The sequence below is a fragment of the Arachis hypogaea genome, chromosome 16, assembly GCF_003086295.3.
Source record: "Arachis hypogaea cultivar Tifrunner chromosome 16, arahy.Tifrunner.gnm2.J5K5, whole genome shotgun sequence".
NCBI classification, from domain to species: domain Eukaryota; kingdom Viridiplantae; phylum Streptophyta; class Magnoliopsida; order Fabales; family Fabaceae; genus Arachis; species Arachis hypogaea.
Window position 1 is genome coordinate 110,167,314 of NC_092051.1, and position 72,089 is coordinate 110,239,402.

The 72,089-nt window shown below is 35.8% G+C and overlaps 2 protein-coding genes across 7 annotated transcripts in view; one reads left to right on the forward strand and one right to left on the reverse strand.

Annotated features, from left to right (window-relative positions):
* The first annotated feature begins 33,039 nt into the window (after positions 1-33,039).
* LOC112754642 (uncharacterized) lies at positions 33,040-50,841 on the forward strand. 3 transcript variants are annotated; one of them, XR_011874426.1, is made up of 5 exons: positions 33,041-33,843; positions 33,915-34,008; positions 34,121-34,234; positions 35,941-36,175; positions 36,661-36,895. XR_011874426.1 is itself a non-coding variant. In XM_072220939.1 (4 exons), the coding sequence occupies exon 4, from the start codon at positions 45,038-45,040 to the stop codon at positions 48,683-48,685; it is 3,648 nt and encodes a 1,215-aa protein (XP_072077040.1). In that variant the 5' UTR covers positions 33,041-33,843; positions 33,915-34,008; positions 34,121-34,234; positions 42,779-45,037; the 3' UTR covers positions 48,686-50,841. The 3 variants fall into 3 exon arrangements, 1 of the variants encoding a protein (XP_072077040.1); XR_003178656.3 differs by lacking the exon at positions 35,941-36,175 and having other exon boundaries at positions 33,040-33,843; XM_072220939.1 differs by lacking the exons at positions 35,941-36,175; positions 36,661-36,895 and adding an exon at positions 42,779-50,841.
* Positions 50,842-69,972: 19,131 nt separating this feature from the next.
* LOC112754643 (phosphatidylinositol 4-kinase gamma 1-like) overlaps positions 69,973-72,089 on the reverse strand; it is a 4,959-nt gene continuing 2,842 nt past the window's right edge. For all 4 annotated transcript variants that reach the window (XM_072220941.1, XM_025802339.3, XM_072220940.1 and 1 more), the window contains one exon: positions 69,973-71,975. In XM_072220941.1, coding sequence (XP_072077042.1) covers positions 70,451-71,800 — 1,350 coding nt within the window. In that variant the 5' untranslated portion in view covers positions 71,801-71,975 and the 3' untranslated portion in view covers positions 69,973-70,450. The remainder of the gene's footprint in view (positions 71,976-72,089) is intronic.

Genomic DNA, 72,089 nt, shown 5'->3' on the forward strand with positions numbered 1-72,089 from the left:
CTTGAGGTGTTTGAATCGGCGCTCGTTACGGCGCTCTCTCAACTTAGCTTTGTGTTCTTGCCGATCCAACCTTGTGATTATCTGCTGGAGCAATTCATCAGTTGTAGGTGCTTGTGGTGTTGAAGAAGGATTATCTTCAACTGGAGTAGTGGGAAGGCTTGTAGTGGTTGCTGGGAGTCTGAGGTATTTTCCGTTAGGGACATACTGATCAACCCGCAGAAGCACGGCTTTGGTGTCCCCAGCTCTGTAGGAGACTCCGGCTGCTGAGACAAGATCTGAGACCAAGGCGGGGAAAGGTAAGTTGCCCGCAATTTGTACGTGTTCCATAGCATTCCGGATATGTCTTGAGAGATTCAGAGGTTGGTCTGTAAGGATGCACCAAAGTAGAACAGCCATGTCCGCAGTGAAGGAGGACTCATGAGTGCTCGAAAAGACGTAATGGGACATGATCTGTGCCCATATGTGAGCCTCCAAGGTAAGTACTGAAGCCAAGATTCTCTTAGGGCGGGTACGATGGTATCCGTAGATCCAACGGCTGCCAGGTAATGCGATAACTCCGAGAACAGAGTCCCAGTTAAATTGGTACCTCTGGCGCTTAAGTGCGGCTTCTTGGAAGGCGTCCATTCCTTCTGGAATAGGGGGAATGCTCAGAGCTTGCTGAATGGCCTCTTCTGTGATGGAGACTTGCTTCTGCCGGACATAAACAGACTGCAGGGTTGGCATGTAGAAGTTAGAGTAGAACTCAACTACCCAAGAAAGATTGACCTGCCTTGGCTGTCTCGTAGGAAACCCCATTGTCTTCGTTCAATTTACGGCTCAACAAAGGAAGCAATATTGGACGGGAGGATAAGAAGGTATTCATTGTTATAGTTTCTTTCTGCCAGGATAGGGAACATCTGCTCACAGTAGCGATTGGGAAACCGCGCAGTGTCCTTTGCTGGAAAGGCTTTCTCCTTTTCATCAACCTTTATTATCCTCTTAACTCGTTTTGTTGAGGGCTTGACTGCGGTTGAAGAAGGCTCTGCTACTAATGCTCTTTTAGTTCCTCTTCTTGCTGGTGGTTTGGAAGTAACTTTCTCTTTTCCTTTCTTGGTGGCCATCCTGAAAGAAGGGAAGAGAAAGTAAATTAAATTCAAAGAGATATACAGCAAGGAAGGAAACGGAAAAGAGGGTGATGGATGCACATTAAGATATACTGACATTATCACATGCTCGCGAGTACATGTGAAAAGCGAACGATGGAAAATAGCTAGTGCATATAAAGACAAGTGACTGCAAGGTGTTTATTGGCATGCCCGCAAAGGGCATGAGTAGCATAGACCAAGCAATACTTTGTAACAAACCATCACGTTTGTATTGACAATTAAATTCAATTAATACAATAGTAAAGGAAAGTTGTGAAAAGCAAGCATTGAATAGTATAACAACATAGAGAAGTGCATAATGCCATTGGAGCTTTTTCACAAACACATAGCATGCATGGTGAATAAGGTATGGAAAATATGAAGGTGAACATGCAAGCAATCCCTTAAATAGAATAAAAATAATTGTCAAACAATTTACAATAATCCACAAGCATATAATGAGGGATAATGACTCAAAAAATTTTTAACACCATGTAAAAAGGAAAAGAAAAAGAAAGAAAATATGAATAATGAAAAGAAAAAGAAAAGAAAAGAAAATACATATAAAATAATAGGGATGATAGAAAAAGAAGGAGGGAAAAAGAAAATAAAACCTTGTTAATGGAGGTGAGAGAGATAGAGAGTGAAAGGTGAGATAGAAGGGGGAAGGGGGAAGGAAGAAATAAGGAGGGAAAAGAAAAACTAGGATTTGGAGGAGAGAAAGATAAGATAATTTGGCAATTTAGGTTGAGCTGTGCAGCGCACGCGACGTGGCCGCGTGGGGCACGCGTTCGCGTGAATGCGCTTCAAGTGAGGTGACGCAATCGCGTCGGTCACGCGGTCGCGTGACCCATATTATGCTTCTGGCGCGAGTGCAGCCTCGCACCAGCACAACTCTCTGTTCAAATTAATTTATGTGCCAACATTGAGACGGCACGATCTCGTGGGCCACGCGATCGCGTGAGTGTGCGCCAGAAAATGGATGACGCGGCCGCGTCGCCGACGCGGCCGCGTGATAAGGATTGTGCTTCCAGCACCAATCCAGCATCACTCTCGCACAATATTTCATTGTGCACCCTTTTACGTCGAAAACTCAGGACACGCGGCCGCGTGGGGCACGCGGTCGCGTGGGAGGCCATGATTCCCATGCGACGCGAATGCGTCAGAGACGCGGTTGCGTGGGTGGATTTGTGCCATTGGCACGCCTCCAGCCACACTCCAGCGTGACTTTCTGTTCATTTTTATTTTTCTTTATTCTCCCTGTGACGCGGACGCGTCGCTAATGCGATCGCGTCGCGTAGCGAAATTTTTTTTTTTAAAGTAAAAACATGTAAATGCAGATGCATGAAAGTACTAAGAAAGAGAAGAGTTATTGAATAGGAAAAACTAAAAATAAAGAAAAGAACGATCATACCATGGTGGGTTGTCTCCCACCTAGCACTTTGCTTTAACGTCCGTAAGTTGGACGCTCCACTAGCTCAATCTTCTGCTATGTGGGGATCTTCCAAGAGGAAGATCTCAAGCTCCTTGTTTCTCTGTACCTTCTCGCCATGGTATAGCTTCAGGCGTTGTCCATTAACCTTAATAAGTTCAGAGCTTGAAGGATGGCTTAGGTGATAAACTCCGTACGGTTCGGCCTTCTCTACTCTGTATGGACATTCCCATCTTGATCTCAACTTGCCTGGCATGAGCCTTAGTCGAGATTTGTAAAGGAGGACTAAATCCCTAGGTTGGAACTCTTTCTTCTTGATGTTTTGATCATGTACAGCCTTCATCTTTTCCTTGTATATTCTGGAGTTTTCATAAGCTTCTAGGTGAAGGCTCTCCAGTTCCTGCAGTTGCAACTTCCTTTCAGCTCCGGCTTTCTCAATTCCCATGTTGCACTCCTTAACTGCCCAAAAAGCTCTGTGTTCTACTTCAACTGGGAGATGACAAGCTTTTCCATAAACCAAGCGGAAAAGACTCATCCCAATGGGTGTCTTGTATGCTGTTCTGTATGCCCATAGTGCATCTTGTAGCCTGGTGCTCCATTCTTTTCTATGAGGCTTTACTATCTTTTGCAAGATACGCTTAATTTCTCTGTTTGACACCTCGGCTTGCCCATTAGTTTGGGGATGGTAAGTTGTTGCGACTTTATGAATTATCCCATGCTTCTTCATTAATCCTGTCAGTCTCCTGTTACAAAAATGGGTGCCTTGATCGCTCACGATTGCTCGTGGTGATCCAAAGCGACATATAATATGGTTTCTCACAAAGGAAACAATAGTGTTAGCATCATCAGTGCGGGTGGGAATTGCTTCCACCCATTTGGAAACATAATCCACAGCTAACAATATATAAAAATATCCATTAGAATTTGGGAATGGACCCATGAAGTCAATGCCCCAAACATAAAAAATTTCACAGAAAAGCATAATTTGTTGAGGCATCTCATCCCTCCTGGATATATTACCAAATTTCTGGCATGGGAGACAAGATTTACAAAACTCAGCAGTGTCTCTAAAAAGAGTAGGCCACCAGAATCCACAGTCTAAGATTTTTCTAGCTGTTCTTTGAGGACCAAAATGTCCTCCACTCTCAGATGAGTGACAGGCCTCTAAAATAGACTGGAATTCTGATTGAGGCATATAACGTCTAATTACTTGATCAGCGCCACATCTCCATAAATATGGGTCATCCCATATATAATATTTAGACTCGCTTTTCAGCTTGTCTCTTTGATGCTTAGAAAAATTTGGAGGAAATGTGCGGCTAACTAAGTAATTAGCAACAGGTGCATACCAAGGGACTACCTCAGATACTACTTGCAGGTTATCAAAAGGAAAATTATCATCTATAGGAGTAGAATCATCCTTAATATGCTCAAGGCGACTCAAGTGGTCTGCCACTAAATTCTGATTACCACTCCTATCCTTTATTTCTAAATCAAATTCTTGTAACAGCAGTATCTAACGTATAAGTCTTGGTTTAGACTCCTTTTTAGCTAATAGATACTTTAAAGCTGCATGGTCCGAATACACTACTACTCTAGTACCAAGTAAATAAGCTCGGAATTTATCTAGAGCAAAAACAATAGCAAGAAGCTCTTTCTCAGTAGTAGTATAATTGGACTGGGCAGTGTCTAAAGTCTTAGACGCAAAAGTAATAACGAAAGAATCCTTACCTTCACACTGAGCCAGCGCTGCTCCTACTGCATGGTTGGAAGCATCGCACATGATTTCAAATGGCTGGCTCCAGTCTGGTCCTCTCACAATTGGAGCTTGAGTCAGAGCAGTCTTCAGCTTATCGAACGCTTGTTTGCAATCCTCACTGAACTCGAACTCAATATCCTTCTGCAGTAATCTGGATAAGGGAAGTGCGACCTTACTAAAGTCCTTAATAAATCTCCTGTAAAAACTTGCATGGCCAAGGAATGAACGGACTTCCCTCACAGAAGAGGGGTAAGGTAAACTAGAAATAATACTCACCTTTGCTGGGTCTACAGAAATGCCATTATTAGATACCACATGTCCTAATACAATCCCTTGTTTTACCATAAAGTGACATTTTTCGAAATTTAATACAAGATTTGTATTAACACATCTATCTAATACTCTAGATAATCCATCTAAGCAAAGGCTAAAAGAATCACCATAAACGCTAAAATCATCCATAAAAACTTCCATACAGTCCTCAATAAGATCAGAGAAAAGACTCATCATGCACCTTTGGAAAGTAGCTGGTGCATTGCACAAGCCAAAGGGCATTCTCTTGTAAGCATAAGTCCCAAAAGGACATGTAAAAGTAGTCTTTTCCTGATCCTCAGGAGCTATATGAATCTGGAAATAACCTGTGTAACCATCTAAAAAGCAATAATGTGATTTACCTGACAGGCGATCCAGCATTTGATCAATGAATGGAAGTGGGTAGTGATCCTTACGGGTAGCTTGGTTGAGACGCCTGTAATCAATGCAAACTCTCCAAGCATTCTAAACTCTAGTTGCTATGAGCTCTCCATGCTCATTCTTCACTGTAGTGACTCCAGACTTCTTGGGCACCACTTGTACTGGGCTTACCCATTCACTGTCTGAAATGAGATATATGATACCGGCTTCCAATAGTCTGGTCACTTCCTTTTTGACAACTTCCAAGATGGTGGGATTCAATCTTCTTTGGGGTTGATGGACAGGTCTTGCTTCCTCTTCTAAAAATATTCTGTGCTCACATACTTGAGGGTTGATGCCTACTATGTCTGCCAAGCTCCACCCAATTGCCTTCTTATGCTTCCTCAGCACATCAAGTAACTGCTCTTCTTGTTGAGAAGTAAGTTCCCTTGCAATGATAACTGGAAACCTCTGCTCATCTTCAAGATAAGCATATTTGAGATGTGGAGGGAGGGGTTTCAATTCTAACTTTTGATCATGGGCAGGCTCTGGATTATCTGGAGCTTGTGAAAATGACGAAGTGCCCTCATTGTCAGTTAAGAGGGTCCCCACACTTGGACCTTGTCCAGTGTGCCTCTCTTCTAACTCTCCCTTGTGAACTTTAGCTACACTTTCATCTATGACATCACACTGAAAGATAAAGCGATCTTACGGGGGTTTGTCAATGACTCCATTCAGATTGAAGATTACTATGCGGCCATCTATTTCAAAGGAGTATGTTCCTGAAAAAGCATCCAATTTGAATTTTGATGTCTTCAGGAATGGTCTTCCAAGTAGGATTGATGATGGCTTATCTGAATCATTATGGGGCATCTCCAAGATATAAAAATCAGTGGGAAATGTAAGCCATTTAATGTTCACCAAAACATCTTCAGCAACTCCAGCCACTGTAATAATGCTTTTATCTGCTAACACAAAACGAGCTGCCGACCTTTTTAAGGGAGGGAGCCTCAAAATATCATATATAGACAAAGGCATTATACTGACACATGCTCCTAAATCACACATGCAATCATAAATTACTACACCACCAATAGTACAGCTAACTATACAAGGACCTAGATCACTACATTTTTCAGGTAATCCTCCCATTAAAGCAGATATAGAACTACCTAAAGGAATAGTTTCTAATTCATTAATTTTGTCTTTATGTATACATAAGTCTTTTAGAAACTTTGCATATTTAGGTACCTGTTGAATAACATCAAAAAGGGGAACAGTTACCTCGACCTTTTTGAATATCTCTACCATTTTAGGATCGGGTTCCAGCTGCTTCCTGGGCTTCTTTGCAAGTTGTGGAAATGGAATAGAAGTAGTGTTTTCTGTGGTGTCTGCGCCTCTTGGTGCTTCCTCCTGTGGTTGAGCTATTTCTTTTTCAGCTATGTCCTGTATGTCCTCTTCCTCTTCAACATCTTCTATTTCTACTACCTCTTTAGCTAAGGTGTGTTCTGGTGGGCTTGGTTCCTCCTGATTCCTCTCCTGCAGTGTGGTTCCAGACCTTAGGGTGATGGCATTAATGCCTCCCTTTGGATTGGGTAATGGTTGAGAGGGGATTCCAGTGGAGCTTGAAGGTTGGTTACTGAAATTTTGTGTTGATCCAATCTGTGACATAAGAGCTTGCAAAGTAGAGGTGAGACCATTCAGACTGGCATTAATACTATTCATGATGTTATTTTCCATGGTCTATTGTCTTCGCTCAAAAGATTGTAGTAACTCTTCATTAGGAGATGAAGAAGAATGAGTAAATTGAGAGGTCTGCTGTTGATTGTTCTGTGGTCCTTGGTTTTGCCTTAGGTGAGGTGCTCTGTAAGGTTGATTCTGCTGCCTGTTGTTGTTATTATTCCACCTCTGATTTCCCTGATTATCTCGGTCTCCTCTGTTATTGTTGTCCCTCCAATTCTGGTTAGAATTGTCCTGCCATCCATGGTTATTATTTCCACTTTGATTGTACCCTTGGTTGGGGCGGTCATAGAAGTTATGAGTGGATGCCACCATGTTATCTTCTTATTGGAGCTGCGGGCATTCATCAGTGTAATGGCTATAATCAGCACAGATTCTGCAAACTCTCTGTGGGACTAGTTGTTGGTTTTGCTGTGGTGGAGGAGGTTGAGCTTGTTGTTGATTCAATTGCATCTGCTTCAGCAAGTTGGTCATCTCACATATACTCTGAGCTAGAGCAGCAGTCTCTCTGTTAGAGGATACTTCTGCAACGGCTTTTGAACGGCCTTGCTTTTGTTTGTGGTTCCTAGTAGATTTAGCTAAATCACTGATCAATTGCCAAGCCTCATCAGTTGTCTTATACTTCTTCATAGACCCATTGCTAGCACTTTCCAATGTGGTCTTATCTTGGGGACTCATGCCCTATGTGATATAGCTAAGCAACACTATCTTGTCAATCATGTGGTGGGGGCATGCTTCCAGAAGATTATTGAAGCACTCCCAGTATTCAAAGAGAGTCTCATTGTCATCCTGAACAATTGTGGAAATATCCTTCCTCAGTTTATCAGTAACTTCAGATGGAAAGAATTTCTCCAAAAACTCCTTTCTGAGTGTATTCCAGTTGGATACATTTGCTAGAGGTTGAGTGTAGTACCACTCTCTTGCTTTTCCCTCGAGAGAAAACGGGAAAGCTTTCAGCAAAATTGAAGTTTCGTCAGTACTATCACGCCTGACAGTAGAACAGGCTACCTGGAAATCTCTCAAGTGCTTAATAGGCTCTTGAGCAGGTAGGCCATGAAACTTGGGCATCAAATTTAGCAGTGCGGTCTTTATTTCAAAATCTGTAGCTACCACTGGATGATGCGCTTGAAATGGTCGCATTGTAAAATAAGGGGCTCCTTCCTCCTGGATGGTAACTCTCCTAGCTGCCATGTCTTCTGCATGTAAAACAACCGAATCAGTAGAACGGGGGCTGGTTTCTTCCTCAAGTTTACTTTCAGATCCGCCCTCAGAGCAGACTAACCGATGCTGTTCTCGCCTTATTCATGAAATAGTCCTTTCAATTTCAGGATCGAATATTCGCAAGCGCGGATCAGGAAGTGAATGCGTCATTTGACGAAAGAAACATGCAGCTCATAGTAGCAAAACAAAATAAAATGCAAATAAATAAATTCTAATTAATAACTTTAGCACTCTATTACAACTCCCCGGCAACGGCGCCAAAAATTGATGAGACGCAGAAGTTGGTGAATTAAAAATTATTAAAATAGTTACGTTGCAAGTATAGTTCTTAACTCACTGAAAATCTGCCTATCAATTTAGAAATATGTCACAGAGAGTTTAAATTAAAAATTACTGGGAGTTTAAGTCCCAGGTCGTCTCCCAACGAGTTGCAGAAAAGTGTGCTATTTTATTAATCAGATGTTCCAAGAAGTTGAGTTAAGTAGAGGGAAAATTAAATTGAGGAAATTCAAATAATATGAATAAAAGCCTTGACTGGGAGTTGATTAGTTGGAATCTCTATTATTGATGGGATGATTTCAAGATTAATTTATAATTAATAGTTGTTCCGTTTAGTTATCCTTTACTAGGTAAAGGAAAATCAAACAAGTTGGAATGCTAGATCTGTTCACGAGTTGCAACCCACTTAGTTCAAAGGGATTGGTGTTAATGATTAGATAACAATCCAACAGTTAACCCAATTAAAATTTTTCTTTCAATCCTTCCAACTCAAGAGTTCCTTTCAATCAACTCCCCATCAAGTGGAGAAACTACTCACTCATTGTAAATAATAAATCCATAACACATGAAAGGGAATTAAAAGAAGACATGATTATTGGAATGGAAAAATAAATTAAAATGGAAGAAATAATCCTTGTATCAAATAATCATGAAAGTATTCAAATGACAAAATTGAACAAAGCAAAGAACATGGAAGAATAAAACCAAGTTAAGAGAACGAACTAGAATGACGAAGTCTTGATGAGGAAATAACTCTTCTCAATGTTCCAATGCTAAGGCCAATTGAAAATTAAAATTCTTAAACCTAGAGAGAGAAACCTAAAAGAGTAAAACTAGATCTAAAACTGTCAACTGTGTAGAATGAATGTTGTCTTTTGTTTCTGCATATTCTCTGGCTCTAGTCTGCTGTTCCGGGCCAAAAACTGGGTCGAAATAAGGTCCACAATCGCCCCCAGCGAATTCTGCAGATTATGCAGATCACACATGTCACGCGATCGCGTCATCCATGCGGACGCGTCATTCGTGCTTTTCCTTGCCACGCGTTCGCGTCATCCACGCTACTGCGTCGCTTGAGCTTTTCCAATCCGCGCGGCCGCATGAGCCATGCGGCCGCGTCACTGCGATTTGCTCTCCTTCGCACGGTCGCGTGAGCTATGCGACCGCGTCACTTCTTGCTGGTTATCTCCTCAAATTCTTGTGTTCCTTCCATTTTTGCTAGCTTCCTTTCTAATTTCCAACTCATTCATGCCCTATAAAGTCTGAAACACTCAACACACAAATCACGGCATCGAATGGAATAAAGGAGAATTAAAATACACAATTAAAGTCTCTAGGAAACAGTTTTCAAACATGTAATAAATTCAGAAAGGAATTATAATTTCATGCTAATTTAATGAATAAGTGGGCAAGGATCATGATAAAACCACACAATTAAACACAACATAAACCATAAAATAGTGGTTTATCAGAAGTCCTAGCTAATCCTGAAACAAAAGTGGGAAGGAAAATGGTTCAGGAGTTCTACGCTAATCTGTGGCAAACAGACAGGCAGAGAATATCTGGAATTGCCCTCTATGACTATCGGACTATGGTCAGAGGAAAGATTGTTCACATCCATCCTGACAAAATCAGGGAGATCTTTAAGCTACCTCAGCTGAAAGATGACCCAGACTCCTTCAATAGGAGAATGATGAGAACAAATAAAGGCCTGGATAAGATTCTAGAGGATATATGCATCCCTGGAGCCAAGAGGACCACTAGCAGCAAGGGTGTCCCAAATCAACTCAAGAGAGAAGATCTCAAACCAGTCGCCAGAAGATGGCTGGACTTCATTGGGTGTTCTATATTGCCCACTAGCAACCGTTCTGAAGTCACCGTTAAAAGAGCAGTGATGATCCATTGCATTATGTTGGGAAAAGAAGTGGAAGTTCATCAATTGATTCCATCTGAATTTTACATACTTGCAAACAAGAACTCCAAAGATGCCAGGTTGGCTTATCCAAGCCTAATCTTTATGCTCTGCAAAGATGCTGGAGTGAAGATGGGAATAACGGAGTACATCTTAGTGGAGCAACCAATCACTAAAACCACAATGGAAAAACAACAAATGCAGGATGACCCCATCAAGAGGAGGGTGCAAGAATTCCTCCCGGAAGTCCCTCAATTTGAATATTGAGAACAACTTGAAGCATCTGTCACCAAGTTGCAAGAATCTATGGACCAAATAAAGGAAGAACAGCATAATCAAAACAGTATGCTCTACAAACTGCTCAGGGAACAAGAAGAGCAAGGGCGTGACTTAAAGGAACTGAAGCGTCAGAAGTTATCTCTTGAAAGACCAAGCACTCCACAGACTAGAGGAACATCCACATCCCAAACTCAAGGTTGTTGAGCTCTAATCTTAACCTTAACTCTGTGATGATTGTTCTTATTTGAGTTTTACCTTAGTAGTTATAGTAGTAATTAGTAGTTATTTTATCTCCAATTAAGCTATAATTTATTTCTCTCATCATCATTAAACATGAATAAAATAGAAGATTTTCTTTAGAATAAGGAGGCAATATTTTTCAAGCTTTTAATAAAAGAAATTCTAATTAATTACATGTGGTGGCAATGCTTTCTGCCTTATGAATGAATGCCTGAACAGAGCATATGTCTTTGGAATTTGATGTTCTTGAATGTTAAATATGTTGGCTCTTGAAAGAATAATGAACATGAGACATGTTATTGATAATCTGAAAAATCATAAAAATGATTCTTGAAGCAAGAAAAAGCAGTGAATACAAAGCTTGGAAAAAAAAAGCAAGCAGAAAAAGCCAATAGCCCTTAAAACCAAAAGGCAAGGGTAATAAAAAGGATCCAAGGCTTTGAGCATCAGTGGATAGGAGGGCCTAAAGGAATCAAATCCTGGCCTAAGCGGCTAAACCAAGCTGTCCCTAACCATGTGCTTGTGGCGTGAAGGTGTCAAGTGAAAACTTGAGACTGAGTAGTTAAAGTCAAGGTCCAAAGCAAAAAGAAGAGTGCACTTAAGAACCCTGGACACCTCTAATTGGGGACTTTAGCAAAGCTGAGTCACAATCTGAAAAGGTTCACCCAATTATGTGTCTGTGGCATTTATGTATCCGGTGGTAATACTGGAAAACAAAGTGCTTAGGGCCACGGCCAAGACTCATAAAGTAGCGGTTTTCAAGAATCAACATACTGAACTAGGAGAATCAATAACATTATCTGAATTCTGAGTTCCTATAGATGCCAATCATTCTGAGCTTCAATGGATAAAGTGAGATGCCAAAACTGTTCGGAAGCAAAAAGCTACTAGTCCCGCTCATTTAATTAGAATCTGAGCTTCACTCAAGAACTCTGAGATATTATTGCTTTGTGACTTATTTGTATTCTATTTTATTTGTCTAGTTGCTTGGGAAAAAGCAACAGTTTAAGTTTGGTGTTGTGATGAGCGAATATTTTATACGCTTTTTGGGGTTAATTTCATGTAATTTTTAGGATGTTTTAGTTAAGTTTTTAGTATATTTTCATTAGTTTTTAGGCAAAATTCATATTTCTGGACTTTACTATGAGTTTGTGTGTTTTTCTGTAATTTCAGGTATTTTCTGGCTGAAATTGAGGGAGCTGAGCAAAAATCTGATTCGGGCTGAAAAAGGACTGTTGATGCTGTTGGATTCTGACCTCTTTGCACTCGGAATGGATTTTTTAGAGCTACAGAAGTCCAATTGGCGCGCTTCCAATTGTGTTGGAAAGTATACATCCACGGCTTTCCAGCAATATATAATAGTCTATACTTTGCTCAAGGATAGACGACGTAAACTGGCGTTCAATGCCAGTTCCATGTTGCAGTCTGGCGTCCAGCGCCAGAAACAGGTTACAAGTTGGAGTTCAACGCCAGAAACAGGTTACAACCTGGCGTTGAACGCCCAAAACAGCCCAGGCACGTGAGAAGCTTTAGTCTTAGCCCCAGCACACACCAAGTGAGCCCCAGAAGTGGATTTCTGCACTATCTATCATAGTTTACTCATTTTCTGTAAACCTAGGTTACTAGCTTAGTATTTAAACAACTTTTAGAGATTTATTTTGTATCTCATAATATTTTAGATCTAAAAATTTGTACCTTTTGGCAGCATGAGTCTCTAAACCCCATTGTTGGGGGTGAGGAGCTCTGCAGCATCTCGATGAATTAATGCAAGTACTTCTATTTTCCATTCAAACATGCGTGTTCCTATCTAAGATATTCATTCGCGCTTAATTATGGAGAAGGTGATGATCCGTGACACTCATCACCTTCCTCATCCCATGAACGTGTGCATGACAACCACCTCTGTTCTATATTAGATTAAATGAGTATCTCTTAGATTCCATAATCAGAATCTTCATCGTATAAGCTAGAATTGATGGCGTCATTCAGGAGAATCCGGAAAGTCTAAACCTTGTCTGTGGTATTCCGAGTAGGATTCTGGGATTGGATGACTGTGACGGGCTTAAAACTCGTGAGTGCTGGGCGTAGTGACAGATGCAAAAGGATAGTAAATCCTATTCCAGTATGATCGAGAATCTCTAGATGATTAGCTGTGCTGTGACAGAGTATTTGGACCATTTTCACTGAGGAGATGGGAAGTAGCCATTGACAACGGTGACACCTTACATAGAGCTTGCCATGGAAGGAACTTTGCACTTTTGCATGCATGAGGGAAGAGGAATACAAGAGAAAAGCTGAAATTCAGAAGACAAAGCATCTCTAAAACCCCAACATATTCTCCATTACTGCATAATAAGTATTTATTTCATACTCTCTTATTTTTCATAATTCAATTTGATAAGTGAATTGTTTTCCTGACTAAGAGTTACAAGATAACCATAGATTGCTTCAAGCTAACAATCTTCGTGGGATTCGACCCTTACTCACGTAAGGTATTACTTGGACGACCCAGTGCACTTACTGGTTAGTTGTGCGGAATTACATAGTGTGAAGTAATTTTCGTGCACCATTCTTGCTTATTTGCTAAATTCAATAAATTTTTATTGTTGTGTACCTATTGTTGTTCTTGAGATTATTGAGTTGCTATGTTTTCACTAAATTGTTAACTTGCTAATTATCTAAATTGTTGTAGTTGTGATTTTTGAGATTGAGATTGTTCTTATTTCCTGTTATTAGGATGTTGGATTTTCTATTTGCTGGATTTGCTATTGTTTGTGATTTTTAAGATTGAGATTGTTGGCTGGATTTGCTATTATATTGTTGTGTACCTATTGTTTGTCTTTGAGATTGTTGGGTTGTGTTTTTGCTAATTTGTAAAATTGTTATTGTGATTTTTGAGATTGTTGGGTGGTTGTTGACTTCTTCGCTGTTGTGGTGTGTTTTTTGGTGCTTTGCTACTCACTGTTGTGGTTTTTTGTGTTCAATTAAGTCAATTAAAACTATGCTTTGGGAATAATTGTGCTTAGATTGTTTAGTTAATTCAGTATGTGAATTTTCCAGTTATGCATTTCTTAATTCCTAGATTAAAACTTGCACTAGTTTCTTTCCTAGTAACAACCTATGTGACTAATTTTGCACTGTTATGAACTTATCCATTTACTTTGTAGGCATGCACTTGGTGGCTTTGATGGAAGTACAATGGTGTCAACCGTTGAAGTGTTTAATCTTCGTCATGAAGCATAGATAACCAGGGAACAAATGAATCATCCTAGTCGCGAAGCACAACTGTGTTTACTAACATTAGTCTTAATTGTAATTCAGTGGTACCTATTCTATGTTGTGCTAACTGAATGTGTCTATATATGTTGAGTTTGGAAAACTAATATTTGATTAAAATGATGAACAAATATTATTAGAGAATTATTAATTGTTTATATGATTATGTTGTGCTTGTGTGCAAGAAAATAATTTTATAAACACGGCCCAAGGAACAAATAATCAAGCCCATACATTGTGGTCCATCAGAACTAAAGCCAAGCCCTATCACAAGTCTATGAACCAAATATGAGGAAATAAGAAAATGAGCCCAAAATTCTTCAAGCTTCATACGGTTACCTACTCCCATACTTGAATCCCAAGTTTAAATCACTTTAGTCCTACTTAACTTCTACCAAAAGCCAAAAGTCCTCTCTTCTCTCTCCTTTCTCTTTTCACTTTCGTTACGTCACTCAGTAAGAAAGAAAGAAAGAAAAAGACAGTGCAGAAGCTATGGTGGGATGAAGGACAAAAGCCGTGTTTCTAAATCCAAGCAAGAAGAAAGGGCTATAACCAAGAAGCTAGTCACTCCTCGGTCAAAACACATAAAAAAGCTTGAAGAAGTTTGAAGAAAAAGGATGAGAGAGATTGGGCAAGTTGCATACAACAGATTTGGATTTCTCTTTTCTCACTGACGAAGTTGCTGCAAGCTCTGTGAAAGTGAAGAAGACATTATGAACCTTGAACTAGCTTCAACCTTGGAAGCTTCACTCTTCTATAATAAGGGTGAATGGCCAAGGGTTGAAGGTAAGAGAGTAAGAACAAAGCACAGAGTTTGGTTCTCATAGCTTCCTAAGCTTGTTGAGTTCTTCTCCTTCATGTTGCTCATTTAATATTTTTTTTTCTCAGTTGAATCTGTCTGAGTCTCATTGAAAAAGGCAAACATGGTGAGGTTTGTAAGAAAAAGCCAATGAGAGATAAAAGGCAGTGAGTTAAACTTTGAGAAAAAGTCATAAGATATTTCATATTTTCTTTGTACATCTTTCTATTTTGAGTCATGATCTTGTGAGAATTTGCTTGCAAGTTGGGTTAGCACTTTGCTGTTGAAAGCTAGATTGAGGTCTAGCAAAATTTAGATTGGATTAGAATCTGGATTTGTCCCAGATATGATTGGGTAGTGATAAACCACTATTTTATGATATATTTTGGACTAAATTGAGTGCGTTTTGTCAACTATTCTCACACTTATTCATGTAAATTGCATGTTTTTCATTTCCTTCCTAATCTTATGCTATGATTGAAAACATGCTTCCTAGGCCTTAAAAGTGTTGAATCTTAATTCTCCTTTGTTACCATTCGATGCCGTGATGTGTTTGTGAAGTGTTTTTAGGTTTCCAGGGCATGAATGGCTTAAAGGATGAAGATGAGGCATGTCAAAGTGGAAGAAACACAAGAAACTAAAGAGCTGAGAAGCGATAAGCGATGCGCGCACATGGCTGACACATACGCATGATTTGAAGCATCTTATAGCGACGCATACGCGTGACCAGCGCAGAAGTTCAGCGATGCGTACACGTGGCCAACACGTACGTGTGACAGAGCGTCACTTGCTAAACTTAACAGAATTCGCTGGGGGCGATTTCTGGGCTGCTTTGGACCCAGTTTCAAACCCGAAAACATAGACTAGAGGCAGGGGTGGAGCTGAGATTGGACACACTTCAATTTTCACTTTAGTTTAGTTTTAGTTTTGAATTCTAGAGATAGAAACACTACTTCTCCTAGGGTTTATGATGTTCTTAGTTTTTTGAATTGGATCTAGAGAGAGCTGCTACTACCTTCAATTGGAGTCATCATTTTTACAGTTTTCTTCTCCATTACTTCTATTACTTTTGTTTTTCCATTTGATTGCTCTGAATTCATGTTTGGATCTTGTTATTTTTGAATCTATTAATGCATTGAATGATTTTTACATTTAATTTTAGTACTTATTTGATTATGCTTAATTATTGTTCATGCCATTTTTTATTTAACTAATTTTTCATAATTATCGTATCTTTTATTTACTCCTATTAGGTTTTTATGAAAATGGCATTCATATTAATGGAGTAGACATTCCAACTTGGCTTAGGGGTTGATTAATTGGGGTCCCTTGAGTTGTGATACTCAAGTATTAATCTTAATTGGACATTGCTGGCTAGCTCACTTCTCACCAACTCTAGTCATTTCCCATGGAGTGATTAGGACTTGTGAGCTAGAGTTAGTGAAGCCACTCGACTTTCCTTTAGTTGTTAGAGGATAACTAAGCGGGAGCAATGAACTTTTATGATTGTACTTGGGAAAGACAACAAAGATAGAAACTCCAATTTTCTCCCCTAACCAAGGCCTTTTATTTCAAATACATAACACCTCTTATTATTCATTCGTTGCTTTAATTTCTGGTTATTCATTTTTCTGTTCTCAACTTCAAAAATATCCAAAAAGTTCCTGACCAATAATTTACATCATTGTGCCAACTCTTTAGGAAAACGACCCGGGATTCTACTCCCGGTTATTTATTCTTAATTGTGATATATTCTAAATTGATAGTGGAATCATCATCGATTAAGACTGTACTTGCAACGCTACTTTTATCAGAGATTCTTAACCGGCATTTTTCCACCCATCAATTTTTGGTGCCGTTGTCAGGGAATTGCATATGTGTGCTAAATTATTGGTTGGTGTAAAAATATTTATATTTACATAATTGCATTCTTTTTATTTTTATTTGTGTGCTTTTTATTTATTAGTAGTATTTATTATTTATTTTTCTTAGTATATTTTATTACCATGAGATCTATGTTTCTTTCATTGAATGCGTTCATTACCGAATTCGAGCCTAGCCGCATTTGATCCTGAAATTGAAAAGACTATTTCACGTATTAGGCGAGCTCGGCGTTGGTTATCCTCTGAGGGTGGTGAAGGGGTTTCACCCAATTCACCAGTGTTATCTGAGGTTGAGTCTGAAGCGTCTTTTGAGGAAGAAACTAACTCCTCTCCTACTAATTCCATTGACGTCTCTTCTGTTGATTTAGGTGCAGATATTATGGTAGCTCCAAGGAGAATTACTCTCAAGGAAGCGGGAGCTCCGGATTCTACACTACAACCATATCAAGCGCGTTATCCGAATTTGACTGCTAATTTTGAACTGAAGACCGCATTGATTAATCTACTGCCTAAATTCCATGGTTTACCTACTCAAGAGCCTATCAAGCATCTTAGAGATTTTCAGACAGCTTGTTCAACTACTAGGCGGCATGGTGTGGACGAGACTGCCGTGTGGTTATATGCCTTCCCATTTTCTCTTGAGGGAAAGGCAAAGGAGTGGTTCTACACTCAATCCGAAGCTGTGGTTACTAATTAGAATTTGCTCAGAAGGGAATTCTTGGACAAGTTCTTTCCAGCAGAGGTTACAGATAGATTGAGGAAGAAAATTTCTTGCGTCATTCAAGGTGAATTAGAGACTCTCTATGAGTATTGAGAATGCTTCAGGAATCTCTTTGACTCGTATCCCCATAACATGATTGACCAGGTGGTCTTAATTAGCTACTTCTACCAAGGCATGAAGCCTCAAGACAAGACTCTCTTGGATGCTGCAAGTAAAGGTTCTTTGACAAAGTATAAGACGACGACGGAGGCATGGCAACTTATCACCGATCAAGCTGAGTCAACCCGACATGCAGGGCAAATGAATAATCATCCCAAGGCTATTGCAGAAGTTTCTTCCAGTAGTGAGACCGCGGCTCTCACCAAGACTTTGGGAGAGATGACCAACATACTCAAGCAACTCTAACTCAATCAACAACAACCTCCGCCTTCTCCACAACAACAATGTCAATAGTTAGTCCTTCAGAGAGTATGTGGGATTTGCGCTTGCTATTCCCACTATACTGATGAATGTCCACAACTCCAAGAGGACAACACCTTGGTGGCTACCAATGTTTACTACAACCGTCCGAATCAAGGGTACTATCAACAAGGCGGTAACTATACTCAAGGTGGTAACTACAATCAAGGTTGACAAGACAACCCCAACCAAGGATGGAGAGACAATTCCAACCAAGGATGGAGAGACAACCACTACCAAGGAGGCAGAGACAATGGTGGAAATCAAAGGTGGAGCAATAACTATCAACAAAACCGATATCAACAAAACCCTCCTTACCAACAGCAAAACCAAGGCCAAAGTTACCGACCACCTCACCAAAGGCAAGCCCAAGCACCTCAACTCAACCAACCACAAGCCCCCAAAATCAGATACCCTCCTCTTTCCTCCAACCAAGATGAAACACTCCATTCTATTCTTCAAGGACAAAAAGAGCTTCAAATTTCACTCACCTCTAGCCTCACCAGTCTTATCTCCACTCTACAAACCCTTATATCCCGTATGGAACCACCCTCTACCTCCACTACTCAACCCTCAAGATCTAGTGCACTCCCTTCTCAACTTTTACCTAACTCCAAGGGTGGAATCAATGTCATCACTTTGAGGTCCGGCACTACATTGCAAGAGAGGAGTCCCGTGGAGCCAAGCTTAAATGAAGCCACTCAAGATGAAGAGGTTGTTGAGGTAGAAGATGTGGAAGATGAAGATGATATACAAGAGGCGGTTGAAGAAGAAGTTGCTCAACCAAACAATGGAGTTTCTAAGGAAGACAATGTGTTGAAAGAAGTCATTCCTATTCCTTTTCCACACCTTGCTAAGAGGACTAAAAAGAAAGTGGAGCTAGATCCTAAGATGGTGGAGATCTTCAAAAAGGTTGAGGTAACTATTCCCCTTTTTTATGCTATTCGCCAAGTTCCTAAATATGCTAAGTTTCTAAGGGATTTGAGCATGCATAAGGAAAAGATCAATGATTTAGAAACTATTCCTTTGGGTAGCTCGATTTCTGCTTTAATGGGTGCTATACCGGAGAAATGTGGTGATCCTGGTCCTTGTATGGTTACTTGCACTATAGGGGGTGTACAGTTTGTTGATTGCATGTGTGATTTAGGTGCATGTGTTAGTATTATGCCACTATCTATTTATGATGCTTTGAAGCTTCCACCGTTGAGAAGGTCGGCAGTCCGTTTTGTTTTGGCAGATAAGAGCATAATCTCAATAGTTGGAATTGCAAAAGACGTCCTGGTGAGCATTAAGGAGTTAATTTTTCCTATTGGCTTCTACATTCTAGAGATGCCCCCTAATGACTCAGGAAGACCGTCATCCATCTTGCTTGGAAGGCCATTTTTGAAGACTTCTCGGTTTAAATTGGATGCCTTCTCGGGTACATATTCATTTAAGATTGACGGAAGAGCAGTAAGCTTCAACCTTAATGAAGCTATGAAGCACCCACCGGAAGACCACTCTATATTCCAGTGTGATATTATTGATGAGACTGTGGCTGAAGTTTACCAAGAGGCAATTGATGAGAAGAACATGGCTCAAGGTGCAAGTGTGGGGAAGCCATCTGAGTATAATGAAGACACCTTGCCACCTCCAGTAGTTCCGGATGATCAAGTGCCAAGCCATGAGTTGAACATGGAGTTAAATCCCCTTCCACCTCACCTCAAGTATGCTTATCTAGAAGACAATCGAAAGCTCCCACTGATTATTGCAAAGGAACTTACTTCCCAACTAGAGGAGCGACTATTGAATGTGCTGAGAAAAAACAAGAAAGCTATTGAGTGGAGTTTGGCGGACATAGTAGGTATAAGCCCTCAGATTTGTGAGCACCACATCTTTCTAGAGGAGGAAACAAAGCCTATCCGTCAACCTCAAAAGTGGTTGAACCCCAAAATTCTGGAGGTTGTGCAGAAGGAAGTGACCCAACTGCTTGAAGCCGACATTATCTATCCAATCTCGGATAGCGAGTGGGTTAGCCCAGTACAAGTGGTTCCGAAGAAGTCCATCGTCACAATAGTGAAGAATGAGAATGGGGAACTCATGGCTACAAGGGTGCAGAATTCATGGAGAGTGTGCATTGACTACAGGCACTTGAACTTGGCCACTCGTGAGGATCACTACCCATTACCTTTCATCGATCAAATGTTTAATCGCCTATCAGGTAAATTGCATTATTGTTTTTTAGATGGTTATACTGGTTATTTTCAGATCCACATTGCTCCAGAAGATTAGGAGAAAATAACTTTTACATGCCCCTTTGGAACGTATGCATATAAGAGAATGCCTTTTGGCTTATGTAATGCACTGGCTACGTTTCAAAGGTGCATGATGAGTATTTTCTCAGATCTTCTTGAGCATTGTATGGAAGTCTTTATGGATGACTTTAGTGTATATGGTGATTCCTTTGACCTTTTGCTTGGATAATCTGTCTAGAGTATTAGAAAGATGTGCTAGTTCAAGCCTTGTGCTTAATTTTGAAAAGTGCCATTTTATGGTAAACCAAGGTATTGTTCTAGGCCATGTTGTTTCTAATACTGGTATATCTGTTGATCTAGCAAAGGTCGATGTTATTACTGGTTTACCTTACCCTTCCTCTGTGAGGGAAATCCGTTCTTTTCTTGGTCATGCAGGTTTCTACCAGCATTTTATCAAGGACTTCAGTAAGGTTACATTACTCTTGTCCCGTCTACTACAGAAGGACGTAGAGTTTGACTTGAGTAAAGACTGTATGGAAGCATTTGACAAGCTAAAGATTGCCTTGACCCAAGCTCCTATTGTGAGAGGGCCTGATTGGAGTAGGCCATTCGAGATCATGTGCGACGCATCTAACTATGCGGTAGGAGCGGCGCTGCCTCAGCGCGAAGGTAAGGATCCTTATATTATTGCTTATGCTTCTAAAATTCTAGATGGCACCCAGTCTAATTATACTATCACTGAAAAGGAACTTTTAGCCATCATTTTTTCTTTGGATAAATTCCGAGCTTATTTACTTGGAACTAAAGTGGTAGTATATTCAGACCATGCGGCTTTAAAATACTTGCTAGCTAAGAAAGAGTCTAAACCAAGGTTAATCCGTTGGATATTGTTATTGCAAGAGTTTGATTTAGAGATCAAAGATAAGAGTGGTTCCCAAAATTTGGTGGCGGACCACTTGAGTCGCCTAGAACATATTAAAAGTGACTCCACTCCTATCAATGGCATTTTCACTTGATAGCTTGCAAGCAACATCTGAGGTGGTTCCTTCATATGCATTGATGAGTCCATATTTGATGAGATATTTTGACTTAATTTGAATGGATTTCATCACATAAACTCACACTTATTCACCAAAATAGCATACTTTTGTGATTTCTACCTAATTTGGACATAAATGTGAAAACATGCGTTTTTGTGCTTAGATTGAGCAATTTAATCCCAATTTATTCCATTCGATGCCGTGATATGTTTGTTGAGTGATTTCAGATCTTAGGGGCATGAATGAATAGGCAAAAGTGGAAGAAAGCATGTAAGAAGGGAGAAAACATGAAGAAAACAAATGAGAACAGCATTTCAGAGTGTGCCCACGCACACTTTCTGTGCTTACGCACAAGTCCCTGCGCATGACTTCATTAAAAAGTCACCTGGCTCGTGATTTTGGGGCTTTTCTAGGCCAATTTTGGAAGGCTGAAGGCTGGTTTGAGATGCTATATGAAGGAGATATCAATACATATGAAGGCATTAGAGTAGGAGGCCTCATTTTTACATTTTTAACATAGTTAATTAGGAGTTGGAGTAGTGTAGAGTAGAGAATTCTCTCCTATGGTTTATGTAGTTTTCATGTAGCATTTTATAGCAAGCTTTGATCTTGGATTTTACTCATCTTTTGTAAGTACTCTTTAATTTCCTCTTTAATTTCACTACTTTTGCTTTTATTTTCCTTTAGTTCAAGTGCTTTGTTAATATTTGCAATTCTAAGTTCTTGAAGTTTTAATTGATGAATTTAGTCTTTTATGATTTATATATGCTTGTTTGATTGTCTATTGTTAATATTGTGAATATTTTGGTTATAGTTTTCATTATCTTTTGCAATTTTACATCTTTTATTTTTATGCCCACAAGGTGTATGTGAAAATGCCAATTATGGATTTTGAGTAGATTTTCACACCTTGGCTTGGGATTTGAGTTCCTAGAATACTAGAGTCATAATGTCCGACATTTAGTGATAATTTTTGGGTAGTTAGTTGACTCTTGTTTCCATTGACGCTAGCTTTTTATCAACTAGTTTGGTAAGTTAGCTAGGACTTATGAATTAAGGTCAATTATGCTTGCTTGATTTACTCCTCGATGTTAGGGGTTGACTAAGCAAGATTGACTCATCATAGTTTCCATAGTTATGGTTATGACGATGATAGGATTCCTTGGATCCTTATTCCCAAGTCAAGGCTCTTTTATGCATTTTAGCATTTTCACTAGTTTTGATCTTATTCCCTTTTTACTTGCACTAATATCAATTTTGATCATTCCTTAGTTCTTTTATTTCTTAGTTCTTTTAATATTTCGTTCTTTGATTTAAAACCCCTTTTCCTCACAACCGAAAGCATAACATTTCGATTGCATTCCTAGGAAGAACGACCCGAGGTTGAATTACTCTCGATCTCGGTTTATGTTTTATATTTGAATATCTAAACTTTGATGTTGAGAGTTAGTTGTTGATTTGGCTATACTTGCAACGAAGAGATTATTTTGCTAAACTTCCGAACCATCGTGATCCTCTCTATCAAGTTTTGGCGCCGTTGCCGGAGACTGCAATTGGTGTTGTGTTTTTGGTTGTTGTAAATATGTTGATATTGTAAATATCTTACTTTTTTGTCATTTGGTTATTTTTGCTAATATTTAGGTGTTTGTTTTTCTTGTTTTCTTATGTATTTTGCTCTTATTTTCTACTTTCTTTATGAGCTATTACCCTCGTTGCTTGGAGCTTGGTTGTGAGTATTTTGTAGGATATGATGAATTCAAATTAGGATTACATCATGGAGTGGGAGAATCGATGGAGGGAGGAGAAATCTTCCCCATACTACAACGAGTCAAATCCTCCCCTAAACCCTCCCCTAAGAACGAAATATTAAAAAGACAAGCTTAAAAGCGAGTTCAAGTATTACATATGGGATGACCCATATTTGTGGAGATGTGGTGCTGACCAAATAATTAGAAGGTGTGTTCCACAATCTGAAATCCAATCAATTTTAGAGGCCTGCCACTCTTCTGAGAGCGGTGGACACTTTGGTCCTCAAAAAACTGCAAGAAAAATTTTAGACTGCGGATTTTGGTGGCCCACACTTTTTAAGGATGCTAGTATTTTCTGTGACTCTTGTCACCAATGCCAAAGGTTTGGAAATATATCCAAGAGGGATGAGATACCCCAACAACTAATGTCGTTTTGTGAAATTTTTTATGTTTGGGGTATTGACTTCATGGGTCCATTTCCAAACTCGAATGGTTTCTTATACATTCTGTTAGCTGTCGATTATGTTTCTAAATGGGTGGAAGCAATTCCTACCCGTACTGATGATGCTAATGTTGTTGTTTCTTTTGTTAGGAATAATATTATTTGTCGCTTTAAATCACCACGAGCAATCATGAGTGATCAAGGCTCTCATTTTTTGTAACAGAAGAATGACAGGTTTGTTGAAGAAACATGGGATCATTCACAAGGTGGCGACGGCTTACTATCTTCAAACAAATGGCCAAGCCGAGATGTCTAATAGAGAGATCAAGCGCATACTGGAGAAGATTGTTAAACCTCATCGGAAGGATTGGAGTACTAGACTTACAGATGCACTATGGGCTTACCGGACAGCTTGCAAGACCCCATCGGCATGAGTCTGTTCTACCTAGTCTACGGAAATGCTTATCACCTTCTGGTAGAAGTGGAACACAAAGCTTACAGGGCTGTGAAGGAATGCAACTCATGATTGGGAGGAGCCGGAATTGAAAGAAGGCTGTAACTGGAGGAATTGGAGTGCCTTCGACTGGAGGCGTATGAGAACTCAAGACTCTACAAAGAAAAGGTGAAAGCGGTACATGACAAGAACATCAAGAGGAGAGAGTTTAGAGGTGGGGATCAAGTCCTTCTTTACAACTCAAGGTTGAGGTTAATGCCGGGCAAGCTAAGGTCAAAGTAGGATGGACCCTACACGGTGGAGAAGGTGGAACTGTATGCAGTTGTCCACCTAAGTCACCCCTTGAAGAACAAAACTCTTGCGTGATCTAGAATTTTCACAATTAAATTCGCGTTGTAAGTATAGCTTCTAGACCGACAAGAATTCCTTTCTTACAAAAGTTTGGTTGTCACAAGTAACAAAACCCAATAAAATTTATAACCGAAGTATTCAAACCTCGGGTCATCTTCTCAAGGAATTGCAGGGAAGTATGATTTATTATTGGTTATAAAATTGTGTATTTTTAGTTTGGGTTTTTTTGAAATAATGAACAAGTAATTTAAATGGCAGAAAAAATAAATAAATTAATAATTAATAAAATCTCTTGGCAAGGTATAAAAAATTGAAGTCCTATCCTCGTTATCCTTATCAGGTGTCATGAGAATTGGATTTTGCTCCCACTTTGTTAACCTCTAACTATGAAGGTAAGTTAAGTGGATGAATCAATTTGATTCCTCAGGTCCTAGTCAATTCCTAAGAAAAGACTAGAATTATTGGAATTCAAATCAATCAACAAATTCCAATGTTCAAACAACAGCTGAGTTTGATAACTCAAGTGTTATCAATTACTTAACCAAAGCCAAAAGGAGAAATAAATCTACTCGAATAAAAATGCCTTCAGATGGGAAGCAGCAGTAACATAAATAGAAGAAACAAATCTTAAATCTGAAATACCTCAAATTGTATTTAAACATAAATTCAAGTCCTAACATGGAAAGGTTCATAAGCCAGATTGAAAAGATAAATAACAATTAAAGTAATAGAATAAATAAAAGTAGAAAGTAATTTAAAGGAACATTGAACCTGTGATTGAAGAGATCATAGCTTAAACATAATAGAAATCCTAAATCCTAATTCTAAGAGAGAGGAGAGAACCTCTCTCTCTAAAACTACATCTAATCCTAAAAATATGAATTATGAGCCGTGTTGTATGATGAATAGATGCATTCTCCCACTTTATAGCCTCTAATCTGTGTTTTCTGGGCCAAAAACTGGGTCAAAAATAGCCTAAAAATTGCCCCCAGCGATTTCTGGTACGTATTGGTCGCGGAAAAGTGACGCGGAAGCGTCGTTCACGCGTTTGCGTGGATTGAAATTCGCAGGTGCGACGCGTGCGCGTCATCCACGCGTCCGCGTCGCCTAACTTCGGGGCAGATATGGAAAATTATTTATCGTTGCGAAGCCCCAAACATTAGCTTTCCAACACAAATAAAACAGCATCATTTGGACCTCTGTAGCTCAAGTTATGACCGTTTGAGTGCGAAGAGGTCAGGCTGGACAGCTTAGCAACTCCTTCAACTTCTTGTATTCCTTCCACTTTTGCATGCTTCCTTTCCATCCTCTAAGCCATTCCTGCCCTGTAATCTCTGAAATCACTTAACGCACATATCACGGCATCGAATGGTAATAAGAGAGGATTAATATTAGCAAATATAAGGCCAAAGAAGCATGTTTTCAATCATAGCACAAAATCAGGAAGGAAAAAGTAAAACCATGCAAATCATATGAATAAGTGAGTAAAGAGTTGATAAAAACCACTCAAATTAGCACAAGATAAACCATGAAATAGTGGTTTATCACCCCCTCAAACCCCACCTTCTTCAAAGTCAATGGCCACCGTTTGAAACTATATCACGGTGCGAAAGTGAAGAATAACAAGGAGCTGGAGATCTTCCTCTTGAAGGATCCAGCAAAGGATGAGGACTGGGCCTGTGGACCGTCCAACTTAAGGACGTTAAAGAAAAGTGCTAGGTGGGAGACAACCCACCATGGTATGTTCTTCCTTTTTATTGGTTCTAGTATATTTATGTCTGTGTTACTTTTCGCATCTGCATGCATACCTTCATTTGGAGTTAATTTAAAAAAAAAAAGGAACCTTCCACGCGTGCACATGGATGACGCGCACGCGTGAGATCGCGGACAGGCCCCATGCAAAAATGGTGCTTGAATGACGCGTCCGCATGGCCAAATAGAAAGTTGTGCTAAGGCCGTGCGGGAAAGGGGCAAAGGGCACGGGCACGAGTCACGCGTATGCGTGGCCCACGCATACGCGTTGACGCCCATTTTCAATTTGTGTTGTATTCGTACTAGGACAATGCCACAGCATGACCTGGATAGAGAGTTGTGCCAGGTTCGTGCTGAAGAGGTGCCAGGCGCGTGACGCTTCCCACGCGTAAGCGTGGCTGACGCGTACGCGTCCCCCCATCCGCAAAATTTGTGCTTATGTGATGCTGGAACTGTGCCTCCCGCATGGCTCGAACAGTGAGTTGTGCCGAGCCCATGCGGGTAACGTGCTAAACGCGCAACTTCACCTCACGTGTACGTGTAGGTGACGCGTGCGCATCACTGTCGTTTTTTCACGATCCACGCGTACGTGTGGACGACGCTTACGCGTCACTACCCGATTTTAAAATCTCATCACGCAGACCTAGTCTGCGCCTTTCTTCTCCCCCCTCCCCTTCTTTTGTTTCCTTCTTTTCTCCTCAATTCCTTCTTTGTTCTTTCTTCTTCCCTACTCACTATTCTTCCTCCCCTTTTTTCGGCGGACCTCCACCGGTGACCACCGTTCTCCGGCGTTCTTTTTCTTTATCTCACTATTCTTCTTTCTTTCCCATATTCTTTCATTACTTCCACTTACCACTACTTCTTCTTGCATTTAAGGTTTCATTCTTCTATCATTATCTTCTCTATTTTTATTTAATTTAGTTACATCTAATTAAGTTATTTTTCTTTTTGTTGCACTTTAAGTTCTTATTTCTTGCTTAATCTTAGTTATTTTCTTTTCAATTTATTGTATATTTGAAATTGGTGTTGGATCACTATTCCATTTATAAACTCATTGGATTTATTGGTGCTACTTGTTGTATTGAATATAATTTGTTTTAAGGGTGTTATATGTTGATGTTGTCAACTTGCTTGTTGAATTATACAATGCACACTAAATGTTTGTGAAAAAGTTTCAATGAACCCATATTTTAAATTTGCTTTTTATTCTTGCATTCTTTGCTACTTTTTCACTACACCTATCTTATAAATGCATTCTTCACTATACTTACAAGCTTCTTTACAATTCTCCTCTTCCTTCTTTTTCAGTATGACAACCGTGAAAGGAAATGAGAAATCTTCTAAGAAAACGGTTTCTAAAAGGCAAGCACCAAAGTCACCCACAAATTGGTAGCCTTCTAAGAAATAGAAAGTGGATATCCGCATTGATGAGTCAGACAAGAAGATTCCTGCTAAGGGTACAGGGCGATTTGCCAACCGCTATTGTGAAAGGATGCATGCTAATATTATGGAGCAGAACCTCTACCGTGAGTGCCTCCTCTTTGTACCGGATCACTTAATACAATATGTGGAGGATAGAATGAAGAAGAGATGTTGGGGATTCTTGAACCGAGATTCAATTGAAGTCAACTTGTCTTGGGTTGACGAATTTTATGCTAACTACCACTCTCCGACCCTTGACTCAATCTACATGCGTCAGAAGCAAGTTCCTATTTCAGAAGATGCTCTTCACCGAGTGCTTAGCATTCCACCAAATCCGGAAGGGTTGGATGCATTTCAAGAAGCAGAAATTGCCCGCAAAGGTTATACTTTTGATTGGGACCCCGTCCTTAAGGCCATTGCTAAGCCCGTAAGCACTTGGATTTATGGGCAAAGTAAGGTTAATCCAAATGGGGATTTCAGCTAATTGTTTGACCGATGAGGCTCGTCTATGGCAACAGATCATGTTCCACTAAGCCGAGCACTCATGAGTCCTCTATCACCGGGGATATGGCCGTGCTTGTATGGTGCATTTTGACTGAGAAGCCGCTTAACATCCCTAGACTCCTCCGCTGGGCCATGGGCCACGTTTATATAGTTGGTAACATTCCCTTCCCAGCCTTGGTCACTGTACTAGCATCTGCAGCTGGCGTTCCACATGAAGCGGATGACGTAAAGAGTAAAATTCCCTTGGTGGATGAACTAGTTTCCCATGGAAAGTGGATCATGACACAAGTGCCATCCAAGAGCCTTAATGACGGCCCATCTTTGGAGGCCCCACCTTCATCAACACCCCATGCACCACCACCATCCAACAACCAGTTGCTCCTTCAGATCCTAGAGAAGATAGACCGGCAAGGCTGACGGATTGAGCAAATTGAGCCCCGCAACAAGCGCCGCTACAACTACTTGAAGGAGCTCATTAGTTCTAGTCACCCACCTCTGGAGGACCCCGAAACCTCGGACTCTATTTCCATTAATGGCGATGCGAGCGATCAAGCTATGGACACGGAGGCGCCCCTGTCCTCACATCATTTGGCCATTGGAAGTGGCAATCCTGGGCACACCTTGCTGATCACTGACGGGATGGTGGACCGTGCCAAGCATTAAGTATAGGGAGGTCGGTAACTGACTCCCAAAGGTAACAACTCTCTCTCTCTCAATACTAATATTTTAATTTTTCTTTGTTAGATAGGATAACTTGCATGATAGTTAGTTGCTTGCATTTAGGTACTACTTGGTTGAAGTGATAATTTCTTTTTTAAGATACTGCTTTACAGTATTTCACTAATTTGAATTCATATTTTGTTGAACTTGCCTGAAGAAATTTAATTTGGAACATGGTTTTAGAGCTCGAACACACAAAACCAGTGAAATTTTGAACCTAATTGATTAGTTGCATCTATCAACCAATGTTTTTTTTTTTTTTTGTGTTGTTCTCTCTAAAATTGTGATCTTTGTCTTACTTGATTCTATATTTCCATTGTTTGATGTATGCATATACTTATATAATTGAGGCCTTGTTTCACTTATCTCACATACCCATATGGCATTACCCTCTCATTTTCTTTGCAAACCAATGTTGAGCCATTTTACCCCGTTTATTCTTTATTTTAGCACATCATTAGCTCTAAGCGAAAAACAATAAATGTCCTTAATTTGAATCCTTGATTAGCTTAGACTAGTGAGGTGTACATGAATTAAGTGTGAAGAAATTGAATTGGGGAATATATGTTTAGGAAATTGGGTGTTTTTATATTCTTATATGAAAATGTGAAAACAGTTGGGCACTTGTTCATGCATCTAACACTCTAATCATATGCACTACCTCCTTTATGCATATAAAAAAAAGAAAAAAAAGAGGAGGAAGCAATAAAAAGGGGACAAAATGCCCCAAGTAAAATAATTAAATTAATGCATATGATTTGTATTAATGGATGGCTAGGCTTTGCATTGTGATAACATGGAATATCTTACATTAGGTGAAAAGTTTAAGTTAATCAAGGATTTGGATTTTAGTCCACTTAACCAAATACATTCCTACCTTGACCCTAACCCCATTACAACCCTTGAAAAGATCTCTTGATAGGTGTATTTGTACATTAAATTGTGTTGATTGGTAGAAGAAAAGCAAGTCTTAGAAATCAAGATTAGTAGAGAGTCAAGAGAATCAACCCTCAAACACTTGAGTGATTAGAGTGTATACACTACTAGCGAGGGTTCGATGCTCGATTCTTTGTTCCCGGCTTTCATGAGCTTTCTTCTTGCAAGTTTACTTGTACTTTATTTTGAGATTTAAATTAGTGGAATCCAGTTATGTTTGTTCATGGAGAATTTGTTTGCTTTAAACCAAGTAGGTTAAAGCATTTTAGCATGTAGTTGCATTCATATAGATAAGTTGCATTGTATAAGTCTCACTTTTTCCCCCTTCACTCTTGTGGTTCCCTTGAGCTTAGCATGAGAACATGCTAATGTTTAAGTGTGGGGAGATTTGATAAACCACTACTTTATGATATATTTTCGACTGAATTGAGTGGGTTTTGTCAACTATTCTCACACGTATTCATGTAAATTGCAAGTTTTTCATTTCCTTCCTAATCTTATGCTATGATTGAAAACATGCTTCCTAGGCCTTAAAAGTGTTGAATCTTAATTCTCCTTCGTTACCATTCGATACCGTGATGTGTTTGTGAAGTGTTTTCAAGTTTACAGGACATGAATGGCTTAAAGGATGAAGATGAGGCATGTCAAAGTGGAAGGAACACAAGAAACTAAAGAGCTGAGAAGCGAGGAGCGACGCACACGCATGGGTGACGCGTGCGGGTGATTTGGAGCGTCTTACAGCGACGCGTACGCGTGACTGACGTGTATGCGTGACTAGCGCAGAAGTTTAGCGATGCGTACGTGTGACCGACGCGTACGCCGACAGAGCATGACGTGCTACACTTAACAGAACTCGCTGGGGGCGATTTCTGGACTGATTTGGACCCAATTTCAAGCCCGAAAACACAGACTAGAGGCAGGGGTGGAGCTGAGACTAGACACACTTCAATTTTTTACTTTAGTTTAGTTTTAGTTTTGAATTCTAGAGAGAGAAATACTACTTCTCCTAGGGTTTTTGATGTTCTTAGTTTTTTGAATTGGATCTAGAGAGAGCTGCTACTACCTTCAATTGGAGTCATCATTCTTACAGTTTTCTTCTGCATTACTTTTATTACTTTTGTTTTTCCATTTGATTGCTCTGAATTCATGTTTGGATCTTGTTATTTTTGAATCTATTAATGCATTGAATTATTTTTACATTTAATTTTAGTACTTGTTTGATTATGCTTAATTATTATTCGTGCCATTTTTTATTTAACTAATTTTTCACAATTATCATGTCTTTTATTTACTCCTATTATGTTTTTATAAAAATGGCATTCATATTAATGGAGTAGACATTTCAACTTGGCTTAGGGGTTGATTAATTGTGTCCCTTGAGTTGTGATACTCAAGTATTAATCTTAATTGGACATTGCTAGCTAGCTCACTTCTCACCAACTCTAGTCATTCCCCATGGAGTGATTAGGACTTGTGAGCAAGAGTTAGTGAAGCCGCTTGACTTTCCTTCAGTTGTTAGAGGATAACTAAGTAGGAGCAATGAACCTTTATGATTGTACTTGGGAAAGACAATAAGGATAGAAACTCCAATTTTCTCCCCTAACCAGGGCCTTTTATTTCAAATACATAACACCTCTTATTATTCATCCGTTGCTTTAATTTCTGATTATTCATTTTTCTATTCTCAACCTCAAAAATATCCAGAAAATTCCTGACCAATAATTTACATCATTGTGCCAACTCTTTGGGAAAACGACCTGGGATTCTACTCCCGGTTATTTATTTTTAATACATATTCTAAATTGATAGTGGAATCTTCGTCAGTTAAGACTGTACTTGCAACGCTACTTTTATCAAAGATTCTTAACCGGCATTTTTCCACCCATCAGGTAGATCCTAGGGAAACATTGGTGTATGTAATGTGTTGAAAAAGTTAATAAAATTCCATCATAATTGTGATGGAGACTGGATGTAGGCTACATTGCACTAGGTAGCTGAACTAGGATACATCTGTGTGTGAGTGTGTCACTTCTTCTCTCTACTTCACTTCTGGTTCTATTACCCAGGAGACAAAAATAAAATGTCTCTCAACTTATCACGAGACAAAAACAAAAATATCTCCAAAGTTTCTTTAAAAAAGCAAAAAATAATATTCATCACAAGAAAAAGAAGCTAAGATTCAACCCTCCTTCTCTTAGTCACTGATAACCATCAATATATAATAATCAGTAGGTGGAGAATTATAAAGAAGTACCTTCCTCATGTCATATAAAAGTTCTTTATAAGCATTTATATCTAATTTTAAATGAATGTTTGTTTATTCTGGACTCTAGATTGTCAATTGTAAAAAAATATATCAGCATTTCTTTATTGTTTTTATTATAATTCATAAAATATTTTTGATTTTATTATTATTATTTGATTCTTAAATTTATATTTAGATGAGATTATAATATTATAGTTGATGTAGTATATTTAATTTAGATGATATTTTAAAATTAATAGAATCTTCCTTATTCTATATCGGATCCGTTGTTTGTAGGCTCTGGATCACGAAAGCCAAAAGAAAATACATTGCAATAACAGCAAAGGGACTAGATTACTAAAGTGAGTTTATACTGTTGATATACGAGAGAGAGAGAGGGGTGCCAAGTGTAATTAATTTTGATAAAAATATTAAGTAGTTCAAATATAATTTATCCTATTTTTCATAATTTGATAATCCAAAGATTAATAGCTAAAATATCAAAGACAGAAGTCATTATTCAAAATTAGTTTGGGCCTAATTAAAAATTTTACTCTCATTATTATAAACCCTTTTAATCTATCTTATCGTCTAACTTTAACATTATAATAAACAAATTAAAGACTGTTATTTAATTTCATATGTTTAAAAATTATTCTTATATTTTAAAAGTTCGCATAATGCATGCATCTTAATCTAATTAGCATTTTAATCTATTTACTTAATATATTAAAATTGGGTTTCTTCCAACTAATGAAGGTGAGGTGTCAATCTCTCGTGATTCCGTTTTTCCTCTAAAATGAATACACTTTTTTTTATTCTAAATTATTTTATACAAAATATCTTTATTATAATCATATTATAATTAATATTTAATGAATAATACATAATTATACTAATTTAAAAACATATCTTCATTATAATTATATCAAATCAATATTTAATACATTATTAAACTACTTATCAATTATCAATCGAAAATATTTTTAATAATAATAATTGTAAGACCCAGAATCTTTGAAAAGTCTTATTATGATTAAGTCTCAAATCCTACAGTTATTTATAGCCTTAATTTCAGAGATTATTTTATTAAAGATAATTAAGGCAAGTTTTGATTTATTGGATTTGAGATAAGTTATGATTATTATCCAATTTTATAATTATTGGATTATTTTCTATATTCAAAGTATAAAGTTGATAGTTATGAAATAATAAGGATTTTATAAGATTTGGATTAGATAAGTAATATTTAAATATTATTACTGCTATTTTGGAAAAATGAAGAAATTAAGTATACTATTTCTAATTTTTGGATTTAGGCATTTTATTGAAAATAATTTGTGAAATTGATGAGCAAATAGTATTTTCTATATACAACTAGTGTTGGATTTAATTTGAGTTTCAATTATTATATTATACCCAATTTTATTTGAAATTACCAAATTACCCCTAAACCTAATTTTGCCTAAACCCTAACCTAGCTACCCTTTTCCCCCTGAGCCCAGCAGCCATAGCACGCACAGTTTCCTTTTGTTCTTTCTTCATGAAAGAAAGGAACAGAAGCAAAAGAAAAACGAAATAGAGGGGAGAAGAGGGAGGCGGCGCGGTGGGTGCCACTGCCACCGTCGCCGCCGTCGCTGACTGAGGGGAGGGGAGCTCTGAACGAGAAGAGAGAGCTCGCGAGACAGGGAGAGGTGGACCCGCGCCTTGCCGTCGATCCACGTCTCGCCGCCACGCCACTGTCTCGGTGTCACCGTCATTCAGTCTATCAGCGAGCCGCTGCCAGAATCGTGCGAGGAGAGCGTCGCCGTCCTATGGAGCCGTGTCGTTGCCGCTCAGTCCACTGCCAGAGACAGACGCGAAGATGGAGCGGGAGTCTCAAAGCCAGCTGTGTCCTCACCGCCGCAAGGGAAACCGTCGCCATTCCCTGAAGCCCGTGTCGCCGTCGAGTCCAGATGAAAGGAGAGACCGGGCCTGAGCCTCGACGAGCTGGGAAGAACCAGCGCCACAGCTGCGCCGTCGTCGTGGACACCACCGCCTCCGTCGGAACGGCCATAGCCACTGCCACCATCTGAGCTCGCCGTTGCTGGTGATGGTTAGTTGAACCGCAGTCAGGAGAGGGTTCAGATCCGCCGCTGCCGGAGCTTCTAGCCGAGCCTCAACCGCCGGGAACGCCGCTGCCGCCACCGAGCTCCACTGCCGGTAAGGCTTTTAAGTTGAGTTTCCCTTCTGTTGAGTTTCCTGGAACTTCATTGTCGCTGCGTGTGGTTCAGATCGCCGCTGCTGCTTGGGGCTGACTGCCGGGTTGCCGCCGAACCGGTTCGGAGACCGCCGCTGTTTCGGTTCAGCCGTTCTTTCTTCGGTTCGGTAAGCGTTTTGATTTGAAAGCCCTTTTGTTACTGTTATGGCTTCATACACTAAGGTTTTGCGGCATCAATTGCTATAAGATTGAGTTTCTATTGTTATATGTCGCGATTAGTGTTGCTGTGGTTACCGCGGGAGTGGCTTGGAGCCGAGGTTGCGGTTGTTGGTGATTTCGGTTTAAGAGAGGAGGTTCCTGTGATGCGTTTGGATTATGGAATTGCGTTTTGAGGTAGGGGCGCTTTCCAAAAACTATATTTCTATATGTTGGAATTATTACATATGGATACTGATGTGAGAAAATGTGTATTTGGTGATTGTATCGGCCTTATGTATTATTTGATTGACTCGAATGTTTATGAATGTTGGTTTGGCTGAGTTGTTGTGCGGCTTTGTGAAATGTAATGTTTTGAAGCTGATTCTTTAAATATTTGAAATCTGAGTTTAATCCGTTGAGGATTGGTTTGAATTGAATTGATTATTTTGATGATGTGAAAGATAGAATACCCTTGAAATTCAGCCTGGGTTGCTTTAATTGATTTGGTTTTGATAAATTATTTATTGCTGAACTGATTCTTTAAAGCTTTGGAAATGAGTTAAATCGGTTGATATTGAGTTGACTTTGAAATGGTTTTCTCGAGATATGCCACTGAGGCGACTGTTGGAATTTAGCTTGCTTTGAATTGGTTTCTGGTTTTGAGCTGTTGAAAAGGAATGAGAAACGGTTTAGTTGGGACCCGAACCGGGTGGCAAAAGTCCAAGTTTTAGGGGAGGTGCTGCCGAAATTTCTGCAAAATCCTAGTCGTGTTTAAAAAGTTATTTAAAAAGGGCTGGATTTGAGAAATTGTATTAATTGATTTATTAAGAGAATATTTATGTTTTCAAGCTTAATTTATTTAATGAACTTTACGCGTTGAGTTCGGCTTATTTAGAAACGAACTATTTGTACAGTTTGAATCACTGAAGGAAAGAATGATGCTCTAATATTGATTTCAATATAAAAAGGAGCTTTTAGTGATTTTAAAGGAATTTAGACTTTTGATTGAGTAATCAAGTTTGAGGCATTTTGGAAGAGTTAGAAAAATGGGTTCCAAAAAGAAACCTGAAAGTGGTTTGATTCAAATGAACCGGTTCCGTTTCAAATGAGTTGATTTTTGGACCGGGTTGGAACTTGTGATTTTGTATGATCGGTTTCATAATAAATTCAGTTTTATTTACTTGAACCGAGAATCTATGATTTTAAAAGTTTCAATGAATTTTAAGGAATTTATATAAGTTGACCTTCCCTAAAGACTTGGGACTCTGGCAAGAAACTTTTGTTATAAAATCCCATTGTTGGATGGGTGATTTTGAATGTTCCCAAAAAGAATCTTTAACTTTCCATGGTTTTGGAAGTTTTGGAAAGAGAATGCCGAGAGTGGCTTTGTTTTAAAAAGGAAACTCACTTTGAGTAAATTTGGCTTATGAGCCTGAGATGATTTGAGAAATGAGATCTTTAAAGCCAAGGCTAAAAAGAGTTGAAATTTGATTTCAAAGTGAAATGGCTTGAGAAAAGTGATTTATGGCTTAAATGCCGGTTTTATGAATTTGATGATGTTGAATGGTGGAAGTATTGTTTTGTTGTGAGCCGGAATGGCCGTGTATGCTATTGAACTATGGCTGATTGCCGAATGAGTTGTGAGCCGTATGGTTGATTATGAATTATGAACTTAAGCCGAAGGGCTGTATTTATTGATAAATTGGATGGTTCTGGATTGAACCGTGAGCCGGATGGCTGAGATGGATGGTGATCCATGGTTGAGTATAAATGCATGTATGCAATCGAATGAATTGTGAATTTAAGCTGGATGGCTGAGATGAATGTTGTATGCGAGTATGCTTGTGTTTTCTCTTTGGTTGTAAGGGTGACAGGGCACCGATACCCTCTAATGGTGACAGGGCGCAGATACCCTCTAATGGCGACAGGGCGCAGATACCCTCTAATGGCGACAGGGCGCAGATACCCTCTAATGGCGACAGGGCGCAGATACCCTCTAATGATAATAAAGCGCAACAGAGAGACTGTGTCCGGGTTAGCTACCGGACACGTCGGGTTGGCTTGGTAACCGACAGATGATATCATCAGCCACTAGGGACAGGCATGCATCATATGCATCTATGTGACATTGTTTGGGTGTGTATATTATACTTGGTTTGCCTATGTGATTAATTGCTAATTGTTCTACTTGTAATAACTGTTTGTTTGTGCTTGCATCTTCCTATGTGTGTTTGCTACTGGGACTCTGTTGGATTGTGGTGATTTATTGATGGTTGGATTGTCTGGGCCTAGGGCCGTGGTTGGAATGAGATGAACCGATTGTTGATTTCGGTTTTGTGTTTCTGGCTTGGAATAAAGTATGAAAAGCTATTTTGGTTCAGCATAGATAAACCGTTTTGAAAGGCTCTTGAGTTTTTGAGAATTGAACTGTTCCTTTTTCAGAAAAGATTTCCGATTCCTCTTTTATTGTAAACCGCTGTTTTTGAAAAGAGGCATAAGACGGTTATTAATCACTGGTGCGGTTATCTTCATGTATCCTATTACAGTAATTCCCAAAAACCCTCTACTGAGAACCCTTTCGAGGATGATGTTCTCACCCCCCTACATTTTTCCCCTTTCAGGATATGGGCGCAGAAGTTACGAAGAGTTCATTTAGTTGTTGTTGAGATGCTTTGTATTGTGTTGATTATGGTTTATTGTACCCTCGCCTTTATCTTGATATAATCTGTAAGAGGGATAGGGATTGTATTGGATTATGGTTGTAATATTATTTATATATATATTTGTATATATATACGGATGTACTCTTTATGAGTTTTGTAAGTTGTATGGTATTTATGGATGTATGTTATCGGATGAAAGTGTTTTTGGGAGCGGTGTTGCGGTTTAAAGTTTTAAACAGGCTCATATTTTAGTATTAAATAATGTAAAAGTCGTCGTAATGTCCGAGCTATCAGAGTGGCGCAGCCGGAAGCGTGAGCTTTGGTAGTTAGGGTGTTACATTATGGTATCAGAGCAGTCCTTCCTGTAGAGCCTGAGGAATGGACCGACTATGCTTTAGTTGCATACTCTGAGTGTTTGTCATGTATTAGGTCTTGTCGAATGACGAGAATTAGAGCTTTATGCACATGACAGTCTATTGATTAACGCTGCTAGTCTTGCATTGCATAATTCTTGGTATTAAGTTTGGCCGGCTTAATACTAGTGAATTATGTATATGAAAGCACTGATGGCTTATCATAGATGAAATCCGAGTTTTGAGTAAAGCGAATCGCGGGTTTTGGAAAAGTTGGAAACTATTTCTCGAGGCTATTCAGTTGTGTGTCTTGAATTTTGTTCGAGTCGACCTGTTCTTTTATATCCTAACTTGAAGTTCTTGTTTGCTAGTCCTTTTTGAAAAGTAGTTTGATTTTTCAACTCTATTCCTCTATCCATATGCATTCTTGTTTGATCTTAATTGCATATGCTTATTTGCGGTCCTTGTCACATCTATCTCCCTCTGTTTGAGTTCTTTTTGATTCCTGTATTCATTGAAATAGCTTTGAACTTGTCTTAATGTGCTGTGACTTTTAACTCTGGGTTCTGATTCCATTCTTTGAGAAATTGTTGATTCAGTTTTTCTCTTACTGGACAGTGATCACAGCCAATTTTGAGATTTTATACATTGCTGTTGATTAGATATATACTTTTCTATATATGAGACTTTGAAATTATTTATGCAGTTTAACAACTATTTCTTTCTAATACCTTGCCTGTACTTTTACTGGTTTACGCAATTGCACTTACTTTAAAGGTAAATTGACTTTCTAGTAATTTTACTATAGTTCCAATGCACATCTTCAATTGATTATGTATTTGGAATATTTTTCACAATTTAAAAAAAAAAAAGAAAGGATTTACCACTTTTGTCTCGGTTGAGTTTCATTTGATAAGCTTTACTTAACTTATTTTGAATTGAGTTTGGTTCAGCACACTACATGGTTTATGCCATTGTTGTTTCTTTTGAAAATGTTGGACTCATAGCTTCTTCTTATGAACGAACTAAGTTCTCTCTTAAGCTTTCCATCTCTATGAATGTCATACTTGATTCTGTTTTTAACTAATCTTTTACATCTTGTGAACATTACCATTGATCTTGGTTTGTCCTCTCTTGTGAATCTCATCCTTATGTGGGTCAGTTTGATTCGTTTCAAGTTAGTGCATTGTTTATTCTCTCATTATCTCTACAAGAGTTTTTAGTCAAAAATTTTCATTGAGAAATTACAAATGATTGAGTTGTTCTTTTCTATGACTTTTGTATTCTTTTGGATCAATTTAAAACTTGTTTAATGTTTCATGTCTAGTGGATCTTGTTTAAACTACTTTAAATTAAGATCCTTTCTTGCAAGGCTTGACTCCTTTTTAGTGCATCTTAAACTTCTTGAATGTTCTTCTGAGATGGTGATTTGAAGAACACTTTTGGAGTCTTGTTTTGAACCTTTTAAAAGAATTTTGAATTCTCTTTGAAGAAATATTAAACGGAATTTATTTTCTATTGCTTGATTGAGATTGAAACCATTGCCCAATTTTGACTAAATTAATTTAAAGTTGGCATGCGCTATTTTAAATGAAGTTTTGAAAAGCTTCCTTGTTTAGTGGAAACCGGTTTGTTTGTAACGCACCACTTATTTCCTTACCAGATTGTAAGTAAAATTTTACCTCGAAATTTCTTTTCTAAAGAGAGTTTAACTTCCTCTTTTGTCCCCGCAATAAATGTTATACACGCTTGTTTGAATATGGGCTTGGGAATTTTTGAACAAGCATTTGATTTCTCTTCTGAGTTTTATGAATTACTTTTGGTTAAGTTGTGCACCTAATTATCTTTCTAAAATATTTGAGAAAATATTTTAGCTCTTAGCAAAACTTGTGTGCATTTTGTTTTTTTTAAAACTCTACATGATTTACTTCAACATGAAGTTGTATTGAAGTAAAGCCACGATTATGCTTTTGTTACTCTCTTGAAGGATGTTGTTACTTAACCTTTCTTTTAGACTGCGAAGTGGTTTTTCCGCAAGTTTTGGTTCCTTTATGAACAATGTATTCGGAAGTACTTTTAATCGTGCTCTTGAGTTCTGTAAGCTTTGTCTTGGGTTTGAAATATTCTCTTCTGTAAACCTCATGCTTCCTCGACTCAGCTTGAGTTTGTTTCAAACCGATGTGCTGGTTTTCTTCTTATTGATCCTATTGAACTTCTTTGATCTAAGGGTTATCTTTGAAGTTGTCAATTGAATCGTGTCTAGCAAACTTCATTGCTTGAACATCCTTGTTTATCGGGAATTGGATATATTCTTTCAAATCTATGAGTATTGTCTTTGACATTTGTCTCTCCTTTCTAAGATCTCGTATTCTTCTGAATAGACTCGAGAATTGTTTTGATATCACGTGCAACTTATAGATGTAGTAACGCGATGCGTTAGTTATTTAAGACGTGATATGTGTATACGGAAGTTGAAGCGGTAGGTGTGCAACGTATGAGTTGTGGGCGTTTTGTTCCTTGCGAACGGGTCTGTGGTTGTAAGGCTTGTGATCGAGTATGGGATTGTAAAGTGCTTGATGGAGTTAGAAAGTTGAAACCTTGAGGTCGATATGAGATTAGTGTGCGGATATTGAGCACATCATTTTAACTCCATCCTGTTTTATAGCCTTTGATGCTTCGCCCTACTATCACATGATTGACCCATGTTATCTTTTGCATTGAGCCTACCTGGTAACGTTTGCTTTGCAATCACTCCTACCTTTACATCCTTATGCTTATGACAATCAAAGTATTTGGAAATCGTATATATGATTGTATTTTGAGATATTTTTGCTTCTTCCTTAAATGTGTTCAAGGGTGAACTGTTATGGAATTTCTTTCATTTTGTATCAATTTTTGAGGGCGAAAATTTTTATAAGGTGGGTAGAATGTAAGACCCAGAATCTTTGAAAAGTCTTATTATGATCAAGTCTCAAATCCTACAGTTATTTATAGCCTTAATTTCAGAGATTATTTTATTAAAGATAATTAAGGCAAGTTTTGATTTATTGGATTTGAGATAAGTTATGATTATTATCCAATTTTATAATTATTGGATTATTTTCTATATTCAAAGTATAAAGTTGATAGTTATGAAATAATAAGGATTTTATAAGATTTGGATTAGATAAGTAATATTTAAATATTATTACTGCTATTTTGGAAAAATGAAGAAATTAAGTATACTATTTCTAATTTTTGGATTTGGGCATTTTATTGAAAATAATTTGTGAAATTGATGAGCAAATAGTATTTTCTATATACAACTAGTGTTGGATTTAATTTGAGTTTCAATTATTATATTATACCCAATTTTATTTGAAATTACCAAATTACCCCTAAACCTAATTTTGCCTAAACCCTAACCTAGCTACCCTTTTCCCCCTGAGCCCAGCAGCCATAGCACGCACAGTTTCCTTTTGTTCTTTCTTCATGAAAGAAAGGAACAGAAGCAAAAGAAAAACGAAATAGAGGGGAGAAGAGGGAGGCGGCGCGGTGGGTGCCACTGCCACCGTCGCCGCCGTCGCTGACTGAGGGGAGGGGATTTCTGAACGAGAAGAGAGAGCTCGCGAGACAGGGAGAGGTGGACCCGCGCCTTGCCGTCGACCCACGTCTCGCCGCCACGCCACTGTCTCGGTGCCACCGTCATTCAGTCTATCAGCGAGCCGCTGCCAGAATCGTGCGAGGAGAGCGTCGTCGTCCTATGGAGCCGTGTCGTTGCTGCTCAGTCCACTGCCAGAGACAGACGCGAAGATGGAGCGGGAGTCTCAAAGCCAGCTGTGTTCTCACCGCCGCAGGGGAAACCGTCGCCATTCCCTGAAGCCCGTGTCACTGTCGAGTCCAGATGAAAGGAGAGACCGGGCCTGAGCCTCGACGAGCTGGGAAGAACCAGCGCCACAGCTACGCCGTCGTCGTGGACACCACCGCCTCCGTCGGAACGGCCATAGCCACTGCCACCATCTGAGCTCGCCGTTGCTGGTGATGGTTAGTTGAACCGCAGTCAGGAGAGGGTTCAGATCCGCCGCTGCCGGAGCTTTTAGCCGAGCCTCAACCGCCGCCGGGAACGCCGCTACCGCCACCGAGCTCCACTGCCGGTAAGGCTTTTAAGTTGAGTTTCCCTTCTGTTGAGTTTCCTGGAACTTCATTGTCGCTGCGTGTGGTTCAGATCGCCGCTGCTGCTTGGGGCTGACTGCCGGGTTGCCGCCAAACCGGTTCGGAGACCGCCGCTGTTTCGGTTCAGCCGTTCTTTCTTCGGTTCGGTAAGTGTTTTGATTTGAAAGCCCTTTTGTTACTGTTCTGGCTTCATACACTAAGGTTTTGCGGCATCAATTGCTATAAGATTGAGTTTCTATTGTTATATGTCGCGATTAGTGTTGCTGTGGTTACCGCGGGAGTGGCTTGGAGCCGAGGTTGCGGTTGTTGGTGATTTCGGTTTAAGAGAGGAGGTTCCTGTGACGCGTTTGGATTATGGAATTGCGTTTTAAGGTAGGGGCGCTTTCCAAAAACTATATTTCTATATGTTGGAATTATTACATATGGATACTGATGTGAGAAAATGTGTATTTGGTGATTGTATCGGCCTTATGTATTATTTGATTGACTCGAATGTTTATGAATGTTGGTTTGGCTGAGTTGTTGTGCGGCTTTGTGAAATGTAATGTTTTGAAGCTGATTCTTTAAATATTTGAAATCTGAGTTTAATCCGTTGAGGATTGGTTTGAATTGAATTGATTATTTTGATGATGTGAAAGATAGAATACCCTTGAAATTCAGCCTGGGTTGCTTTAATTGATTTGGTTTTGATAAATTATTTATTGCTGAACTGATTCTTTAAAGCTTTGGAAATGAGTTAAATCGGTTGATATTGAGTTGACTTTGAAATGGTTTTCTCGAGATATGCCACTGAGGCGACTGTTGGAATTTAGCTTGCTTTGAATTGGTTTCTGGTTTTGAGCTGTTGAAAAGGAATGAGAAACGGTTTAGTTGGGACCCGAACCGGGTGGCAAAAGTCCAAGTTTTAGGGGAGGTGCTGCCGAAATTTCTGCAAAATCCTAGTCGTGTTTAAAAAGTTATTTAAAAAGGGCTGGATTTGAGAAATTGTATTAATTGATTTATTAAGAGAATATTTATGTTTTCAAGCTTAATTTATTTAATGAACTTTACGCGTTGAGTTCGGCTTATTTAGAAACGAACTATTTGTACAGTTTGAATCACTGAAGGAAAGAATGATGCTCTAATATTGATTTCAATATAAAAAGGAGCTTTTAGTGATTTTAAAGGAATTTAGACTTTTGATTGAGTAATCAAGTTTGAGGCATTTTGGAAGAGTTAGAAAAATGGGTTCCAAAAAGAAACCTGAAAGTGGTTTGATTCAAATGAACCGGTTCCGTTTCAAATGAGTTGATTTTTGGACCGGGTTGGAACTTGTGATTTTGTATGATCGGTTTCATAATAAATTCAGTTTTATTTACTTGAACCGAGAATCTATGATTTTAAAAGTTTCAATGAATTTTAAGGAATTTATATAAGTTGATGATGAGCGGATATTTTATACGCTTTTTGGGGATAATTTCATATAGTTTTGAGTATGTTTTAGTTAGTTTTTAGTCTATTTTTATTAGTTTTTAGGAAAAATTCATATTTCTGGACTTTACTATGAGTTGTGTGTTTTTCTGTAATTTCAGGTATTTTTCTGGCTGAAATTGAAGGAGCTGAGCAAAAATCTGATTCAGGCTGAAAAAGGACTGCTGATGCTGTTGGATTCTGACCTCCCTACACTCAAAGTGGATTTTCTGGAGCTACAGAACTCGAAATGGCATGCTTCCAATTGCGTTGGAAAGTAGACATCCAGGGCTTTCCAGCAATATATAATAGTCTATACTTTGCACAAGGATAGACGACATAAACTGGCGTTCAACGCCAGTTCTCTGCCCAATTCTGGCGTCCAGCGCCAGAAAAGGATCAAAAGCTGGAGTTCAACGCCCAAATTGGCATAAAAACTGGCGTTCAACTCCACAAATGGCCTCTGCACGTGAATTACTTAAGTCTCAGCCTAGCACACACCAAAGTGGGCCCCAGAAGTGGATCTCTCCATCATCCATCATAGTCTACTCATATTTTGTAACCCTAGGCTACTAGTTTAGTATTTAAACAACTTTTAGAGACTTATTTTGTATCTCATAACATTTCAGATCAAAACTTTGTATTCTCTGACGGCATGAGTCTCTAAACCCCATTGTTGGGGGTGAGGAGCTCTGCTGTGTCTCGATGAATTAATGCAAGTATTTCTATTTTCCATTCAAACACGCTTGTTCCTATCTAAGATGTTCATTCGCGCTTAACTGTGATGGAGGTGATGATCTGTGACACTCATCACCTTCCTCAATTCATGAACGTGTGTCTGACAACCACCCCCGTTCTATATACGATTGAATGAGTATCTCTTAGATTCCTTAATCAGAATCTCCGTGGTATAAGCTAGAATTGATGGCGGCATTCATGAGAATCCGGAAAGTCTAAACCTTGTTTGTGGTATTCCGAGTAGGATTCAAGGATTGAATGACTGTGACGAGCTTCAAACTCCTGAAGGCTGGGCGTTAGTGACAGACGCAAAAGGATAGTAAATCCTATTCCAACCGGATCGAGAACCAACCGGTGATTAGCCGTGCTGTGACAGAGCGCTTGAGCATAGTTTTCACTGGAAGGATGGAAGGTAGCCATTGACAATGGTGATCCACCAACACACAGCTTGCCATAGGAGGACGTGCGTGCGTGAATCAGAAGACAGAGGAAAGCAGAGATTCAGAAGACAAAGCATCTCCAAAACTCCAACATATTCTCCATTACTGCACAACAAGTAACCTTTAATTTATGCTCTCTTGGTTATTCACAATTCAACTGATAAACATAATTGATTTCCTGACTAAGATTTACAAGATAACCATAGATTGCTTCAAACCAACAATCTCCGTGGGATTCGACCCTTACTCACGTAAGGTATTACTTGGACGACCCAGTGCACTTGCTGGTTAGTGGTACGCGTTGTGAAAAGTGTGATTCACAATTCGTGCACCAAGTTTTTGGCGCCGTTGCCGGGGATTGTTCGTGTTTGAACAACTGACGGATTATTTTGTTGCTTAGATTAGGAAAAAATTCTCTTTTTTTGGTTTAGAGTCTTTTATTATTTATCCCTTGTTAAAACACTTTAAATTTATAGCTCAGTTAGTTAGAACGTGGTGTTTATGTTCATGGTAATTGGCTATCATATTTTTAAAACCTTCTTCAAAAATCATTTTTCTATTAAATCCTGTGCCAAACTTTAAGTTTGGTGTTTTCTTGTTGATTTTTCTTAAAATTTTTGAAAATTTCCATAACTCATTTGGCTAGAGCGTTAATCTGTGTTCTTGGTAATTGGGTTAGAGTCTTTTATATTCTTTTCAAAACCTTCTTTTTCATAAATAATATTTTCTCTATTAAATTTTGTGCCAAACTTTAAGTTTGGTGTTTTCCTATTGATTTCCTTTGATTTTCGAAAATTTTGGTTTGGTCTTGATCTTAAAATTTTTAAGTTTGGTGTTCCTTGGTGTTTTCTCTCCAAATTTTTCGAAAACAAGGAGCACTAGATCTAAAAATTTTAAATCTTGTGCTATCCTATTGTTTTTCTCTTTCCTCACTAAATTCAAAAATATCTTTTCTCTCTACTTTCAAAACAAATTTTCGAAAATTAAATTAAAAAAAAAATTTCCAGATTTTTTTTAAAATTTAAAATCTTTTCCAAATCATATCTTTTTCAAAAATTCCTAACCACTTTCTCTCTCCTCATTTTTTCGAAAATCTTCACCTATTTTTATTTATTTTATTTTAATTTATTTTATTTTCGAAATAAAAAAAATTATAAATAAATAAAAAGGTAAATCAATCCAAGTTATATCCCTTTGTCCATCATGGACATAAGTGGAAATGAACAGTCCAGGAGGACTCTGGGGTCATATTCTAACCCCTCTACTACTTCATATGGGAGTAGCATATGCATACCCTCCATTGGAGTTAGTAGCTTTGAGTTGAATCCTCAGCTCATTATCATGGTGCAGCAAAGTTGCCAGTATTCCGGTCTTCCACAGGAAGAACCTACAGAGTTTCTGGCACAATTTCTACAAATTGCTGACACAGTACATGATAAGGAAATAGATCAGGATGTCTACAGACTATTACTGTTTCCATTTGCTGTAAAAGATCAAGCTAAGAGGTGGTTAAATAACCAACCTAAGGCCAGCATAAGAACATGGAAACAGCTGACAGAAAAATTCCTGAATCAGTATTTTCCTCCAAAAAGGATGACACAGCTAAGGCTAGACATCCAAGGCTTTAAACAAGGAGATAATGAATCTCTTTATGATGCCTGGGAGAGATACAGAGAGATGCTACGAAAATGCCCCTCTGAAATGTTTTCAGAGTGGGTTCAGTTAGACATCTTCTACTATGGGCTTGCAGAAGGAGCTCAGATGTCTCTAGATTACTCAGCTGGTGGATCTATCCATATGAGAAAGACAATTGAAGAGGCTCAAGAGCTCATTGATACAGTTGCCAGGAATCAGCATCTGTACCTAAGCAGCAACCCTTCCATGAATGAAGAGGTTAAAACAGTAACTGCTGAATTCAGTACTGTAAAACAAGCTGCTGAATTCAATCAGCAATTGGATTTTCTAACAAAGCAGCTAGCTGAATTCAAGGACAGGCTACAGGAGACAAGGATAGCTAATATACATATGGACGAACAGTTTAAGCAAACAAAGCAGCAGCTATCAAGGCAAATAGCAGAAGAATGCCAAGCAGTTCAATTAAGAAGTGGGAAAACATTAAATACCCCACCTCAAGGAATCAAAAATTCAAGAAATGAGCAACCCACCAAAGATTCACCTGAGGACAGTAAGAGCCCAGGGAAAAATAATTCTGGCGCTAAAACGCCAGAAAATGGGTGGAAGGCTGGCGCTGAACGCCCAGACCATGCCCAAAATTGGCGTTCAACGCCAGAAACAAGGCAGAATTGGCGTTCAACGCCAGAAATGGGCAAGAATCTGGCGTTGAACGCCCAAATGGGGCAGAATCCAGCGTTAAACGCCCAAAATGGGCACATTTCTGGCGTTCAGGCGCCAGGAACAGACAGTGAGCTGGCGTCTAACGTCACTCCAGCTTCTGACTCTGGCACTCAATTGCCAGTGAGGGATCAGACACACACAAGTGCTGATAACAACCCCTCTAAAAAGGCTTCTTTAACCACTAAGGTTGAGGAATATAAAGCCAAGATACCTTATCCTCAAAAACTCCGAAAAGAAGAGCAGGATAAGCAATTTGCTCGCTTTGCAGATTATCTAAGGACTCTTGAAATAAAGATTCCATTTGCAGAGGCACTTGAGCAAATACCTTCTTATGCCAAGTTCATGAAAGAGATCTTGAGTCATAAAAAGGAGTGGAGAGAAACAGAAAGAGTTCTCCTCACTGAAGAATGCAGTGCAGTCATCCTGAAAAGCTTTCCTGAAAAGCTTAAAGACCCTAGGAGTTTTCTGATACCATGCATATTAGAAGGTGATTACACCAAGACAGCTTTATGCGATCTTGGGGCAAGCATCAACCTAATACCTGCATCCACTATCAGAAAGCTTGGTTTAACTGAAGAAGTTAAACCAACCCGAATATGTCTCCAACTTGCTGATGGTTCCACTAAATACCCATCAGGCGTGATTGAAGACATGATTGTCAGAGTTGGGCCATTCGCCTTTCCCACTGACTTTGTTGTGCTGGAAATGGAGGAGCACAAGAGTGCTACTCTCATTCTAGGAAGACCCTTCCTAGCAAATGGACGATCCCTCATTAACGTCCAACAGGGGGAAATAACCCTGAGAGTCAATGATGATGAGTTCAAGTTGAACGCTGTCAAAGCCATGCAGCATCCAGACACATCAACAGACTGCATGAAAGTTGATCTCATTGACTCTTTGGTAGAAGAGATCAACATGGCTGAGAGTCTCGAATCAGAGTTGGAAGACATCTTTAAAGATGTTCAGCCTGATTTGAAGGATTCAGGGGACATGAAAGAGCCTCTGAACTTTCTTCTGAAAGAGGAAAAACCCCCTAAACCCGAGCTCAAGCCACTACCACCATCCTTGAAATATGCATTTCTGGGAGAAGGTGACACTTTTCCAGTGATCATAAGCTCTGCTTTAAATTCACAGGAAGAGGAAGCACTTATTCAAGTGCTAAGGACACACAAGACAGCTCTTGGGTGGTCCATAGGTGACCTTAAGGGCATAAGCCCAGCTAGATGCATGCACAAAATCCTATTGGAGGACAATGCCAAACCAGTGGTTCAACCACAGAGGCGGCTAAATCCAGCCATGAAGGAAGTGGTGCAAAAAGAGGTCACCAAGTTACTAGAGGCTGGGATTATTTATCCTATTTCTGATAGCCCCTGGGTGAGCCCTGTTCAAGTCGTCCCAAAAAAGGGAGGCATGACAGTGATTCATAATGAAAAAAATGAACTGGTTCCTACAAGAACAGTTACAGGGTGGCGCATGTGTATTGACTACAGAAGGCTCAATACAGCCACCAGAAAGGATCATTTTCCTTTACCATTCATAGACCAGATGCTAGAAAGACTAGCAGGTCATGATTATTACTGCTTTCTGGATGGCTACTCAGGCTACAACCAGATTGCAGTGGATCCCCAGGATCAAGAGAAAACAGCATTCACATGTCCATCTGGAGTGTTTGCTTATAGAAGGATGCCATTTGGGCTATGTAATGCGCCTGCAACCTTCCAGAGATGCATGCTCTCTATTTTCTCTGACATGGTGGAAAATTTTCTGGAAGTCTTCATGGATGACTTCTCAGTATATGGAGACTCATTCAGCTCTTGTCTTGATCACCTGAAACTTGTTCTGAAAAGATGCCAAGAAACCAACCTAGTTTTAAACTGGGAAAAGTGTCACTTCATGGTGACTGAAGGAATTGTTCTTGGGCATAAAATCTCAAACAAGGGAATAGAGGTGGATCAAGCAAAAATAGAGGTAATTGAAAAATTACCACCACCTGCCAATGTTAAGGCAATCAGAAGCTTTCTGGGGCATGCAGGATTCTATAGGAGGTTTATAAAGGATTTTTCAAAAATCGCAAAACCTCTAAGCAATCTGCTAGCTGCTGACACGCCATTTGTGTTTGACACAGAGTGCCTGCAGGCGTTTGAAATGCTGAAAGCTAAGCTGGTCACAGCACCAGTCATTTCTGCACCAGACTGGACATTACCATTTGAGCTAATGTGTGATGCCAGTGATCATGCCATTGGTGCAGTATTGGGACAGAGGCATGACAAGCTTCTGCATGTCATTTATTATGCCAGTCGCGTTCTAAATGATGCCCAGAAAAATTACACAACCACAGAAAAAGAACTACTTGCAGTGGTTTACGCCATTGACAAGTTCAGATCATACTTAGTAGGATCAAAAGTGATTGTGTATACTGACCATGCTGCTCTTAAATATCTACTCACAAAGCAGGATTCAAAACCCAGGCTCATCAGATGGGTATTGCTTCTGTAAGAGTTTGATATAGAAATAAGAGACAGAAAAGGGACAGAGAACCAAGTGGCTGATCATCTGTCCCGGATAGAGCCAGTGGAAGGGACGTCCCTCCCTTCTCTTGAGATCTCTGAGACGTTTCCTGATGAGCATTTATTCGCCATTCAGGAAGCACCATGGTTTGCCGATATTGCAAACTATAAAGCTGCAAGGTTCATACCCAAGGAGTACAACAGGATACAAAAGAAGAAATTAATTACTGATGCAAAGTACTACTTGTGGGATGAACCTTATCTCTTTAAGAGATGTGCAGACGGAATTATCTGTAGGTGTGTGCCTAGAGAAGAAGCACAGAGGATCCTGTGGCATTGCCATGGATCTCAATATGGAGGCCATTTCGGAGGTGAGCGAACAGCCACCAAGGTCCTCCAATGTGGCTTCTATTGGCCCACACTCTATAAAGATTCCCGAGAGTTTGTACGTAATTGTGACAGTTGCCAAAGAGCTGGTAATCTGCCTCATGGTTATGCCATGCCTCAACAAGGAATCTTGGAAATTGAGTTGTTTGACGTATGGGGAATTGACTTCATGGGACCTTTCCCACCATCATATTCAAACACTTATATTCTGGTGGCAGTTGACTATGTATCAAAATGGGTTGAGGCTATTGCCACACCCACTAATGATACTAAAACAGTGCTGAAGTTCCTCCAGAAACATATCTTTAGCAGGTTTGGTGTCCCTAGAGTACTAATCAGTGATGGGGGCACTCACTTCTGCAATAAATAGCTTTACTCTACCATGGTTCGGTATGGAATTTGCCACAAGGTGGCCACTCCATATCATCCACAAACCAATGGGCAAGCTGAAGTCTGTAACAGAGAATTAAAGAGAATCCTGGAACGGACAGTAAATACCCGTAGAAAGGATTGGGCACGGAGCTTGGATGATGCTCTGTGGGCTTACAGAGCAGCATTCAAGACCCCTATAGGGACCTCTCCATACCAACTCGTGTATGGTAAGGCGTGTCACCTGCCCGTGGAACTGGAACATAAGGCCTACTGGGCAACCAGATTCCTAAACTTTGATGCCAAATTAGCAGGAGAAAAACGATTGCTCCAGCTAAATGAGCTAGAGGAATTCAGATTCACAGCTTTCGAAAATGCCAAGCTTTATAAAGAAAAATCAAAAAAATGGCATGACAAAAAGCTGTCATCTAGAATCTTTGAACCAGGACAGAGGGTCCTGTTGTTTAACTCTAGACTCAGGCTATTCCCCGGGAAACTGAAATCCCGGTGGAGGGGACCATACGTGATTACAAGTGTGTCACCATATGGTTATGTGGAGCTTCAAGATATTGATTCTGATAAGAAGTTCATTGTCAATGGACAGAGAATCAAGCATTATCTTGAAAGCAACATCGAGCAAGAATGCTCAAGGCTGAAGCTAGATTAAAAAGCTCAGCAAGGTCCAGCTAAAGACAATAAAGAAGCGCTTGCTGGGAGGCAACCCAGCCATGGGGCAACAATCCTCTAAGCATTTTGCCCTATTTCTATTTTTATTTGTATAGAGTTCATTGACAACAAGGTAAATAATCATTTACAGAAGACCTCGGCAGACAAAACAGAGAACAAGATCTCACTGGCAAGAAAACGCCAGTAAAAGAGCATTCTGGGCGTTCAACGCCCAGAATGGGCATCCACTGGGCGCTGAACGCCAGTGATGATAGCAGCTGGGCGTTCAACGCCAGAAAGGGGCACCCACTGGGCGTTGAACGCCAGGAATGGCAGCAACTGGGCGCTAAACGCCCAGGAGATCAGCATTTGGGCGTTGAACGCCCAAAACAAGCAGTGTTTGGGCGTTCAAACGCCAGGAAGGCAGGGAGGAGCCAAATCCATTTGTCCCACACGTATTTCCATTTTAATTTCAAATTTTATGCTTCAATGCATGATTTTTACATGAACATGTCAAGAACCCTGATTTCTAAAATCCTTAATTTCTAAAAATCCATCTTTCCAAATTCAATCCAACTCTTTTCAAAATCTTTTCTGAAAACAAATCTATCTTTTTCACTCAAAAATCTTTTCAACTAATCCATATCTTTTTCAAATATCCATATTATCTTTTTTCAAAATTCAGAGTTATCTTTTTCAAAAATCTATCATATCTTTTCAAAATTAAACTATATCTTCTATCTTATCTTTTTTCAACTCAATCTTTTTATCTTATCTCTTCCAATTTTTCGAAAAAAAACACCCCCCACCCCTTTAAAATTGGGTTCGGCCTCCCCCCTCCACCATCAACAACTGCACCTCGATCTCCTTCTATCCCTCTCCTTTCTTTTATTTTGCTTGAGGACAAGCAAACCCTTAAGTTTGGTGTGTTTATCCGAGATCACTAAGATCATGGCTCCCAAAGGAAAACAATCCACTCCAAGAGGCAAGAAAGAGAGCGTTCCAAAATCACTTTGGAATCAAGGGAAGTTCTTATCTAAAGAACATTCAGACCATTATCTTAAAGTAATGGGTCTGAGATCAGTGATCCCGGAAGTGAGATTCGATCTGAAAGAAGATGAATATCCGGAGATCCAGGAGCAAATTCGAATCAGGAACTGGGAAGTCCTAGCTAATCCTGAAACGAAAATAGGAAGGAACATGGTCTAGGAGTTCTATGCTAATATGTGGCAGACTGACAAGCAAAGACTATCTGGAACTGCCCACTATGAATTTCGGACCATGGTCAGGGGAAAGATTGTTCACACCACCCCTGACAAGATCAGAGAGATATTAAAGCTACCTCAGCTAAAGGATGATCCAGACTCCTTCAACAGGAGGATGATGAGAGCAGACATTGGCCTGGATAAGATTCTAGAGGACATATGTATCCCTGGAGCCAGGTGGACCACCAACACAAAGGGCGTCCCAAATCAACTCAAGAGAGAGGATCTCAAACCAGTTGCCAGAGGATGGCTGGACTTCATTGGGCATTCTCTGTTGCCCACTAGCAACCGCTCTGAAGTCACAGTTAAAAGAGCAGTGATGATCCATTGCATCATGATGGGAAAGGAAGTAGAGATTCATCAGCTGATTTCAACTGAACTCTATAAGATTGCTAACAAAAACTCAAAAGAGGCCAGGTTGGCTTATCCAAGCGTGATTTCTCTGCTCTGCAAGGACGCTGGAGTAAGGATGGGAATAACTGAATATATCCTAATTGAAAAGTCAATCACCAAAGCATCAATGGAGAGACAACAAGCACAGGAGGATCCCATCAAGAAGAGAGCACAGAAATTCCTCCCAGAGATCCCTCAAGCTGAATATTGGGAATATCTTGAGACGTCCGTCACCAAGATACGGGAAGCTATGGAGCAAATAATAAAAGAACAGAAGGAACACAGTCAAATGCTGACCTATATGTTTAAAGAACAAGAGGAGCAGGGGCGTGACTTAAGGGAACTGAAGCGCCAAAAGTCTTCTCTTATAGGACCAAGCACCCCAAGGATCAGAGGAACCCCAGTGCCCCCAGAATAAAGGTTGTTAATTTCCAATTTCTGCCTTAACTCTGTGACAGTGTCCTTATAAAAGTTTACCTTAGAAGTCATATAATAGTAATTAGTATCTATTTGATTTTATCTCCAATTAAGCTATAGTTTATTTTTCTCATCATCAGCAAACATGAATAAAATAGTAGATCTTTTGAATAAGAGGCAATAAAATTTCGAGTTTAATAAAGAAATTCTAATTGGTTAAATGTGGCGGCAATGCTTTCTGTCTTCTGAATGAATGCTTGAACAGTGCATATGTCTTTTGAATTTGTTGTTTAAGACTGTTAAATATGTTGGCTCTTGAAAGAATAATGAACATGAGACATGTTATTGATAATCTGAAAAATCATAAAAATGATTCTTGAAGCAAGAAAAAGCAGCAAAGAACAAAGCTTGCAAAAAAAAAAGAAAAAGAAAAAGCAAGCAGAAAAGCCAATGACCCTTAAAACCAAAAGGCAAGGGCAAATGAAAAGGATCCCAAGGCTTTGAGCATCAGTGGATAGGAGGGCCTAAAGGACTAAAATCCTGGTCTAAGCGGCTAAACCAAGCTGTCCCTAACCATGTGCTTGTGGCGTGAAGGTGTCAAGTAAAAACTTGAGACTGAGCGGTTAAAGTCAAGGACCAAAGCAAAAAGAAGAGTGTGCTTAAGAACTCTGGACACCTCTAATTGGGGACTTTAGCAAAGCTGAGTCACAATCTGAAAAGGTTCACCCAGTTATGTGTCTGTGGCATTTATGTATCCGGTAGTAATATTGGAAAACAAAGTGCTTAGGGCCACGGCCAAGACTCATAAAGAAGCTGTGTTCAAGAATCATCACACTGAACTAAGAGAATCAATAACACTATCTGAATTCTGAGTTCCTATAGATGCCAATCACTCTGAGCTTCAATGGATAAAGTGAGATGCCAAAACTGTTCAGAAGCAAAAAGCTACTAGTCCCGCTCATCTAATTAGGATCTGAGTTTCAATCAAAAACTCTGAGATATTATTGCTTCTCAACCTATTAGTCTTCTATTTTATTTGTCTAGTTGCTTGAGGACAAGCAACAGTTTAAGTTTGGTGTTGTGATGAGCGGATATTTTATACGCTTTTTGGGGATAATTTCATATAGTTTTGAGTATGTTTTAGTTAGTTTTTAGTCTATTTTTATTAGTTTTTAGGAAAAATTCATATTTCTGGACTTTACTATGAGTTGTGTGTTTTTCTGTAATTTCAGGTATTTTTCTGGCTGAAATTGAAGGAGCTGAGCAAAAATCTGATTCAAGCTGAAAAAGGACTGCTGATGCTGTTGGATTCTGACCTCCCTGCACTCAAAGTGGATTTTCTGGAGCTACAGAACTCGAAATGGCATGCTTCCAATTGCGTTGGAAAGTAGACATCCAGGGCTTTCCAGCAATATATAATAGTCCATACTTTGCACAAGGATAGAGGACGTAAACTGGCGTTCAACGCCAGTTCTCTGCCCAATTCTGGCGTCCAGCGCCAGAAAAGGATCAAAAGCTGGAGTTGAACGCCCAAATTGGCATAAAAACTGGCGTTCAACTCCACAAATGGCCTCTGCACGTGAATTACTTAAGTCTCAGCCTAGCACACACCAAAGTGGGCCCCAGAAGTGGATCTCTGCATCATCCATCATAGTCTACTCATATTTTGTAACCCTAGGCTACTAGTTTAGTATTTAAATAACTTTTAGAGACTTATTTTGTATCTCATAACATTTCAGATCAAAACTTTGTATTCTCTGACGGCATGAGTCTCTAAACCCCATTGTTGGGGGTGAGGAGCTCTGCTGTGTCTCGATGAATTAATGCAAGTATTTCTGTTTTCCATTCAAACACGCTTGTTCCTATCTAAGATGTTCATTCGCGCTTAACTGTGATGGAGGTGATGATCTGTGACACTCATCACCTTCCTCAATTCATGAACGTGTGTCTGACAACCACCCCCGTTCTATATACGATTGAATGAGTATCTCTTAGATTCCTTAATCAGAATCTCCGTGGTATAAGCTAGAATTGATGGCGGCATTCATGAGAATCCGGAAAGTCTAAACCTTGTCTGTGGTATTCCGAGTAGGATTCAAGGATTGAATGACTGTGACGAGCTTCAAACTCCTGAAGGCTGGGCGTTAGTGACAGACGCAAAAGGATAGTAAATCCTATTTCAACCGGATCGAGAACCAACCGGTGATTAGCCGTGCTGTGACAGAGCGCGTGAGCGTAGTTTTCACTGGAAGGATGGAAGGTAGCCATTGACAACGGTGATCCACCAACACACAGCTTGTCATAGGAGGACGTGCGTGCGTGAATCAGAAGACAGAGGAAAGCAGAGATTCAGAAGACAAAGCATCTCCAAAACTCCAACATATTCTCCATTACTGCACAACAAGTAACCTTTAATTTATGCTCTCTTGGTTATTCACAATTCAACTGATAAACATAATTGATTTCCTGACTAAGATTTACAAGATAACCATAGATTGCTTCAAACCAACAATCTCCGTGGGATTCGACCCTTACTCACGTAAGGTATTACTTGGACGACCCAGTGCACTTGCTGGTTAGTGGTACGCGTTGTGAAAAGTGTGATTCACAATTCGTGCACCAGTTGACCTTCCCTAAAGACTTGGGACTCTGGCAAGAAACTTTTGTTATAAAATCCCATTGTTGGATGGGTGATTTTGAATGTTCCCAAAAAGAATCTTTAACTTTCCATGGTTTTGGAAGTTTTGGAAAGAGAATGCCGAGAGTGGCTTTGTTTTAAAAAGGAAACTCACTTTGAGTAAATTTGGCTTATGAGCCTGATATGATTTGAGAAATGAGATCTTTAAAGCCAAGACTAAAAAGAGTTGAAATTTGATTTCAAAGTGAAATGGCTTGAGAAAAGTGATTTATGGCTTAAATGCCGGTTTTATGAATTTGATGATGTTGAATGGTGGAAGTGTTGTTTTGTTGTGAGCCGGAATGGCCGTGTATGCTATTGAACTATGGCTGATTGCCGAATGAGTTGTGAGCCGTATGGTTGATTATGAATTATGAACTTAAGCCGAAGGGCTGTATTTATTGATAAATTGGCTGGTTCTGGATTGAACCGTGAGCCGGATGGCTGAGATGGATGGTGATCCATGGTTGAGTATAAATGCATGTATGCAATCGAATGAATTGTGAATTTAAGCCGGATGGCTGAGATGAATGTTGTATGCGAGTATGCTTGTGTTTTCTCTCTGGTTGTAAGGGTGACAGGGCACCGATACCCTCTAATGGCGACAGGGCGCAGATACCCTCTAATGGCGACAGGGCGCAGATACCCTCTAATGATAATAAAGCGCAACAGAGAGACTGTGTCCGGGTTAGCTACCGGACACGTCGGGTTGGCTTGGTAACCGACAGATGATATCATCAGCCACTAGGGACAGGCATGCATCATATGCATCTATGTGACATTGTTTGGGTGTGTATATTATACTTGGTTTGCCTATGTGATTAATTGCTAATTGTTCTACTTGTAATAACTGTTTGTTTGTGCTTGTATCTTCCTATGTGTGTTTGCTACTGGGACTCTGTTGGATTGTGGTGATTTGTTGATGGTTGGATTGTCTGGGCCTAGGACCGTGGTTGGAATGAGATGAACTGATTGTTGATTTCGGTTTTGTGTTTCTGGCTTGGAATAAAGTATGAAAAGCTATTTTGGTTCAGCATAGATAAACCGTTTTGAAAGGCTCTTGAGTTTTTGAGAATTGAACTGTTCCTTTTTCAGAAAAGATTTCCGATTCCTCTTTTATTGTAAACCGCTGTTTTTGAAAAGAGGCATAAGACGGTTATTAATCACTGGTGCGGTTATCTTCATGTATCCTATTACAGTAATTCCCAAAAACTCTCTACTGAGAACCCTTTCGAGGATGATGTTCTCACCCCCCCCCCCACATTTTTCCCCTTTTAGGATATGGGCGCAGAAGTTACGAAGAGTTCATTTAGTTGTTGTTGAGATTCTTTGTATTGTGTTGATTATGGTTTATTGTACCCTCGCCTTTATCTTGATATAATCTGTAAGAGGGATAGGGATTGTATTGGATTATGGTTGTAATATTATTTATATATATATTTGTATATATATACGGATGTACTCTTTATGAGTTTTGTAAGTTGTATGGTATTTATGGATGTATGTTATCGGATGAAAGTGTTTTTGGGAGCGGTGTTGCGGTTTAAAGTTTTAAACAGGCTCATATTTTAGTATTAAATAATGTAAAAGTCGTCGTAATGTCCGAGCTATCAGAGTGGCGCAGCCGGAAGCGCGAGCTTTGGTAGTTAGGGTGTTACAATAATAATAATAATAATAATAATAATAATAATAATAATAATAATAATAATAATAATAATAATATGATAATGGCACCGGTTATTAATAACTAATTTATATTTCTCTAAATAAATTTATTTTTAAAAAATATTTTTATTATAATTATATTACAATATTACAATTAATATTTAATGAATAATGCACAATTTTACTAATCTAAGAAAATGTCTTTATTATCTATCTATTTTATTATTATATAAAAATCAGATTTTTGTACTTAATAACAGAACTGATGCGACATGTTCTTAAGGTGTTTCCTGATTTATTTCATTTAATTCGTTAAAGCAAATCAATTATAATTAATTAATTATATCAATTAATTAATTTGATTAGACATTCAAATTTCACCCTTTATTATAATTAATTATATCAATTAATTAATTTAGTTAATTATATTAATTATTTGATTTGATTGGAGTAAATATCGAATTATTTAATAAATAATAAATATGATAACGAAATATATGAATTAATTTAATTATTTTATTTTTCTTAATACCCTTTATTTATACAAGATCAAATATTTTTTACTCATTTGCTTTCTTTTCTCTCTCTCTCTCCCTCCCTCCCTCCCTCCCCCTCTCTCTCGTGTTTAGGTACAATTTTTGTAATTTTTTGAATTTTTGTTTCTTTTATCTTTATTTATACATTTCATTTTTTATATTTTTTAAAATTTTTGTTTATTTTAATTGCTTATTATTACGCACACTTTTTTTATTTTAGCTTCTAATTAACAAAAAAATGTGTGATTTTATGTTGTTTTTAAATAATCTTACTATATTTTTATTTTGTAATATTCTATTTTGTATATATATATATGTATTTATATATATATATATAAATAAATATATATATATATATATATATATATATATATAAATACATATATATATATATATATATATATATATATATATATGTATATATGTAGGTATGTTGTCTTTTTTTGTGATTCACAATTAATATATATATTGTTCGTGTATGTGGTTTATATGTTAATGTTTTTATTGATTATTTTTATTTTATTTTATTTTTTTGTGTGTCTCTTTGTTGCTCTTTATTTTAGTTATATATATTCATTGATTTTTCTGTAGTGATGCTCTTTTTATTTGAAATATCGTGCTAATTTAGAGTGTATGTTGTGACCCATGTGATATTCGTTAATTTGGTATATCTTTTTAGATGGTTTATATTATAATGTGTTTAAGGAGTTGAATTAAAATTATAATATGATATATAAATTTATAATATGATTTATAGTATGCTAAACTATTAGGATATTATCATATAAATATTTTTTTTATTTGTCCGTTAGATTTAATTATATAGGATCTTGAAAATTATGCAATTATGTAATTAGTTATTTTTTCATATAATTATTGTATTGATCATTTACATTAGTGAGATTATTTTCAATATTAATATTTATAAATATGCTATTATTTGTATAATTGATTGAATCATCTTATTCGTTTAAATTTAATTCTATTAAATTGATTATTCAAGGTGTCATCACTATTTCTATTTTTAAAGAATTTTTTTAATATTATTTAACAATTCTAATAATAACAATTAAAAAAGATAACACGGTACAAAATTGCAATGACGATAAGATTGAAATACCCGTGATAAAATTATGTTGATAATATACACTTGGATATTACTAACAACTATGTTAGTAATTACTTAAAATAAATAACAAAATAAGCTATCGGGTATTATTTTATTTAAATTATTAATAATTAAAAGAATAAAAAGTCAGTAATTATTTTTAAAATAGACATTAAATTTAATTTTATGGTACTAATTTATTTGAGTTGTTAATAAAATTTATAATTTTCATATTTATATCTACTCAATTTATATATTTTATTTTATTTTACTTTAACAAAAAATTGAGACGTGCGTTTTTAATTTATTTAGAAAGTATAGCGAAATGAGTTATATCAATTATAATTAATTATTGATAATTGATATCAATAAATTGATTGTATTAATTTATAAGATGAATAACGTGTAATAAATATTGTGAAATTAATTATAATAAATTAATAATTAATAAATAAAAAACTAAAAAGAACTTTTTTTATTGCTTTTTAATGGATATACATTTTTATAATTTTACTTTTTCTTTATCTCTTCCTTTCACATTTATTTTTTTTAATTTATTGAACTAAATCAATTATATTAATTATTTGTATTAACTAATTAAGTACTTTTTTAATGGGTTATTATAACTGTGCTTTTAAACTATAAGTTAAAAATATTATAAAAAAATCTTTTATAAAAGTTGTTGCAAAATAAATATTTTTAAAATGTGTCCTTAAGACACAAATTAACTAAATTATTTTTCAATTTAATGTGTTTGATTCATTCAATTGTATTAATGATAACTAATCAATTATGTAATTTTATTTGATTAGGATAAATATTTTTTCATTTAATATTTTATTTGATTCATTAAATTAAATTAATCATAACTTCAAGTATTTAATTTAATTAGAGTAAATATCAAATTATTTTAAATTTTGTTTGATTCATTAAACCAAATTAATTATAACTATATTATTATTTAATATGATTGAGATAAATATTAAATTATTTAATATATAATATATAAAGCAATGAAATAAATGAACTCAATTAATTTAAATTATTATCTTATTATTTTATATATCCCTTTTCTCCCTCTCTATGTTGTACTTCAAGTAAAATATTTATAATTTTTTATTTTTATTTTTTATCTTAATTTTGCTAATATTTTTCTATGATTTTGTTTTATATTAATTTTTTATTTATTTTGATTAATAATTCTTAAGGGTATTATTATTTTATTTAAAGATAATTTAAATTTTTTGTAATATTTTTATAAAAGTTGATTAATAAGTTCTTTTTTAAAATATTTTTTTGAAATTTTTTTAATAAGATCATATTTTGATTTTTCTCTTTCATCCTTTGTATTAATTAATTATATTAATCTTCTATTGCAATACAATTTTTATCTACTCCACACATTATTTTTTCTATCTTCTTTTACTTTTTTTAATTGCTCTTTTTACTTTATTTTTAATTGTTTATTTCACTTTTACTTCTTGTTACGGTGGGTAACCAGAGATTAATGGGTTGGATGGCGTTGGTTGGCCCAAACGTATGAAGGAGGTGGCTTTCAAGTGGATCCGTTACTCGGTGTTCCTCCGTCCGACTTGTTCGTGTGAATGAATGGGGGGTGGTACCTGCAAAGACACTCCGATGCCTAAGTTAGCAAGAGTGTGAGCAGGTTAGAGAGTATTGGAACTTAGAGATACCTGAATGGTGTCAGTGTATTTATAGTGGTGAACCAATAACCACCGCTGAAGTAGTGCCACCTTTTTAGGTGGATAACCGTTCCCATATCTTAGGGAGGTTAAGATATGGCTCTATGAAGTGGTTAGAGAGTTTCTAGGGGCAGTTACTCATTCGAATGAGTGTTATCTGCCAGCTAACCCTCGTATCCGACTTCTTTGGAGCAGGTCGTGTTCAGTACCGACTTCTTGGGATGAAGGCTGATACTGGGTGAGGGCCAACCCTTTGGATTGGGCTTCTTTGCTTGGATCCTGGGCCTTTATTATTGGGCCAGGGTATGAACACTTCTCATATATAGATTTATTATAATTCATCACAGGTTCTTTTTGAATTTAAGTGATTTTTTAGGTTATATTTTACCATTGATGCTTTTATTTTGTTTAGTATATTTTTTTAGTCTGTGTTTAATATAATAATCTGTAAATATCTATTCTATTATATAAAAATTAAATTTCTGCACTTAATGATAAAACTGTCATAACATGTTTCTGATGGTGTTTTTCGGTTTATTTTTTAACTCATTAAATTTATTTTATTATAATAAATTAATTATATCAACTAATTGATTTGGTTAATTTTTTAAATATCATACAATTTATTATAATTTCTATCAATCAATTAATTGTAATTCAAATTGAATGATTATTTTGTTATGAAATTATTATTTTCTAATCTATTTATGGGCAATACATATATTAATTATAATCGTAAATTAAGCTATTTTACATTAAATGACTTATATAATGGTCATCTCATTTATTATCATAAATGATAAATTAAATAAGTCATTATTACTTTTGATTAAAATTAAATGAGAATAAAACCACAGATACTATTTTATTTGGTCTTTCGGGTTTAATGGGTGTGACACTCAAATATAAATAGTGACTTCCAGATTTTGGTCTCCAACACATCAAAGCCATCTCCGTAATTCTTTTTCCATAAAAAGAATTTCGATTCAACTCTATCAGGGATACAGAAGGTTTTCAAAGAACAAAGGAATTGTCTGAATTTGCACGAATTCTAAATGTTCGAACTTATGATGTTGTTTCAGTTCGTTGTCGTTACGAGAATGACTCTAATCTATACGTGTCTAAGGACTAGAATAGATTAAATATTATTTAAGTAATTTATTTCTAATATTGGTATTTGATTAAATTAGTTTTAGAGAAATTTAAATTGTTGACTCAATTCATATATTACGACTATTCTTTTCGAATATATTATTTTTATATTTTTAATATAAAATTTCTTTTTTTTTATTTTTAAGTTTATTTTCTTTCTCATTTTATATTTCAGATTTGTAATGTAATTATTAAGAAAAATATATTTTAAAAAAAATATTAAAACATCACTATTTAAAAAAAAAAGAAAGATACGTGAAAAAAGGAACAACAAAAAATTAAAACATCACTATTAGAAAAAAACTGTTAATATGCGTATGAATGGAGTCGAAAATATATATAGATATAAAAAATAAAAAATCATTGCATGATTGTAGAATAAAAAATAATCATATATATAAAACAAAATAATTATAACAAAAAAATAATTAATATATGTGATTTAGATATTTTTAATAACCGATAATATAGAGTTTAACAAAATATAATTCACATATTTTTTTATTTATGTATATGTGTATATATTAAGAAAAACTACCGTGTGTATATATATATATATAGAGAGAATTATTTAACAAAATTAATATATTAAGAAAAACTACCGTGTGTGTAGAGAGAGAGAGAGTTATTTAACAAAATTAATATATAAGGTTATGGAAAGTTCTATCCAAATTTGACAAGAACAAGACGACTTACATAGAAATGGTTCTCATGGATAATAAAGTAAGTTGATTATTTTCCATGATTATTTCAAGTGATGTTAGGTCCATTTTATAAATATTTTTTGTTCATATATTTTAATATTTTTAATAACCGATAACATAGAGTTTAATAAAATATAATTCATATATTTTTTTATTTATGTATATGTATAGAGTTATTTATGTATATGTATATATATTAAGAAAAACTACCGTAATATATACATATATATTATTTAACAAAATTAATATATAAGGTTATGGAAAGTCTCATCCAAATTTGATAAGAACAAGCCGACTTACATAGAAATGGTTCTCATGGATGATAAGGTAAGTTGATTATTTTCCATTATTCTTTCAAGTGATATTAGGTCCAATTTATAAATATTTTTGGTTCATATTTTAAGTTTATTTGATAAGTGAACCCTTGCACGGGAACAAAGACGGTATGATTTTATAGATTTATAAGTGCTAATAGCCTTTATATTTAATTTGTTTTTAACTATTACTATATTATTTATGATCACATTCAATATATATGTGTGATTTATTGAAAAAAGTAGATTATTAAAACCGATTAATAACTATTTTAGAGTTAACCCAATTAACACTAAATTAAAAAAAATACATAATAATTTACTTTTTTATTAATCAAATTATTATAATTCAAATTAATTTTTAAAAAATAATTTAAAATTATAATTTCAATCTTATCACGTGCATGGCACGGGTAATTATACTTGTTCTATTATATAAAATTCGGTTTTCTGCACTTAATGATGGAGCTGACGTGGCATGCTTCTGAGAGTGTTTCCTAATTTATTTCTTTTAATTCTGTAAAGCAAATCAATTATAACTAATTAATGATATCAATTAATTAATTTGATTAGACATTCAAATAAATCTCACAATTAATTATATCAATTAATTAATTTAGTTAATTATATTAATTATTTGATTTGATTTGATTGGAGTAAATATCAAATTATTTTAGTAAATAATAAATATGATAACGAAATATATGAATTAATTTAATTATTTTATTTTTTTCAATGTCATCTATTTATACGAAATCATAATGTATTTTTTACTCATTCTTTCTCTTTTTTCTCTTTCTTTTTCTCTCTTGTGTTTAGAGTATAATTTTTGTAATTTATTTAATTTTTATTTCTTTTTTCACTACTTATACATTTCATTTTTTTATATTTTTTAAAGATTTTTGTCTATTTTAGTTGCTCATTATTAGGCACATATTTTTTCCCTTCTAGTTTTTGATTAACAAAAGAGATGTGTCTTTTTTAGGGTATTTTTAAATAATCTTACTATAATTTTGTTTTGTAATATTCTCTTTTATCATGTATACTTCATGTGTTTAAGGAGTTGATTTAAAGTTATAATATGATATATAAAATTATAGTATGATTTACAATATGCTAAAATATTAGGACATTATCGTATAGATATTTTTGAATTTATCCATTAAATTCAATCATATAGGATCTTGAAAATTATGCAATTATGTAATTATTTATTTTTTCATATAATTATTGTATTAGTCATTTACATTAGTGAGACTATTTTTATTATTAATATTTATAAATATACCATTATCTGTATAATTAATTGAATCATCTTATTCATTTAAGTTTAATTCTATTGAATTAATTATTCGAAGTGTCATCGCTATTTCTATTTTTAAAGATTTTTTCCAATATTATTTTAACAATTATAATAACATGATAATAGTTAAAAAAGGACAGAACAAAAAAATTTTTAATGTGAAAATAGGACAAAAAGAATAAATTTATTTAATAACTTTTTCAGAATATATATGTTTCTTCTATATAGATAATTATTATAAGGCATCAAAAACTCTAACAATTATTAAGAATAAATGATCGTTATAAAAATAGTACCAATTTAAATGATATACAAATAAACCATGCCAAACATAACGTACAACTTAAAAGGGTTATTCATGAAAGAATATAATTTATAATATTTATTTTTTTTACTATTTAAATGATAACTATTTTTTTTAATTACTTAACAATCTTTATTTTTTTAATTACTATTGTGTGTGTGTGTCAAACATAACGTACAACTTAAAAGGGTTATTCATGAAAGAATATAATTTATAATATTTTTTTTTTTACTATTTAAATGATAACTATTTTTTTTAATTACTTAACAATCTTTATTTTTTTTAATTGTGTGTGTTCTACTTGTGATGCTAATTCTTTTAATAATGTAAATGCAGATAATTATATTTTTACTTTTTGATATATATTTTGATGATAGTTTTTATTTATTGATGTTAATGGTTGATTGTTTCTTTAAAATAAAATGCATTATAATTTTAGGTTATTTCATAATTAACAATAATGCTTGATTAATTTTTTAAAAATAAATTACATTATGATTTTAGGTTATTTCACAATACATAATTAATGTTCATAATACTAAATTACTCTAAATTTTCTATTTTCTATGGTTAGTAGTTATTCCCAAATTAAAAAGATTATGTTGAATTATTGAATAGTCCAAGTATAATTGAAATAGTTAATTTAGTTTATTTGTTTATTAATATATTTGATCGAAAGCATGAATGATAAATAAGACAAAAAAATAATTAAAAAAATAAAATATTAGTAATTACTTAAAATAAAAATATAAGTTATATTGTATTATTTTATTTAAATTATTAATAACTAGAAGAATAGAAGGTCAGTAATTATTTTAAATAGACATTAAATTTAGTTTTATGGTACTAATTTATTTGAATTGTTAATAAAAAATTTTATAATTTTCAGATTTATATCTATTCAATTTATGTATTTTATTTTATTTTACTTTAACAAAAAATTAAAACGTATCTTTTTAATTATTTTTTTAGAAAGTATAGTGAAATGAGTTATATCAATTATAATTAATTATCTATAATTAAACTAATTGATTGTGTTAATTTGTAAAATGAATAACGCATAATAAATAGTGTGAAATTAATATAATAAGTTAATAACTAATAAATAAAAAAATAAAAAAGACTTTTTTATTGTCTTTGAATTACTACACCTTTCTATTCGTTTACTTTTTCTTTATCTCTTCCTTTCACATTTATTTCTTTTAATTTATTGAACCAAATTAAGTATACTAATTATTTGTATTAACTAATTTAGTATTTTTTTATGGGCTCTGCTAAATGTGCCCTTAGAGCAAAGGCTAAAAATATTATAGAAAGAAATATTTTATAAAAATTATTAAAAATAAATAGTTTTAAAATGTGTCCTTAAGAGACAAATTAGTTAAATTATTTTTTAATTTAATGTGTTTGATTTATTTAACTGTATTCATTATAACTAATTAATTATATTTAATTTGATTTTATTAGAATAAATAATATTCTATCATTTAATATTTTATTTGATTCATTAAATTACATCAATCATAACTAATCAAATATTTAATTAGTCACCAAAAAATATCAAATATTTAATTTAATTAGAATAGATATTAAATTATTTAAAATTTTGTTTGATTCATTAAACCACATAAATATTAAATAATTTAATAAATAATATATAAGGCAATGAAATAAATGAATTTATTTAATTTAATTTATTATCTTATTATTATTATTATTATTATTATTATTATTATTATATATATATATATATATATATAATAAAATGAGTATTAATTAATTGATACTTAAATAAAACGAGTATTAATTATTGAGAAGGTAACGAGTTTATACTTTGTATTAATTACTCTCTTATTAGTACGGTCCAGTAAATAAAACGGGTATTAATCATTGTAGTGAATGAATATTTATTATTTTTATATGAATTCATTTAATTCATTTAAAAATATTGAAGAATTCTAATTTTATATGTTACAATTTTATTTTGTTATTAATGTATATATACTCCTATATTATATATTCTATAATTCTTATATTCTCAGATAATATTTTCAAATTTTCTTTAGTTTAATTTATTATTTTTAGTCATCAGAATTTATTATTTTTAGTAATTATTTTTAGACATCAATTCAATTTCTTTAATTTAATAATTCAACAATATATTTTAATTATATATAATTACAATGTGCTTTTCTATCCCTTTTTTCTTTTTATTATGTGCTTTGGGTGTAATGTTTATAATTTTTTTATTTTTAGTTTTTCTATCTTAATTTTGCTAAATATTTTTTTAATTTTGTTTTATATCAATTTTTTATGTATTTTGATTAATAGAATTATTTTTGTTAAAGACATTTTAAATTTGTTATAATATTTTTATAAAAGTTGATTAATAGGTTCTTCTTCAAAAAATTTTTTCTTGAAATTTGTTTAATGAGATCGTATTTTAATTTTTCTCCTTTATCTGTTATATTTATTGATTATATTAATCTTCTATTACAATACATTTTTTTATTTATTTCACATATTATTTGTTTTACCTTCTTTTACTTTTTTTATTATTGTTCTCTTTATTTTATTTTTAATTTTTTATTTTATTTTTAATTCTCATATATAAATTTATTATAATTCATCACATGCATGTTCTTTTTGAATTTAAGTGACCTTTTTTAGGTTATATTTTACCATTGATGCTCTATATTGTTTAGTGTATTTGTTTTTTATTTTTTATTTATCTGTAAATATATTTATAAAAATATCATTTTATTTTGTCCAGTATTTACTACCGCGTTTAGTAGATAAATAACAAATTTTTTATTTATTGTTACATTGATTGAGTTTGAAAATTTTATTTCTACTTTTATACATTTGTTTATATTGTATGATTTGTATTTGTGTTAGTGACGTCACGACAGTTCATACATGTTAATATTTATGTAACAAATCTTATAAATTATTTTTACAAGTTATAATTTATTTTTGTTTTATCTCTATATTCAATTTTTAATAATAATTTTTATTTATTTATAAATATATTATTTTCTATTTTTATTTAAAAAATTATAAAATAATAAATATAAATTTTTTAGTTTTATCCTTAATATTTAGTTTTATTTTTATTCTTGATATTTCAACATATTTCAGTTATACTACTAAATAAATAACATTAAGTATAAATAATTAATTATACTAATTATTTAATTTGACCAAAATAAATATTAAATTATTTAATAAATAATGAATAAAAAAATAAAATAAATGAATTTAATTTAAATTTTTTACCTATATATATATATATATATATATATATATAATTAGAATGTATTTTATACTTTTTTTTTCTCTTTTTTTTTTGTACTTCCCTTATAATCTTTGTAATTTATTTATTTTGCTAAAATTTTCTACAATTTTGTTTTATATATTTTTTTTATGTATTTTGATTAATAGTTTTTAAGGGTGTTACTATTTTATGAGAATGATATAGCTTAAACTTTGGTTATCTAGGAATTTACTAAGTGGCTAGAGTAGTTTCACGTCACGAACTAACAAATGCTAGCAATTGGAATGATAAAAAAGACTAGCCAATTTGGGACTAAATGGAGATTAGTACAATTTTTATAGGTAAAGACCTGTTCACGTAAAATAGACTGGGATGGGTCATATATAGGTACCCTCTTCAAGGAACCCGTTAAATCCACGTGAATATAAATTACTGATTTATCCTTATATATATATATATATATATATATATATATATATATATATATATATATATATATATATATATATCTTAAATTTGGTAATCATAATTCCTGTCTCCAATTTAAACTCTTTTTTTTTTCTTTTTAGACTTATCCTTAGCCTTGATTTTGTATCTACTCTTCTTCTAACTTACTTTCTCTACCTCTTAAGTTTGTCATTATATTGCTCAATTTCACTCTAAAATATTAAATTATGTTATTATTATGTTGGAAGATGTTTTTATATTTTTTTTAAATGTTATTTTTTATAATGAATATATCATGAGTTGTGTTAAATTATATTAAATTAATTATTTTATTATTATTATATTATAGGTTTTTTGTTATTTTTTCAAAAATTTTTAAAGAATATCCATAAATTATCATGAGTTGTGGGTATCTGCATTCACTAAGAGGATAATTAAATAGGGGGACTTGCAACGAAGATGGAGAACGAACGGAGAATTTTTTTTTTAAACGGGAGCGAAGGATGGAAAAAGGGGTCCGCCGCCGTGCCCACACGAGTATCTATTACTATATCTAACTAACAACGAAAATTCAATTTGAGCTGATTTGAGATAGGACACGTGAACTTTATCTGCATCGGGTTTTAAGACAATGAACTTAATTCGGATTTAGGATCCTAACAATAGACCTAAATTGATCTTACTCACTTAACTGAATATTTTGAGTCATTACTATAATAAATACTATACTATTAAATATGATTATATTTAGTATATATAAAAGTTAGGTATACTTACAATAGATTTTATAATCAAACTAAAAAATTCTAATAATTTTTTAATTTTAAATATTATTTACTATCTTATTGAAAAAGTGAATGATAATAATCACTCACATAATTAAAATAGATCCTCCTAATATATACATGACACTACATATATCAAGGATTATTATATGTGATAAATTATTTCTTTATTTTTCTAAAGATAATTTATATATAAATTAACTAATCTTTATAACATACGATCTATTGCATAATTTTTCTCCTCTTAATATGAATAAATTGATGAATTTAATATATAAAATATCATTTATATTATTTAACATACGAAATAAATAACTTAAGCCATTATCTATGACAATAAATATAATAGTACAAAACTACAAATACCTACATATTTATTAGTATTAAAAAAATATACAAATAATATAAACATGATTTTTTGGTAAAAAATAATAATAAAGGTTATTAATTAAGTTAATTACATAATAAAAAATTATGAATAATTTTTTAAATAATAATAAAAAATAAGATCACTATTTTCACATATTACAAAGTTTATAAAAAAAATTTAGACAATAAATCAATCCTCAATAAATTATACATTAGTTCTGTAAAAAAAAATTAAATGGTATATTAGATATTATTATTTATGTACTAATATATATATATATATATATATATATATATATATATATATATATATATATATATATATATACGTATTATCAATTATTAACTTATAATTAATTTCTAACTCAAGTTTTGGTAATCAAAATTTAAATTATTAAAATTATTAAATATTGAATATTTTGCAGCTAACTAATTTTGTTTTTGTTATTAAAATTTTAAAAAAAGTGAGTTGTTAATCAATTTTAAATTTAAATTTATGTAAAAAAATATTTTAAATTTTTTTTCATTAATCAGAATTAATTTTGAAATAAAAACTTATTTTGTATATCATATTATAAAATAGTATAGTTATTCATTTTTTTAATGACAATTATTGTCAAATAAAATGATATAAAAATAAAAAAATATATTCCATCTAGAAATAATAATTCATTTTTCAATATAATAAATTATATAATGAATAACAAAAGTTATTATAGTTTCTTTTTACACAAATTAATATACTCAACTACGGTGTTTTAGTAATATTACCAAAAAATATTAATCAATCTAATAGCTTTTGTAATGACATAAGTTTATATTATAAGTTTAAAAACTTGAAAATCATGTCATAAAATATAAAATTTTAACCGATAATAACGTTGATAATATTGTTTGACTTCCGGAATGAATATGATACCAATATTGCTATCATCAATGAGAATTATTCTACTTTCAAGACAAATACTATTTTCTTTCACTGTATTTTCCAACTCGATAGGTCGAGAACTAATCCTCCACGGATTGAAACTCTATTTATTGAGGGTCTGTCGTAGCCAATGAGTTGTTACATATACAAGATGGGATTCGAAACTCTAATACTTACTCAGGTAGACGAATGAGATGACTACTCAATCAATCTAAATCAGTTAAGACAAATACTAATTATTTTTAATATTTTTAACATTAAAAATAATTAAACTTTGATTTTACTTATAACTTTATAAAATATTTATAGTAATAATTATTATATATATTTTTTATTTAATCTCTTTTAATAAAAAATTTTATATATTTTTATTAATTATCCCGTGTGTACGGAACATACACTAGTTTTGGATAGTAAACCCTATTTACGTTGCTTACAATAGACCAGATGTCAAGTCTTATTTAATATACAAGAAATTATAAAAATAAAAGTTTAAGACAATGTACATTGTGCAACAAGAATGTAGTAGATAATCAACATCAAATAGACTCTTTAGAAAGAGTAACCAAAATAAATACATCCCATTTACAATTTGAATCCCCAAAATAAAATAAAGTTTACATATATATAATCACATGTTAAGAAAAAAAAAATCACTTAGATAATGTACAACTGATATTTTGACAAATTAAAGAAGGAGAAATTGGAGAACTGGATGAAAAGAAAAAAAGAAAAAAAAAAGTTTGCAGAACGGAATGGATGGCATGAAATTAATTAGCACCTCACCAATCCCTATTCCATCCCTTTTTGCCATATTAGAAGTCCATCTCTTTTATATCTACAACCCTAATCTATGAATATTCTTCTCAACATTAGTGTACAATTACAAAGCGACAGTGATTGTTCTCTTGCTTTAATTTTTTTTTTTTTCATATATATCTACTAACTCATCAATGATCTCCACATTATGATGTTCCAAATACTTTTAAACTTGCTTGTTTCCAAACACACCACACAAAACCTTATCGAAAATCTCCAAAAAAGATTCCCATTCACCTTTCCTCATGTCTCCAAAGGAAATGCCACTAATCTCGCAACTAGTCCCTTCTTCTTCTTCGTTATTATTGTTGGGAACATCAAGAGGAACACTGGCCTTAACCTGTGAGCAAATTGTCTCTAACTCGCTCGGTGTTTCTTTGCCGCCACAAAACTCCCTCGTCATCAGTAACCCTATGTCGGTGAGGCAAAGCCCTGCAGCTGCAGCATGCTTCAAGAAAATGGTGCAAACAACCAGAACCCTAATTGAGGACTCCCTCAACAGAGGAAGCTCTGATCTTAGAATCTGAGCGTCCTTAAACGGATCGAGTTTCGAGATGTAATCAAGTTCTGAGTTGGAGAAAGGTGTAGAAGCCTGTGGCCAATGGAGCCACTCAAAGTAAGGATCGTCAAGCCACTCAGGGAGGCAGAAGCCATGGTCAATGGGAACAAGATGAGCAGCAACACCAGGAACGAAGCCATGATTCATAACAAGCATGTTGCCGGCGTGTCTATCAAGGTTGAGAAGGCGAATGTCCAAGATTCCGATCTGGTGAACAGAGGAAACAGAGTAGAGAGAAGGTCCCAACTCGCCGGCATCGAAAGCGTGACCGATGAAGCGTTGAAGCGACGCGAGTTTAGGCGCCTCGTTGGCGAAGAAAGAAGCGTGAGAGAATTTGACGAGGGCTGTTGGAGGTACAGCAGCGAAGGAGCCGTGATCGAGGAGATATGCAGCAAGCTCACGGGTAGCAGCCTCGCCGATGCGAATTGAAGTCTTGAGGCCCGGCTGGCCCGGTAATTGAGAGCCCAGGTCCTTTGGATTGTTTAAGGCTAAGGGCTCTTCGTCGACGGGCTTTGCTACGGCGATGTTTTTGCCGCTGATTGGGTTGCAGAAGAGGTAGGCACCGCCAAGACCGTTTGGGAGTGGCTTCGGATGAAGACCTGAGGCCATGGCAATTGCGACCTCGACGACCAGAGCGTGGACCGGAGCCCCGGAGCCGCGAACAATCTCGATTCTTGGATGCGAGGAGGAAGGGAGGTCTTCCCCGGATGATAAAGTGGTTAAGGGGAGGCATGGAGTGGAGAAGCTGCGATGGATGATGTCAGCTTCTTCAGATTCAAGAAGGTGAGTATGTTGTTGTTGTTGTAGTTTTTGTTTTTGTTTAAAGGAGTGGTGGGAAAGAGTAGCTCGATTGAGTTCCAAAATGGTCTGATCAAGGTGACTGAAGGATTGGAGCTTGCATCTCTGGGACCTGCTGAATGGCTTAAATCCGTGGTGTTGGTTAATGGCTACAGCCATTTTGAACAATCTCTTCCAGATGATAAATTATTATTGTCGTTGTTATTATTATTATTGCTTGCAGCGCAAGAATGATAATGGTGGTGCATTCCAGGGGCCAATTTTCTTCTCACCAAGCAACTAACATACATCAAGATCCCCTAAATGTTCATTTTTCCCAAGGCAATCATCGCATCTGCAACAATTCAAAAAGCAACACAACTCTTTAATTGGTCCCTTTCCTCTTCGCTCATAATCAAACAGTTACCCCTTTGTATGTTTTTCATTGGAAACCCTACTGCACTGGTTT

Bases quoted from the DNA above. Each gene is read 5' to 3' on its own strand.
- LOC112754642 (XM_072220939.1), top strand. From the start codon at position 45,038: ATGGACATAAGTGGAAATGAACAGTCCAGGAGGACTCTGGGGTCATAT.